Source organism: Rattus rattus, chromosome 16 (assembly GCF_011064425.1).
Source record: "Rattus rattus isolate New Zealand chromosome 16, Rrattus_CSIRO_v1, whole genome shotgun sequence".
Taxonomy (NCBI): Eukaryota; Metazoa; Chordata; class Mammalia; order Rodentia; family Muridae; genus Rattus; species Rattus rattus.
This window is the reverse complement of record NC_046169.1, coordinates 9740726-9811233: the sequence shown is the minus strand read 5'-3', so window position 1 is coordinate 9811233 and position 70508 is coordinate 9740726. Positions and strand designations below refer to the sequence as shown.

The following is a 70508-nucleotide window of genomic DNA, read 5'->3' as shown; positions in this document are numbered from 1 at the left end:
ATGATCCAGCACTCAGGAGGCAGAGGCAGGCAGATCTCTGTGAGTTTGAGGCCAGGCTGGTCTACAGAGTGAGTTACAGAACAGCCAGGGCTACACAGAGAAACCCTGTTTCAGAGAAAACAAAACAAACAGGCCTGGTGGCATTGGCCTGTGACCCAGTGCTGGACGGCCAGAATCCAGAAGATCAAAGGGGTTGGCTCACAGCAGGTCTAGGCTGCCGGATTCCCTCCATGTCCCAGCGAGAACTCTTTCTTTAAAAAAGACATTGGGGTGCTGGAGAGATGGCTCAGCGGTTAAGAGCAGTGACTGCTCTTCCAAAGGTCCTGAGTTCAATTCCCAGCAACCACATGGTGGCTCACAACCATCTGTAAAAGGGCATGTCTGAAGTCAGTGACGGTGTACTCACATACATGAAATAAATAAATAAATCTTAAAAAAAAAAGACATTGGAGACTGGTGTCATAGCTCAACCCCGAGGTCCAGAATTTATCTCCCAGTATTCCTACACCAAAGCAAAAGTGGAATGCTGCAGACTTCCAGTCCTGAATGGTGGAGGCAGGAGGATTACTGGAGCTCTCTGGCTATCAGCCTATCTGGAAAAAACAAGAGCTCCGAGTTTGGCAAGAGACACTGCCTCAAAGGAATAAAGGAAAATGGAAGAGAATGGCACTGGCCTCCTCCTCCAGCCTCTATGTGTGCACGGGCACATGGGTCCCATTACACACATGCATATGCAACACACATACATGTAAATAGTCTTATGCTATGAAGGCAAGGTCGGTGTCTCCTAAGGAATGACCCCTGACCTCTACATACATGCTCACAAGCACACATACAGAGGCATAAAGATTCCATAGCTGTTCATGCGGGAGAAATGTATTGGTCACAGGAATTTTTTCCGTGGGAAAACAGACTAGGGGAGGAAGAAATATAACAGAAGTGTTTTTCTTTGTGGGTAAAGCCTGGCTTGTTTTAGTTCGTCCTGATATCAGTATTATACCTGATGTAAATCTATACTGAAGGAAATAGTCATACAGGGCCTGCTAGGTGGCTCAGAGGGTAAGGGTGCTGGTTGCCCTGACGACCCAAGTTTCATCTCCAGGTCTTACATAATGATAGGAGAGAATTGACATCCACAAGTTATTCTGTGACAGAGAGAGAGAGAGAGAGAGAGAGAGAGAGAGAGAGAGAGAGAGGGAGAAGGAGGAGGAAGAGGAGGAGGAGGAGAAGGAGGAGGAAGAGGAGGAGAAGAGAAGAGAAGAGAAGAGAAGAGAAGAGAAGAGAAGAGAAGAGAAGAGAAGAGAAGAGAAGAGATGAGAAGAGAAAAGAGGGGGGGTATCAGAACAAAAATTACTTTGGCCAGTAGGTGGCGCCACAGCATATCGCAGTGAGCTGGCTTGCATCAGTCTGTGGGTGTCCAATTCACCCTTTGGAATTTGCACTTGTCTTCTGTGATGGTTGCACTGTGCTTAGGAACCTCCTCTTTGGGACTCATTTTGGACTGTTCCTAAACTGTGTAGTTCTCTACGTATTGAGTACTTATGTGTGCGGCAACATTCACAAGGGGTCCACGGAGGAGGGAAGACCCATTTATATGGGCAACACCGTGCTGTGGGGCTGGGTCTTTCAGAAGTGAACTGAACACCGGCATTTGCCTCTTGCTGTCCTGACCGACCGCAGATGCAACGTGTTCAACCATCTCAAACTCGCACGGCCAGCCATAACTTTCTGAATCAAAACACTGTAGAAATAGGCCCTGAGATCTGGAGACATGATGCCATGGGCAGAGCTTGTTCCATAAGCGTGGGGACAGGAGTTCGGTTCCCCAGAAGCCCACATAATGCCAGGTGGGTGTGGAAACCCACCTGTAACCTCAACACAGGAAGGCACAGATGGCGGCCACTCCCCCACTCCAAAGCCCCAGCATGCTGATTCAGCAGGTTCTGCCTGTAAGTGAGAGGCCGTCCCAATATATGAGACAGAGAAGAATTAGGGAAGACACTGGACACGAACTTCCGGTTTACAGCACACACATTTACACATGTGCTCACAGACAAAACAAAACTAACGTGTTAGCCCTTCCTTAAGTCTCCAGTGCCAGGTATTTTCTCACAGCAATGAGAAAAGTAAATAATAAAACTTTTGACCCCGAGGGCGTCCTGGTCCCCTTTGAGCTCTGACCCCAAGGGCGTTCTGACCCTTTGAGCTCTGCTGTGGACAGATGGAAAGATAGTTCCAGCAAGAAACACAGGATGGAAATATCAGTTGGGAACTCAAGGAAAGGTAGAGTGTGCACACACAGCCAGGCATAGTGGGACACGCCTACCATCCCAGCACCCAGGAGTCTGAGGCAGGAAGATTGTGAATGTAAGTCCAGCCTGGTCTCCACAGTGAGCTGCTACCTAAGGCTGTCATTTACAGAACTGGGCCTGCGGACATCCTGCCATGAAGATGGGTAGAGTTGGCAAGGGAAGGGAGAGCCATTTTCTTTAGCGTAGCTGTAAAGGCACTAATGCGCATGCTCAGAGATGGAGTTTCCTGGTTTCCGATAGCGCCTACTGTGTGAATCCAGGTGGGTCACCTGACCTCTCTGTTTCTCCGGTTTCTTCGGACTCAAAAGTAGGGATAAGAGAATTTACTTTGGTGGGTTATTGTGAGGATTAAACATGGAAGTGTCCCTAGAGCATTTTCAGTAAACACTGGCCACTGATGCCATAAACAGGCAATTAACAAATGCAGACAGAAGAACAAAGCAAGAAGGTTCTGGAGTAAGAGTAAGAGTGATGGTTAGTTGTTTAATAACAAGCTTGACACAATGTGGCATCATCTAGGAAGAGAGTCAGTGAGGTTTTGCCTAGCTTAGGTTGTCCTGTGGGCATGTCTGTGAGGAATTGCTTTGATTGTAATTGATGTGAGAGGAACAGTCCACTGTGGGTGGAACCATTCCCTGGCTTTGAACCCTGGACTGTGTAAGAGTAGAGAAAGCTGAGTTCTAAGTATTCACACATTCATTTCCTTCTGCTCTTGACTGGCTGTGATCACCTGCATTAACTTACCTGCTATTCTGTAACCTGGAGTTATAATAAAATAACCCTTGCTCCCCTAAGCTGTTTTTGGTAAGGTTATTCTATCATGGTAACAGAAATAAAACTAGAACAAGGTGTCAGGATACTTTATTTGTTTTCAAAGGTTAATTTTTCTGCTTTCCTTATGCGTGTTTGTCTGTCTATGTGCATGTACATATGCTCACAGAGGCCAGAAGGGGACGTTCTTAACCCTTAGTTAGCAGCGAACTTAGAGATCTGAACTCCAGGCTGCACAATAGAGCAGTGTCATCAAGCTCCCACATTGATAGATGGTTACAGAAGAGGGGGAAAGATAGGCAGCCTAGTATCCCTTGCTGGGGCTAACTCCCAACATAGGTTCACCCTTGAACCAATGACAGGGGAAGAAAATAGAATTTGCCCCTTAGTGTGACTTGTATAACCTATACTGAAGCAGTATGTGGGTGGGAGACCAGGAGGGAATTCTCTCTACCCAGTAGCTGGTCAGAGAAGGAGAGAACCCCAGAAAGGAGATTTGGGGGTGGCAGGAAGAAACACAGTTCCTTACAGACAGTCTATGCATGGGCATATAATAAGTTGTACTATTTGGAATGGTGGGAGGAACATGTTAAAAATGTCCCCCCAGTTCAATATGGACCCAAGGGTGCAGAAGTGGGAATGTGGATGCCACGGGTGATGAGAATCCACAGTGCCTGTCCTCTAGTTTCTGGACTCAAAGGCGAATCTATTAATAAGTTCCTTCCTGGCAGCCGTCTCCTGGTGCAGATTCAAGGAAATGTATATTCAAGTCAGGAGAAGGAAACTTTATCCACGGAGCTGTTGTTTCGCAGTGCTGCAAGGTCATGGAGAATGGACGCCGTTCCTTAGGAGGATGGAGAGAGAAGAGGCAAAAACGCTCTCGTGTCACGGGGCCAGTGGAATGGATACAAAGCAAAAGAGAGAGATCGGTGGGCAAGAGCACTGCTGCAAGCAAGAGCTGCTACTTCAAACCTCCAGGCTCCACACAAAAATGACTGTGCGTTCCTGGGGCCCCACCAGTAGGGAGGTGGCCGAGGCAAGTGCATCACAGGGGCTAACCAGTGTAGCTGGAATGGTGTGCTTGGTTCAGCATGAGACCCGTGTGCATGGAACAGGGCATTGGATGTCTTTCTCTGGTCTCTGCATACATATTTACGGCCACACATAAAGAACACAAACACACACAATAAGGTGGGAAAATTAAGGAAGACACTCAGTGTCAATTCTGGCCTTCACACACATACATGTGCACGTGCATGTGTTTGCAAGCACACACACACACACACACACACACACACACACACACAAATCAATCCAGCATGAGGTGTGTTCTGATGTCCCCAGTGAAGTGCCAACAGGTAAGGCCAACAGGAAACGGTAGAAAGGGCCTCCCACAGACTCCATGGAATTGAGAAGGATGTTAGGTACCCCCCCTGGCTCTGAAGATGGCTGCAGACCAGCTCACCAGGTGCTCACTGCTCAATTTAAAGGATCCATGTCCACTGTAGGGAGAGCCGTATATGAAAGCACAACACAGTTTCTAAAGACATGGAAAACAAGATAAAGTAATATTGAAGTGGGCGTAAGAGAGGACTAAGACCATGTATATGTGAGCCGCGTATACTGGTGAGCTCAGAGTAATTGACCTTGGTGCTCCCAGCACTGAAACTCTGGGGGCTGTTTGTTACAGCAGCTAGTGTTAACTATACTGACTAATATCCCATCTGCTTTGTTAGGGAAAGCTTTAATATGGCTCAGCGACGACATTTGTCTCGAGGTTTCTGTTGCTGTGATGAAACACCATGACCAAAAGCAAGTTAGGAAGGAAAGGGTTTTTTTGGCTACACTTTCCTATTCAAACTCACAAAAGGAAGTCAGGACAGGAACTCAAACAGGTCAGGAACCTGGAGGCAGGAGCTTGTGCAGAAGCCATGAAGAGACGCTGCTTACTGGCTTACTCATCATGGCTTTCTCATACGAAATGAATACTGCTTTCTTTTTCCTTAACAGCTTCTGCTGACTGCCATGTTGGTGAGAGAATGCAGAACACACAGAAAGTCAACAAGGACAACAACAGAGTCGGATCAAGCCTGTAATCCTAGCACTCAACAGATGAAGGACAGAACGTCAGGGGTTCAAGGCCACCACCAGCTACATAGCAAGATTGAAGCCAAACTGGGCTATGTATCAAGAGAGAAAAAGGAGGAGTCTGTAAGGTACTCTCTGTACCACTCTAGTGAACTAAAGTCAATCCCTAAAACCTACATAAAGGTGGAAAGAGGGGCTAGAGAGATGGCTCAATGGTTAAGAGCACTGACTGCTCTTCCAGAGGTCCTGAGTTCAATTCCCAGCAACCACATGGTGGCTCACAACCATCTGTAATGGGATCCCATGCCCTCTTCTGGTGTGTCTGAAAACAGCGACAGTGTAACCACATACATGAAATAAATAAATAAATCTTTATTGAAATCATGACAGTTGTGAGTTGCCATGTGGGTGCTGGGAACTGAGCATGGGACCCTCTGGAGGAGGAAGAAGAGGTCTTAACCACTGAGTCATCTCTCCAGCCCTATGATTACCAACCTTAAAAGTATTTTCACTGTATGTGCATGGCTGTTTTACATATACATCGGTGCACCTGATCCCCACAGAGGCCAGAAGAGAGCATTGGATCCCCAGGATTAGAGTTACAGGCGGTTGTGAACCGCCATGTGAATGCAGAGAAAGAAAATCGGGTTTCTAGAAAGAAATCCAGCGTTCTTAATGGCTGAGCCTCTCTCCAGCCCCATGGAATAACATTTTAAAATAAAATTTTATTTATTCTGTGTGTGTTCGTGTACATATAAAAAAAAGAATATTTATGGAAGAATAAAGGGTACAAGTAAAGAACCAGATAAGGATACATTTTTTTAAAAAAATGTTTTAATCTCATTTATGTAGCTAGTCGTCTTTGAGAGGGTGGGGTAGGATCTGTGTGGGTGTGCCACAGCATATGTATAGAGCTTAGAGGACCACTTATGGGAGTTGGTTCTCTTCTACTCTGTGGATCCCAGGAACTGAACTCAAGTCCTTAGCCCTGGCTGCAAGCACCCTTATCCACTGAGCCATCTCATCTGCCCAGAAAATACATCTTGCAAGGTATGGGAAGGTCCTTAGCTTGGCAGTTTCTGTTCCCAGAGTTAGGACTCACAGTACTCCCTTCCCAAGCACAAAGCCTGATTCTTGTCCCCCAACCTAGTCACCCTCGGAAGCCTGTCCTGCAGGGTTTTATAGAGGTTCTTTCGGTGACATGACTGATTATAGGGGTGGAGTTGAGAGTGCCAACCCTCTAATCACATGTCTGGTTCCCTTGGCAACCAGCCCCCACCCTGTGGTACCCAGAATCCCACCAAGAGTCATTTCGTTAGCACAAAAGACGTTCCTGCCCCTCAGAAAATGACAACGCTCTTGAAGGCTGTGTTAGACGCCAGGGCAGAGAACACATGATTGACTTCTTTGTGTGAGTGTGTGTGTGAGTGTGTGAGTGTGAGTGTGTAGTCTTGCTAATTTGTAGGTTCTTCCTTTCCCCATCTTTTATCTCTCTGGTTTCACCCCCCTCACAGTAGATAGGAGAGAGACAAGGAGAGAGGGAAAGAAATCCCTGAATCTAATTTCTTTCTTTTTTCTTTCTTCTTTAAGCATGGCTACTAGCAAACCACAAACAACTTCCCTAAACGACCAGCAATCACCCCCCACACCTCCTGTTTGGGCCGTAGCATCTATACACCCTCTGACAAGTCCACAGAATTCCAAACGTCACGCAACCGGAGAAACTATCTGTGGCTGGGAAAACCATGCCTCTGCTAGAGCGAGAGGTAAATCATCGTCAGCTGCTGTGGACAGTCTGAAGCTGCCCCATATCCCACACCTGGGATTAAAATGAAAACACATTCTTATACTATTTCTATGTTGTTTTTTTTTTTTCTTTTTTGGAGCTGGGGACCGAACCCAGGGCCTTGTGCTTACTAGGCAAGCGCTCTACCACTGAGCTAAATCCCCAACCCCTATTTCTATGTTTTTAAAGAAACCAAAATTCCAAACCTGTCACACGTGTATGTGTGCGGGGCACGCCTGTGTGCTCGCATGTCGGTGTGCGGGCCCAGGGCAGGCTAGAGGCTAACATTGGGTGTTGTCAATTGCTCTCCACTGTGAGCTTCCTGTCCCCAGTCCTAGCATTTCCCCCAGTGCTGGGGTCACTGATGGACACTGCCACACTTGGCTTTAGCTGCAGAACTGAACCCAGTTCCTCATCTTGTGCAGCGAGAACTTCACCCATTGACTCAAGTCCTCAGCGTCCGTGGATTTACTATTTTCCCCAGTGGCAAAGAACTCTGGATAGACCATAGTTTCTGAAGTCAAGAAGCAACACTGCCTCAGCCACTCAAGTCTCAGTGATCTTGACACATTCTATAATCCCTCTAACGCTATTCTAGTCTCTCTTGTTTGAACCGGGCTAATGGTTCTGGGTTTCTTAGGAGAATTGTGACAATTGGGTGAAGTAAGAGATGTATGAAAACGATCTGCTGTAGGATGGCTCAGGGGCTGAAGGGGCTTGCTGCCAAGCCAAGTGGAATGAGTTCGATCCCTGGGATGCACGTGATGGAGAGAGAATGAATTCCTACAAGCTGCCCTCTGACTTTCACTTGTGTAGGGTAACACACATTGCCCCCACCCCCCAAAAAAGGTTTTTTTTATTCCTTTATTATATATAAGCACACTGTAGCTGTCTTCAGACACACCAGAAGAGGACATCAGATCCCATTACAGATGGTTATGAGCCACCATGTGGTTGCTGGGAATTGAACTCAGGACCCCTGGAAGAGCAGTCGGGGCTCTTAACCACTGAGCCATCTCCCCAGCCCCCCCCCCAAAAAAGTTTTAAAAACCCTGGATCTGGCTCAGTATCCAAGACTTCTCCCGACCCTACAGATTTAGGAATATACTGCTTAAGAAATTCAAAAGTTTTTTTTTATTTTTATTTGTGTGTATATGAACTCTGTGTGTGTGTGTGTGTGTGTGTGTGTGTGTGGTGTGTGTGGTATGTTCGGGTGTGTGTGTGCAAGTACATGGGCCTGTGTGTGTGTGTAGAGGTCAGAGGTCAACCTTGAGCTCTGTTTGCTCTCAGGAGTCATCTACCTTGTTTGTCGAGAGTCTCACCGAGGAGACCCCAGGGATCTTTCTCCATCTCCTCAGAATTGGTATTACAAGTGTATATCCAAACTCTGCTTTTAACTTGGGTGCTGGGAATGGAGTTCAAGTGCTCAAGTTTGTGTGGCAAGCACTTTATTGTCCCCTCTCTCCTGTTTGATAAGGTCTTGAGTAGCGCAGGCTGACCTTGAATTCACTATGTAAACAAAACTTCTGACCTGCTTGTCTGCCTCACTGCTCTGAGATTAGAGAAGGACCCTGCAGGGGACCTTCCAGGAGTCATCACGAGTACTGAGGTAGGACTCAGAGTTGAAAGAGGCCAAAGACTGATGACCTATGGCCTTGTAGCACTCTCTTTCTGTTCTGGGGGGCCAGAAGCTGATGGAAACTTAACTCCTTCTTACTGTTCTGTGCTGATAAGAGATGGTTTCGTACTCTGTAACTGTCTTACTATTCATTTGTGCTTTAATAAGCACTGGTCTCTCTTCCTCTAGCCCAAAGACCTCTTGCTGGTCAATCAAGAGACTTAGAACTCATTAACTCTTTGTGAACCAGAGAGAAAAGAAAGGCAAGAATTAAAATCTCGCACACAGGCTATATGCACGGATGCATACACCTTCGTACACACAAGAATACTCTGGTCAGGCCTGACCACCTGTCTTATCAGCTCTACAAGTATTCATGCATATCTACAATACATACACATAGGTATGTATGGACAAACGGACATATACATATATATGTTCACTGGATGTGGCAGAGCCCCAGATGCCACCACCTCAGTTCTTTTCTCTAGCCTTTTTGTACCTTCTGAGACAAAATATCTTTAGACAGTTACCTCATAGATAAAATGTTGCACAAAAGAGGAGTTACAGAAGGATGGGGATAGTAAGTTCACAGCACTGTTTCATTTTGTAAGCTCATTATAAGTTCAGAGTAACAGTTTCACATAGTTTCACTTTGTCATAGTGCACACCTGTGGCTTCATCCCTGGACCTAGAATGAATGTCTTTCCTTGATCATGGATTTGTCAAAAACCTATTTCTCTATTTAGTGTAGCTGTGAAAGCTCATGGTATTCTTTATTATGCAGCCTTTACTTACTGTTCTGAGGAGTGGGCACATTCTATATTCTTGAGTCTGACTCTGTTGCACCTTCTGAAAAAAAAAAACACCTAAAACCATCTCAAAAAACTTTCTTTCTAAAATTATTTTAATCGAATCGAGAATTCTATATAATCATTAATTCATCTAAACAGCCTAATTGTGAAAGTTCATCTTCAATGTTGATCTGCAGAACGTCTGCCCAATAGGGTAGACAAATGCCCAGGAATCATTAGGCTAGGAAATAGTGACAGGAAAGACGTATCAGCAGCAGGACGCAATTCTGGGATGGAGTCTCTTGGGACCTTGCCTCTCAGAGATCACCAATCACAAGCCATGCAAAAACAGTGGGCCACCTTCAGGAAAGTCACTTGCATGCCTCTAGCCTTTCCTAAATGGCTCTTGACAGTATACGATCACGCCACTTATGTAGTGCTAGGGGCTGACCCAGAAGTCACCTCACAGCTAGCCTGGATGGCCAGAGAGTCCCACGGATCTGACTTCTCACGTCCCTCGCACTAGGATTACAAGGGCCAGCTACTATGCTGGCCTCTTTTACCTGGTTCTGGGGATAAAGCATCAAGCTTACATGCCAAGCCCTTTTACCCGCTGAGCCATTTCACCTGCCTGGACGGGTGTAGATATTTTGACGGGCACATCTTATGCCCGCCCCCTCCACATCTGAGTCTGCACCATCTTGATGTGACTGGTTCTCTACTGCTCGGCAGTGGTGTTCTTCCTCCCTGCAAATCCGTTTTTCCTCCCTTCGGTCATATAGCTTAGCTATTTCTCCGATTTGAAACGCCCCTTGCTAGAGAGAGGAGGCGGAGAAGACTCTCGAAAGCTGAGGAAAATCACAAGACGCAGAAACTCAGCAAACTAAAGACACCCAAGGTCCCTCGCTGGCACCCTGTACGCAATGAACAGTTGCTGGGAGGAATAGATTCTGTGCTGAAGCTGCTTGAAAACGGCATGAAACTCCGGGAAGTAGGGTTCTGTGGGCTTTTTGGTGGCATCGCTGCCTATGAGTCCCAGTTCTTTGCTGCCTTCCCATAGGTGGCCTCTCTAAACTCAATGCTTTGCCAAGTCAAACTCACGCGGGATCGTTTCTTCCATTTACCATCAGTTCTCTATCTGAGGTCCAAAGGTTCCCATCTCTCCGGATGAGTCACGTGGTGATGGATTAACTCTCTCGGGGATGTTTGCCACACAGTGGACCTCACACAGCACTGCTCTCAGTATGGCTAAGACCGTGTACGGAGTTATGTCTGCGTTTCTCTCAGGCGAATTCTTAGACGTGACATTGGGAAGTAAATGTGTGTGCTCTCTGTAAATTCGTATATTACAGTCCTAAGCAGCGTGCTTGAAGATGGGGCCTCTAAGAAAATTATTAGGGTCAACTGGGGTTATCGAGGTGGGATTTGGTGGTTGGCAAGCTGGGCCACTCGGTAAAGGGGTTTGCCACTAAACTTGAAAAACTGAGTTAATCCTGGAGGCTTACATGGTAGAGGGGGAGAACTGACTCCCAAACACTGTCCTCTGGCTTCTACATGTGCCCACTGGCCTCCATACACACGGACTCACACTAAATAAACGTAATTCACCTTGAGTTCATAAAATTCCTGCCCTGATTTAAGCCCACACAAAACAGACTAGGTATGGCGGTGCAGGCAGATCGCTCTGAGTTCGAGGCAAACTTCATCAATATGGCAAGTTCCAAGCCATCCAGGGCTGTAGTGGAACCCCGTCTCAAAAAACAATAAATAAAAATGAAAATTAAGTGAGCCAGGTGGGGTGGTACACATCTTTAATCCCAGAGAGATCTTTGGGATTTTGAAGATAGCTGGGGATACATAGTTCCAGGCCAGCCAGAGCCTTACACTGAGACCCTGTCTCAAAATAAAATAAAATAAAATAAAATAAAATAAAATAAAATAAAATAGATTGTTAAGGTTGGGGAGGTGGCTTGATAGATAAAATGTTTGCTCTGCAAGCATGAAGACCTGAGTCAAATTCCCTAGCAGACATCCTTACCCTCAAAAAACCTGGGTGTGGGGGTTGGGGATTTAGCTCAGCGGTAGAGCACTTGCCTAGCAAGCGCAAGGCCCTGGGTTCAGTCCCCAGCTCCGAAAAAAAAGAAAAAAAAAAACCTGGGTGTGGCAACACACATACACACACACACACACACACACACACACACATACACACAAAGAGATTGTATAAAATGCACTAAAATAGCTGTGAACCTTACAGAGAGGAGTTCTCAACAGGGGGAAAAAAAGCTAACTTCTTTCTTTCTAACTCCTTGATCATGACCTATCCTCCGGAAGTGTATTCAGATTAACCCCCACCATTGACGTCGGCAAGTGGGATATGGTAGGATATGGGAGGGGGTTATGCTTCTGAGCGTAGTGTTTATGTCGTTCCAAGTTTTGTTTTGAGAGAGGGTCTCAGTGTGTAGCTCTGGCTGTCCTGGAACTTCCCGGGTAGACCAGGCTGACCCCGAACCCACAGAGATCTGCCTGCCTTAAAAGCATGTGTTGATTTCTTTTGACACACGGTCTTACGATTTCCTTGACTGTCCTGAAAGTCACAGAGATCCACCTGCATCTCCTTCCTGAGCGCTGGGATTAAAGGCGTGGGTCACCACGCCTGGCTCGCTTATCCTATGAGACAAGTTCCTAAACTGTCCAGGCTCAACTCAATATGTAGTCGAAGATGACTTTGAATTCCTGATCCTCCTGCCTCCCGCTCCCAAGCACTGGCGCTAGAGACACGCATCACCACACCTGGCTTGGTTTGTTAATAGAGACGACAAAAAAAGCTTGCCAAGCCGTTCATGTGACTGCCGCTGCTCGCGTCTAATTGCGGAACAAGCCCAACAACTAAGCAGTCCATTAAGCATTTGATGCCTCGCTCTGATGTATCTTCTGTTACAGCAGAATCTGATCAGATGCAAGGATCCTGCCCTGCTCTGAACCACTCCTGCTCATCCAAGGTCACGCAGAGGCTCCACAGAGGGAGTTTATCCAGGGTATAAGGTAAAAGAGCACAGATAGACCGTGTGTGTGTGTGTGTGTGTGTGTGTGTGTGTGTGTGTGTGTGTGTGTGTGTGAGAGAGAGAGAGAGAGAGAGAGAGAGAGAGAGAGAGAGCCACGAGAGCAAGAGAGACAGAGAAACACAGAGAGGAAGCACAGCATGGTGCAGTGAGGCTAGAAAGCACATCGCTCGATCCTGATGGCCTATATAGCTTCCTGTCTTTATCTCACGCATCCAATAGGACATTTTAGGGTGTGTTGGAAACTGAAGTCGAGGCCTTGGCCATGCAAAACAAAAGATCTAAAGATTGAGTCACACATCCAGCCCCTCACTGGGGATTCTAGGCAGGGGCTCTACCACTGAGCCATGCCCCCAGCCCCTCACTGGGGGGATTCTAGGCAGGGGCTCTACCACTGAGCCACGCCCCCAGCCCCTCACTGGAGGATTCTAGGCAGGGGCTCTACCACTGAGCCACGCCCCCAGCCCCTCACTGGGGGATTCTAGGCAGGGGCTCTACCACTGAGCCACTCCCCAGCCCTCTTTGTACATATTATTTTGAGACACAGTCAGTATTACTAAATGGCCTCATGGCCCTCCTACTTCAGTCTCCCAAGTGCTGAAATGATAGACCTGAACTACTATGCCTGGCCAAGAAAAGGATATTTAAAATAAACTTTTTTTAAAAAAAATTGTCTAATTTTAAAAACTACATATGTATGTGTGCCTCTCTGTGTGAATGTATGCACACTAGTGCTGGTGCCTACGGGTGCCAGAGAGGATTATTAGATCCCCTGGAAACAGGCAGTGAGGGGCTACCCAGTATAGGTCCTGGGAACAGAACTCCAGTCCTCTGCAAAAGCATATATACTCTTTACTGCTAAACCATGGCCCCAACCCCTAAAACAAACTTCATTTTTAAAATACCTTTGGCTTCACGGAAATGCTAATCAATCACAAAGTCTTTTTATAACTCACACCCTCTTTCTCCACCATGTGTTGTCTGGTGTTATCATGGAACATTCTGACACAATACAATGAATCAAAATTGACCTATTATTATCAGCTAATTCAGAGTTTAGTAGAGACTGGATAGAGAATGCCCCAAGGCTTGTGCATGAATGGTTTGGCTCCAGGCTGTTGAGAATGACAGGCATAATATGATGGCACTAAAAATGAAGGGTTAATCTACTGAAAGGGTTTCCTTTCTGTGGTTGTGATAAATCACTCTGACCCAAAGCAACCTGGGTTAGGAAAGGCTTGGGTTACAGTTCTAGGTCACAGTCCCCCCTGGCTCACCTGTCTCTCCTGCTGTGTTGTCTCCACACCAGCTACAAACAATGGGGCCAGACTAAGGCATTTTGTCATGGGGTGGAAAGAAAGCTCACAGTTTCTCAGGTAACCCTCAGCACCACTCCAATGCTCCCTCCAAGAATCCGTTTATTCAAAGCCCTTTCTCAGGCCCTACTCACATCGGATGATCTGTCTACTTTTCTTTTTTCTTTTTTTTTTTTTATTTTATGTATGCAAGTACACTGTTGCTCTTTTCAGACACACCAGAAGAGGGCATCCATCAGATCCCATTAGAGAGGGTTGCGAGCCACCATGTGGTTGCTGGGAATTGAACTCAGGACCTCTGGAAGAGCAGTCAGTGCTCTTAGTCTCTGAGCCATCTCTCTAGCCCGATCTGTGTACTTTTCAAGTACTATCTGGGCTTTATAGCATACAACTGTGATCCTACAGCAGAGGAGGCTGAGACAAAAAGATCGTGGGTTTGAGGCCAATCTGAGATACTCAACAAGACCATGTTTCAACAACAGCAACAAAAAGACTGAGAAAAAACTTGGTCCACCCAGTGCTTTCCTCTCAAACACAAGGAACTGAGTTTCATCTTCATCATCCATGCAAAATTGACAGATGTGGGTGGCATCTGTAATGTCTGTAACCCAGTGATGGGGATGTAGGGACAGGAGGATCCCTGGGACTATCCCAGCCCACAGCTAATGAAAGCCTTGCCTCCATGGAGGCAGAAGACATTTATGAGACTGACATTCATGATTGTCCTCTGGTCCCTACACACACACACACACACACACACACACACACACACACACACACACACGTACACACACACACATGCACACATGTGTACACATGCTTGTACATACGAGTGTCTGTACCTGTACATACTTGAAAACTCACATGCCTACGTACACACGTGTTCTAGTTTGCTTTCTGATGCTGTGATAGATAACACCGTGGCCAAAACAGCTTGGGGAGGAAAGGGTTAACCCCACCACACACACCTCCAGGCTATATAGTCTATCACTGAGGGAAGTCTGGGCTGAAGCCCCTGGCAAGAGACCTGGAGGGAGGAACTGGAGTGGTGGATGCCACATACTGGCTTGCTTCCAGGACCACATTCTGCTGCTTTTCTTACACATCCTAGGCCTATGTGTGTCCCCCCCCCCCAAAATAGATTAGGCTCTCCTACATCAACTAGCAAGCCAGAACATGCTCCCACAGATGTGCTCCCACAGACGTGCTCCCACAGATGTGCTCCCACAGACGTGCTCCCACAGATGTGCTCCCACAGACGTGCTCCCACAGATGTGCTCCCACAGAGGTGCCCACACAGACGTGCCCACCAGCTATCAGCTGGAGGTAATTCTACAATGGAGGCTCCTTCTTTCCAGGTGTGTCAAGCTGATACACTGAAGCCAGCTATGGCAATATGCATTGAGAAGGATGTGGGGCCTGGCAAGATGGCTCAGTAGGCGAAGGCACCTACTACTCAACCTGACAGTCTGAGTTCTATCTCTGCAGTCCAATTGGTGAACGGGAAGGACCAACTCCTGCTTATTGTCCTCTGATCTTCACTTGTGTGCTATGGTCTTCCAAAGCAAACACACAGACACGCACAGACACACGCATGCATGAACTCACACACACAACATCCACACGCATGCACATGAACATGCACATGGGAAGTGGGAGTTTCTGGTTTCTTTGGAGACTCAGTTGTGTCATGTGATGTTTCCCAGAAACTGAGGATGTTTTTGCTGAAGCAGACATGTTTTGCAGAACAGACATGTGGTGTTTTCCTGGAAGCTTCCTGGAAAAAGAGCATGCAATGATTTGCTATAGCTTGAGAGAACACGTGATGTTTGGAAGGGTATAAATATAACCCAACAGACAGGGGGCTGGGCTGGGTGGTGTTGGTTCTCCTTGCCACTCTTTGCTGATCATCATCTGCAGTGACTTCATAGAGAGAAACTCACCAAAGAACTTCTGGTGATGGTCCACAGTGGCTTCCAGGTGTTTCCTCAGATTGGGACAGATTAGCAGAGCCTTGAAATTTCTTCTGGACTGAACTGCTGGTTCATAGATGGAGTTTGTGAGTGGACTGAACTACCGCTGCTGATTTGTGTGAGTTGAACTGCTGATATCCTGACAACGCAGATCGGACTTGCTCCAAAGAACTTTTCTAAACAGGTCCACATCCTCCTTGGCTCTACTAACCTTTCCTTTCCACTACCCCTGGTGGGTGGTGGGCTACAGGGGAGATTGAAGCATTAAGTATACTAAAGTAGGTTCTGAAAAACATAAGCCTACACACACACACACACACACACACACAACTAAATAAGTATTTTGAAAGCATTAAAGAATCGGTCTGGAGAGATGGCTCAGAGGTTAAGAGCACTGACTGTTCTTCCAGAGGTTCTGAGTTCAAATCCCAGCAACCACATGGTGGCTCACAACCATCTTAATGGGATCCAATGCTCTCTTCTGATGTGTCTGAAGACAGCAACAGTGTACTCATACATAAATATAAATAAATAAATCTTTAAAAAAAAAAAATCAAGAACTGGGTAGCATTGGGAGGAAATTCAAACAGGAGTTCCCTGCTCTTTCCCCTGGTCTAGTTAAGCCCTTGGGGAGAGGTAGCAAAATGCCACTGTCATAGTGCAAGACAAGGTGCTAGCCACTGTCACAGAATCGATGCAAGACTCTGTACTACATAAGTGATTTGTCAGTGTTTTTGACCTTGGTAACAGCGTGGGGTGTTATTTGTCAAGTTTCCACACACTATTTCCTCTGCCCCATTTTCATATTGTCATCTCTGGTAGGAAGTCACTGTCCCGTTATGGGCATGTCCTCTATGTCCTTTACAGGTAGGCTGGTTTGTTTTTTATACTTGCATCTATAATGCCTGGCAAAGACAACTGAAGGAACGTGTCTGGCTTCTTTGTCTGTGGCAGTGATAAAATATTCTGACCAAGGCAACTTAAGGGAGAACAGTTTTGTTTCAGCTCACTGTTCAAGGTACAGCACGTCATGGTGAGGAAGTCAAGGCAGCAGACTGAGTCAGCTGGTCACACCACATTTAGAATCTGGAAGCAGAGAGCCATGAATACACAGTGCTGCTCAGCTCCCTTACTCTACTTATACAGTCCACCACACCAACTAGGGAATGGGGCCACCCATAGTAGACCAGTCTTAGAACCTCAATTAATCAATCAAGGTAATCCCCATGGGCATGCCCAGACACCTTTCCCCCACAAGATTCTAAATAGTGTCCAGTTGACAATTTGCACTGACTATCATGAAAGAAAGACTTCTTTGAGCTCACAGTTTTAGGGGGTTCAGTCCACTTACCGAACTGTTCAATCCCAGTGTGCACGCACAGTATAATTTCAGAATCGTTAACTGATACCCCGGTAGGAAATATCTCTAACAACCAGAGTACAAGTGATACATGTGTGTGTGTACTTCGTTCTGCCTTTAGTTACAAAGGCTCTGTTGATTTCCAAAATCTTTTTTTTTTTTTTTTCCGGAGCTGAGGACCGAACCCAGGGCCTTGCGCTTGCTAGGCAAGCGCTCTACCACTGAGCTAAATCCCCAACCCCTGATTTCCAAAATCTTGTAGATCAGCACCCCAATGCGGACACATCCGAATTGGTTTCCTTTTTTTTTAGATTTATTTATCTATATATAAGTACACTGTAGCTGTCTTCAGACACATCAGAAGAGGGCATCAGATCTCATTACAGATGGTTATGAGCCACCATGCGGTTGCTGGGATTTGAACTCAGGACCTTAGGAAAAGCAGTCAGTGCTCTTAACCACTGAGCCATCTCTCCAGCCGAATTGGTTTCCTTTTTACACTTCATTCATTCATTCATTCATTCATTGTGTATATGTGTTTGCATATGCCAGGGTTCACAAATGGACATCAGAGGATAACTTGCATGCATTGATTTTCTTCACTATGTGACTAGAGATGAAACTCAAATCTTCAGATTTCCAGTTGTTACCTGTATCCACTGAGCCATCTCACCAGCCCCATGTTGTTTGGGGGTTTATTTTAGATGATTACTCTATCTACTGATCCGTATCCCAGCTTCCCAGTTATTTTCTCTGGTGTGGGTCTTTCCATTGCTAATAACGATCTTGCTATGACGTTTTCTGTGGAGACTGGATCTCTTGTCCCACCAGGTCATACCATTTACCCTCAATGGTCCCATTGAACTGATGTCAGTCCTCCAACCTTACCTGCCTTCCAGGCTCGTAGGTTGATTACCCCAGTGAGTTTCCATGTCTGCCTGAGGACCACTGCCTGCCCCTCATAGCCTGGGCCCTGGCCAAGCTGTCCAGTCAGTCATCCTGCTGGTCTACCTGGTAACAGGAGCTTCTCAGGTTACCCAGGGGATCACTTTGCCTTCGAAACTCCAGCTGTCCCCTCGGGCGTGCATCAGTAACAGATGCCAAGGCCCCGGGCGAGCGACACAGAACCGACAGAAAGCTGGTGTCCCTAGATGCTCTACAAATGCTGGACCTTGTCCTCTGACCACCGGAGACCTCAGAGTGGCGGGTGAGTGGGCAGATGTGGGGAGTAGGGAATGGCGCCCAGAAATCTACACACTTAAACTCATGTATGAGATAAACCAATCAGCCTTTTGGAGATCCTGCATCCTGGGCAGGTGAAGGTGGGAGTTGGGAATGAGGCAGCAGGGGACGAGAAGGAAAGGGCAGTTCAGTTGGTTTTTAGTGAATGGAGACACAGCAGAAAGTCTGACACAGTTCACAAGTCCAGGGCACCTCCTGCGGACTTACTTTGTGTAGTTGGGCTGGAGGGTAGAGGGGGGAGGGAGTGGGGAAGATTGGCACTGCGCATGTGCGGAGGTCAGAGGACAGCATGGAAGGAACTGTTTCTCTTTTTCTACTATGTGGTTTCCGGAGATCGAACTCCAGCCCTCAGATTTAATTGCAAGTGTCTTTACCAGCCGCGATATCTCAGCAGTCTAGTTGACCCGTTTCTTGATACTGGTAAACCCCCCGAATTTGGTGGAAAAGGGAGTGGGGGGCCCAGGTAGCTCTTCCACCCAGCATAGGTGAGCTGCTCAGAATAAATGTGTTTGGAAAAAGATTGCGAACCCTAGTTCTAAACTCAGTTCCCAGTTAGCTCTTTGTTTTTCAGAGATGGGCTCGGGCTTAGTTAGGGTTTCCATGGCTGTGAAGAGACACCATGACCAAGGCAACTGTTATAAATGACTACATTTAATTGGGGCTGGCTTACAGGTTCAGAGGTTCAGTCTGTTATCATCGTGGCAGGAAGCACGGCAGGCGTGGCCCTGGAGGAGCTGAGAGTTCATCTCGTTCTGAAGGCTGCCAGGAGGAGACTGGCATCCTCAGGCAGCGAGGGAGAAGCTCTCAAAGCCCACCCGGATAGTGACACAGTTCCGCCAATAGGGCCACACCTCCTCCAACGAGGCCACACCTCCTAATAGTGCTGCTCCCTAAGCCAAGCATTCAAACCACCACAAGCTCACCTGTAGCCCAGGCCGGCTTTGAACTCATGATCCTCCTTCCTCAGCCTCCTAAGTGCCAGGATTATAGGCGTGAACCTACCCAGATTCAAAGTCCCTAACTATTAAAGCAGAGATGGGCGGTAGAAGGAAGAGATGGACTAGGTCCTTTATCCGTAGACTCAGGATGGATACTGCCACCCCTTAACCCCAGGCTGCGACAGTTTCCACCTTGCCCATTGTGAAGAATTCTCAAGGTGTTCACTGATGACAAGTGGCACAAGACATCTCACTTCCTATCCCCTAGAGGACATTAGAGGACTTCTAATTCACCAAGCTACTAGAAAGCTCGATTCTTCTCCTTGCTAACAGACTCCAGGTTCTAAGCAGTGACTCCCTGGGCCTCCTTGGGAGGGCTGCTTCCCTGGAGAGCAAATCCCTGAGGTGACTCCTGTAGGCAGGTCTCAAGACCCCACTGAACTCAGAAAGACATCTGGGTGCAGGGCTCTCTCAAAACTCAGCCTTCCTGGGCTGGGGATGTAGTCCAGTTGGTAGAGGGCTTGCCTAGCATGCATGAAGCCCTGGAGTCCATCTCTGAGGTGGCACAAAAGTGTGCATGCTAATATGAACATGGTAGGGCACCCCTGTAATTCCAGCTGAGAAGGCGGGGCAGAAGTTTAAGGTGAGTCTCAGGTACACAGTGCATTTGAGACCAGCCCGGACTTCCTTGGCAAGGAAAACACACAGCCTCCGAGGGGCTGGAGGGATTGCTTGGTGCTCAAGAACCCTTGCTGCTGTTCTAGAACACCCGAGTTCCCAGCTTCCACACCTCAGAGCTTACAACTGCCCGTTACTCCAACTCCAGGGGAGCCCAACACTCTACCAGACTCTTCAAGTATATACGCGTGTGCATATACATACACATTTACGCCAGCATCAGGAGCTCTTAGACCCCCAACAGACAAACCCTAGGCCTCAAGAGGCTAAAGTCAGGAGGAGTTCTGTGAGTTCAGGGCTAGCCTGGACTACATACTGAGACTCTGCCTTAAAAAAATTAAAGACAGCTGACAGGATGGCTCAGTCAGTAAACTGAGTTCAGTTCCTGGAACTGGGGGTGGGGGTGGGGTAGCGCATGGCATTCGTGCTGAGGATGCAGACACAGGCACATAAGCCGTCAGGCAGGCTCATGTGCCTCTTGGGCTGTGGTTGGTCATTGAGACCGCCCCTCCTCTTGGGACTGCCCCGCCCCTTGGGACCGCCCCTCCTCTTGGGACCGCCCCTCCGCTTGGGACGGCCCCGCCCCTTGGGACCGCCCCTCCTGCTTCAAGCACTTAGGTTTCTAAAGCATACGGTTCATTTGGAACTGAGAGAGGTTTTGGCAGATGGAAAAGAGTTACAAAGAGGGAACCTTGGAAAATGGATGCTTCATAGAAGCCAGATGATAAAGCAGGCCCTGGACCAAGGCGTGACCTCATTCATCAAAGAACACAAAGAGAACCGGGCCTGGTGGTGCAGGCTGCAGGCGTGTAATTGTAGCTCCTTGAGAAGCAGAGAGACTCACAAGTCCACAGCCTGACTAGATTATTGAGTTAGTTCTAGGTCAGCCTGGGCAACTTAATGAGACGCTATATCGAAACAGAAAGAAAGGGCTGGAGATAAAGCTCAGAGGCAGATCACTTGCTTACCACCCCCACCCCCCCAAGGGGGGAGATGGGATGTTGGCTTTCAGCTAGCCACACCCTAAAACAAAACAAAACAAGAAACCCAAATTTAGACTTCGAATAAATACTTTTGGTCTTTCATAACAAAAGGGGAAATTTTTCTCTCTACAGTCCAGATTGGTGATGTCATCCGAGACCATCCCTCCCCACCCCCACCCCACCCCACCCCGTCTTAGTGTATTCCCTGGAGCACTGAAGGAGTACCCCAGCTGACCTCTGCCCTCTTCGTCAAAGCCCCATGTGCGTCTCCAGCATATGATGCTTCAGTGGGATATGACACCTGAATGTGTCCAGCAAACCAGCAGAGGAACTCAGGCCTAGAAAGGCCTCCACAGACAGCCATACCGGCTTCTGTCCCTCTCCTCTCTCTCCAGCAGAACCGCCACAGCAGCAATGCCAGCCACCAACCAAGGCTGGCCTGAGGACTTCGGCTTCCAGCTGGGCGGCTCTGGCCCCTGCTTCGTGATAGAGGTGGCTGAAGGAAGCAGCGCGCACGCTGGGGGGTTGCGGCCGGGGGATCAGATCCTGGAAGTGGAGGGTCTGGCCGTGGGTGGCCTGAGCCGTGAGCAGCTTGTGCGCTTGGCTCGGCGCTGCCCTCGAGTACCACCCAGCCTCGGTGTGCTCCCGGGCCCCGAGGGCGGCCCCACAGCCTTGACAGCAGCCTGGCTAAGCCCGCGATTTGGCCGCAGCTTCCCTCTGGGCCGCGAACTGCTGCGTTTGGCTGGTGGTGCCAGACCCGATGCTGTACACAGAGAGCGTAGGCGCAAGGCCCAGGAGTTCAGCTGCCAGGTAAGGCGTCCAGAGGAGGAAGGGGCTGGGCACGACCCTGGGAGCAGCTGAGAAAAGTTTTTGTTGTTTGTTTGTCTGATTGTTTTGCTGTTTGGTTGATTGGTTGGTTTTGGTTTTTCAAGACCGGGTTTCTCTGTGTAGCCCTGGCTGTGCTGGAACTCAAGGTTAGACCAGGCTAACCTCGATCGAGCTCAGAGATCTATCTGCCTGCTGACTGCTGGGTGAGCAAAATTCTTAGGGAAAGATTTACAAAGCAAGTTCCTAGCCAGCATGGGCTACATAGTGAGACTCTGCCTCCAAAACAGATGATTCATAGGTGATTGAATCTCTGACTGATAATAAACAGATGATATGTAAGATAGTAGATGCTTGATCGATGATAGCTAGACAGGTAAGTAGGCAGACGAGGGAGACAGCAGGCAGATAAATGGCTAGATGACAGGTAGGTCGGTAGATAACTACAAACAGGTGATAGAAGGTTGATTGAGATAAAGCAAAAGATGATACATGGGTATATAGATGATAGGTGGATAGACAGATGGACAGATGATAGGTAGGTAGGTAGATAGACAGATGGACAGGTAGGTGTCCTCATCCAGCCCAGGCTCCAGCAGATCAAAGGATGAATTGTGTGTGACCAGAGAATTCTTTGGAACCTTGACACTCCACATGACCTGGATGCTAAGCCTGGAAACTTGGTTTCTACTTCTCGACAAGGATATTTGAACTCCTAAACTTGTCCTCTGTAGAAGGGAATCCTGGCCTTCGGTAGGTGGGTGCATGGAGGAAGGAGACCATTAGGATTTGGGGGGGAGCGTGTCTCAGAAGCTAAACATAAAAGGTTTACTAGCCAACCACACAAAGTTCTCTATAGTGGTCCAGACAGTCTTCCAAAATGGCTGACCACCTCAATGTGAAGCTTCAGAGCTGAAAGGGGCAGTGGGGAGGTCAGAGGGGGAGATTGCTGTACAGTGTCCTTTGATCCCCACTTGCATGCTGCAACATGCATTTGCCTCTCCTTAACGTTAAAATACGGGGGGAGGGGGAGATCAAGGCGGAGGAGGAAGAGGGAAGACAAGAACAAGTCACATAAGCTGCCTTCCCAGGTGACTTTGCTAGGCTGAAGGCTTGTCCCATCTAACTACCGAGGAATTGAAGAGCAGCACGGTTAGATCCCCCAGCACGGCAGAGAGGACAAACAGGCTTGCCCAGGAAGCAGGACTAGTGAAGACGGACTCAGACAGGCAATCAGGGACGCTCTGATGAAATCTTTTTTTAGCGGGGGGTGGGGGGGTGGGGGGAGGTATGTAAAGTGGTGGATTCTAGTTGGAGCTTACCAGGGACTCCCCCAAAGTGGGTAGATCCCAAGAAGAGATGACCTCCATGGAACCCCCACTAATTTATTATAACCACCCCCCAAGCCCACAGGTTCCCACCTGTATTGCGCCTGCCCCAGTTTTTGCTCCTTGAGTCGCTGATATTTAATAGAAAACCCATTAGCGTCCTGTGATGGAGCCGCGTGCTTAGATGTAGGTTGGGAACATCTGGGTAATAACTGACACAAGAACCGTCCTGTGGCCCGGGCCCCAGGAGGGGGAGCTATTTTTTCCTCTTTCTTACATAAAACATCCTCGCAGCTAGCCACACGCTCTTTTGAAATGAGGCTGTTGGCTGCTGGCTTTGATTCCAAAGCTGCAACCCTTGCAATGTCGAAAGTGTGTGTCAGGAGGGGGGTGGGGTGGGCGGTGGCTGTCCTAACGCTTTGGAGACAACAGCGGTGAGCAGGGGACTTTAGGAAACGACGAGTGGCCGCCGCCCTTAAGTTTCACCACAAAAATATGCGAGGAGTACCTGCTGTACGCTGTGTGCCCGGTCTGATGCTTGAAGCTGGACCTGAGTCAAGATAAGGAGCCACAATAGCTGATGGGTGTATAGACAGTGACATACATCCAAGTGTCACTGTGTTAGGACTCGAACACGCAGGGAGTGGCCTCTGCTCAGAATGCCTCAATATCCCCTGCTAATGCTAACTCGTGTCCACTACTCTCACTCTCTAGAAAGTCTGCCCTGGGCACTGGTGGGGCCACCTAAGAAAGCAATGGGGACTTTAAATATAGCTCAGTATGTAAAAGCAAATACCACACAATCCTGGCCAACAGACTGAAGGAGAGAACCGCTTCATATGGTGTCCCCGACCTCCATACTTGGGCCATAGCATGCACACGCATGCACACGCATGCACAATAATAATAAACGTTTAAAAGATTCATTTTTTGTGCGTTGTATATTGGCTGGGTATGTGTACCTTGTTTGTGCAGTACCCCTGGAAGCCAGAAGAGGGCATGGGACTCCCCTGGAGCTGGAGTTACAGGAGTTGAGCCTGTCCAAGATTTGTTCTGGGAACCCAACCCAGGTCCTCTGGAAGGCAAGGACTTTTAACCATGGAGCTGTCTCATTAGCCCTACTGGTTTTTTTTTTTGTTGTTGTTGTTTTTGTTTTTGTTTTGTTTTGTTTTGTTTTTTTGCTTTTTTTTTTTTTTTTTTTTTTAAAAAATCAGTCAGGGGGGCTGGAGAGATGGCTCAGTATTAAGAGCACTGGCTATTCTTCCTGAGGTCCTGAGTTCAATTCCCATCATCCACGTGGCAACTCACTACTCATGACTATAGTCCCACGGGATCCAGTACCTTCTTCTAGTGTGCACATGTACATACAGACAAGACAAAACATCCTTGTACATAAATAAATAGCTCTTTAAAAAATTAAAGAAGGAAAGCAGTCAATTCCAAGGTTCGGTAGCAGAAACAGCAAAATGGCTCAGGAGAAGAGGCATCCTTGCTGTGAAGTCCTGATGGCCTAAACTGGAACCCACAGTAGACAAGAACCAGCTCCCAAAAGTTGTCCTCTGATCTCCCCATGTTGTTGTGGCACATGCATGCACACACACACACATGCACACATGCAGTAAAAATGTAATGCCACTCACAAGCCATCATGCACTTGTCTTGTCAGGAGCTGATGAACTCACAGATAGCAGGTCACTGAATGGAAGAATGGGCTTCAGTTAGCTGCAGTGATGTGTGCCTGCTAGCCAAGCACTTGGGAGGTAGAGGCAGGAGGATACTAGGTTTGAGTTTGAGACCCGACTGCTCAGGCCTGTTATCTCAGCTACTCCGAAGGCTGAGGCAGGAGGATGACAAGTTGAAGGCCTGCCTGGGCTACAGTGGCGTTCCAAGCTCAGCCTGGAAAGCCAAATGAGATCATCTCAAAACCAAAAGGGGACACGATTGAGAGTGGAGAGCCACTGAGGAAGACACCCATGGCATCCTCTGGCTCCCACCTGCACATGCGCACATAGGAATATGGACACAGGTAAATGCCACACACACACAGAAGGCTGGGGACGTAGCTTAGTGGCACTGCCTAGCATGAGGAGACTCTGGATTCCATCCTTAGTACTGCAAAACAGGAACAAGAATTAGTGGGGTGTGTGTGTGTGTGTGTGTGTGTGAGAGAGAGAGAGAGAGAGAGAGAGAGAGAGAGAGAGCGCTTTAGGAATATTAACAAGCTATTTTCCAGGAACATTGTGTGCATTTGCACGCCCAGTGTCGATGGCCCCCACACCCCCCTGAATAGATGTTCCATTATTAACATTAGCTAGTTATGTGCACAAAGAGAAAGAACTTGCCAATGAAGTTCAGACAGAGAAAGAGTTAGAACTCATGACAGGGCACACCTTCTGTAGTGCTTTTATGGAACCAGAATGTACGCTGTGGGAACCCTTAGCAAACAGTGCTGTGCAACTGGAACACCAACATAGTATTATAATAATAGTAACTAGCAATTAGTGAGCGCCTGGCACGTGTTTAAGCACTTCTATTAAGTCCTTTGATTCGTAGGAATGGCTGTTCCGGGGCTGGTGAGATGGCTCTGTGGGTAAGGCATTCACTAAAAGCCCTGATGACCTGAGTTGAATCCCTAGAACCCACATGAGAGAAGAGAACTGACTCCTGCAAATGGTTCTCTGACCTCCGCAAATATGCAAATACATGTTTTTGTTTTTGTTTTGTTTTTTAAAAAGTGGCTGCTCCTGGGTGCAGATCCTGATCTGGTAACGTTATGACTCATAGCACTTGGGTGAACTGTCTCTTCCACAAATGACTTCTCTACAAGTCCTTTCTCTGCCAGCTTCTGTGACCTTAGCTCTTTGGGTACAAAATGCAGATGTTAATAGTTAACAGAGACAGATCTCACGCCAGGCAGTGGTGGCACAGGCTTTTAAATCTCAGTGCTTGGGAGGCAGAGGCAGGTAGATCTCTGATAGTTCAAGGCCAGCCTGGACTACAAATCGAGTTCCAGGACAGTCAGGACTGTTACATAGAGAGTAAAAAACAAAAACAAAAACAAAGAACAACAACAAGAAAACAAAAACAAAAACACAACAACGAAAAGAAAAGCAAGTCTCCGTCTCAAGGGCAGGCGAGGGAAGTGAGGTCAGGTGGGCAAAGTGTTTCCGGTGTCAGCCGTCCCTCGGAGGTGAGCTGAGAACTCTCCACGGTCTCACCTGCGACCCTCTCTTTGCAGGTAGATGACATCTTGGGGGATCAGCCAACAGCCAAGGAGCAGGTGTTTGCTGCCCTGAAGCAGTTTGCTGCCGAGCAACGGGTCGATGAGCTGGTGTGGACCCTCATTCTCGTACTGCCCAGTGAGGCCCAGGGTCCGGTCCTGGACAACCTCAGGTACCTCTGTGGATGGCAAGATGGGAAGAGCCGTGGGTTTCACTCAAGGTGGGACACAGGGGCCGCTCTTGAGCTGTAGAACGCAGGCGAGCCTGTCACCGCGGTTGTGTTTGTGATGATGGGAGGGACAGCTAACGCTAGCCTGTGAAGGACCACTTCTTGAGGTAAAGCCACAGCGCCCTGACTCTGTCCCAAAACACAATTGCAGCAGTCACTGAGAACACCAAGACAGTCTCAGTTCCATACTGTGACTGGGGTTGAGACACAATATGGAGGAGTCAGCTGTGTGGGTTCGGACGCCCACACAATCCTACAGGCAGTGCCTGCTCTCTGCCTCTTGGAACCCCATGCTTCTTTTATTTATAATAATAATATTTATTATTGTTTATAATAATATTTATTATTATTTGTGTTCATTATTATTTATAATAATAATATTTATTATTATTATTGCTATCATTATTATTGGATAGAGTCTCCTTATGTCTCCCAGGCTGGCCTTGAACTCAAGATTCTCCTGCTCTATCCTCCCAAATGATATAATTACAGGTGTGAACCACCTCATCATCGGGCTTTTTTTACTTTTAGTGTGTGTGTGTGTGTGTGCACGCGCGCGCGCGCGTGCACATGCGTTTATAGGGTATTAACTGTGTAGCTCCAGATGGCCTGGACCTTGCTGTATAACCCAGGCTGGTCTCCAATTCACAAAGCTCAACCTGCCTCTGCCCCCTGAGTTCTGGAATTAGAGTTGTCGGACACACCGTACCCAGCCATCTCCACCGTATTTTTTAACACCTGTCACTGAACCTGCAGGTCTCCTTTTAGCCTGGCTGCCCAGGGAGCCCTAGGTTTGCACCTTTCTGCCTCCCCGCCATCCCAACAGGGGAGTTACAGAGAGTCACTGCATATGGCTTTGGTGTTGGTGGTGGGGTGCTGAGGGTGGAACGTGGGTCTTCGTGCTTCGCTGAGCAAGTGCTCTAACCACTGAGACATCTCCCCTGTCCCAACACTAGGGCTCGTGGATATCAGTTTGATGATGATGGAGGTGGTGGTGGTGGTGGTGGTGGTGGTGTGGTGATTTTTACATATTTATTTATTTATTTTTTTTTATTTTTATATGAATACACTGTAGCTGTCTTCAGACACACCAGAAGAGGGCATCTGATCCCATTACAGATGGTTGTGAGCCACCATGTGGTTGCTGGGATTTGAACTCAGGACCTCTGGAAGAGCAGTCAGTGCTCTTAACCACTGAGCCATCTCACCAGCCCCGGTGTGGTGATTTTGATGAGGTGACAGTGTGCCAAGGACTTTATTAGATCCTTAAAGGACACTAAGTCACCTAATTAACTCCATTCGAAGAGTCAAGTCGAGGTACTGAGAGGGTCACAGAGCAAATCAATAGTTGTCACAGGCTCTTGGACCCAGTTAGCTGTGCAGTAGCACCTCTTTAACTCACCCTCTAAGTGGATTTGAGGAAATTCCTGTGGGGGCCATGGCGACTTCAGGTGAGCCAGGAATACCCTATCCCTGGCCTCCTTCACTGAGGGCCTTCTGCACGCAGCTTCGATCAGGCAGCCTCTGGGATTTTTCATACTCTGTTTGTGGGTCTTGCCTGGCTTTCTCTCCAGGCTCTTGCCCGAACCCTCCCCCTTTCCGGGCTCAGCCTGCCCCCTCCCCTCGCTGCCATTCACCCCGCGGTCTGCCCCTCCCTCTGGGCCTGGCCAATGTCAGGGACTGGGCTGGCCAGCCCCCCGCCCCCACCAGCCCGGGCTCAGCATCTCGACTCTGCAGCGAAACGCATAGGAGGCCACCGAAAGAGGCCACCATGAGCTGCCTGGGGTGAGTGAGGGGACTGACTCTTGCTGAGGAGAAGAAAAAGAGCTTTGGATAGAAAAAAAAAAGTTATTTCTAGAGCGGAATTTGTCGCGGAGCTGATGCAGGGGGCTGAGGACTTCCTGGGGAGGTGACAGATAGGCAGAGCTCGGTTCTGCCCAGTTCCATGAGGGGCTGGGCTTGTAGGGGGACGCGGCTGTCCCCAGGGAACTTGGTGCGTTTGTCTCCAGGCCAGACTCAGCGGGAGGATCGCTCAGATTTCCCGGTTTCATCTCGGTGCTGCGGGGCTTCTGTCTCCGCCCGCCACCTCTCTCGGGACAGCGGCGGCGTCTGCCTCTCTGCTTTTCGTCCCCAAGCGCCCGACAGGCCCCTGTCAGCTGAGGATCAGAACGGGAGGAGGTGGTCTAGATTTAGACCCTGGAAAAAAGCGGGAACCCCTGGACACTCCCGAATGCCCCCGTGGCCCGATGCTTCCCTGGGGCGCTGCCGGGAGGATGAATGGGAAGCCTGTGTCGCCAGCGGGTGTCAAATGCGACAGGAAAATTGGGGAGGTTGTTGGAGGAGGGGGCGGCGCCCAGCTGGGCTCTGAAGGGAGGGTAACAAGGCAGCGGGGACTTCAGGCAACGCCTCCCCACCACTACCATCCCAACATATCCGAATTTCCGAACATCTCCCTCCTTCCCCGGAGCTGACCAGCTGCCAATGTCCCCACTGTGTGCTGGGCTCTTGGGATGCCGAGGATTTGGGGGCAGAGCTTCTTGGAGAAGTCTCCGAAGGGACAAGAAAGCATCACGGAGGCAGCAAGCTAATTCTGAGACCCGAGTCCAAGTTCAGGGGCAAGCCATTGCTAACCCAGACTCTTGCAATCAGGGCAGGGACTCAGCAGGTGTCAGATCTATACCTCAGAAAGTTGGGCCTCAGTGGGGTCCGGAAGTATGTCCTGGAACCGGAAGGTCAGTCACCCCAGAGAGTTCAGGGCCAAGCATCTGGCCAGAACAGGGGTATCTCGGCTTGCCATTGAATAAAGACAATGGAGAATCACTGCCCTGACAGACAAGGCTTAAAGTAAGAGGTTGAGTAGACAAAAGATGGTAGATGATGATGATGGTGATGAAGAAGATGTGTGTGTGTGTGTGTGTGTGTGTGTGTGTGTGTGTGTGTGTGTGCATAAAGGTTTCTTTAGATCCACGCCTGAAATCACACCTACTTGGGAGGTTACAGCAGGAAGATCACAAGTTCAAAGCCTTCCTGAGTCGTTTATCAAGACCCTGGCTATAAATAAATAATAAATAAGTAATCTTCCCATGGAGGTGAGAGTCCACTCAGAACACAGGAGTGTGGCCTGAGATGGGGGGTAGGGTTTGGAGTGACTGCAGAGGCCTCTCCCACAGTAGCCATTTAGTACGTGTGGTTATTTAATGTGGTTGAATTTTTCATAAATATACATGATCACACACCAGTAGCCCCAGCACTTGGGAGGCCGAGGCAAGAAGACTGCAAGTTTGTAGTCACAACCTCGAGGCCCTGGTTTCAAGTCTCAACACTGCACAAAACCATGGATGGTGGCGTGTGCCTGTAATCTCAGCGTGAGGGAAAGTGGAGGTGGAAGGCCCGGAAGTACAAGGTTATCCTAGGCCACACAGCAAATTGAAGGCCAGCCTGGGCTACATGAGACGCTGTCCATTACACATACAGTTTATCCGGCTTTCCTTAGTCACGCTGTAAGTGTTTACATAGACAGGGAGTGGCTACGGTCTGGGACAACGCAGGCCTTGCATGTGTCCGAATTTGTGGCCACAGTACACAAAGGCACCTTGCTCCTTTACGAGAGTGCTTCTTGCTGCCACTTGGAACCTAATTTGGGTCTGTCCCCCAAGGACTCTCGATCTGATTAAGTGGTAAAATGGCTTTCTAATTAGGACAGGACAGGCCGTTTGGAAAGTGTGATGCGTCCAAGAAGGGAGAGAAAGTGCAGCGGGGCTTGGGGGATGTCATACGGGGGAGGAAAGGGTGAGATAGGTAGAGAATGCAGCCGCTGGCATGGGGGAGGTGGTGGGATTTGGAATTTCCAGCTGGAACCTTGGGGTCTCTTCAGTGACGGTACAGCCTTGAGCAAGTAAACAGATCTTCACAGGCTGCCTGAGGAATAGGGCTGTTTTATCTATGTGCTCCCAACAGGGGTCTGGGTAAGAAACCCTGTAAGTGAGCTCTGCCCGGAAGGTGGGACCACAGGTACTCCTTCCATAGGGTCCTTTCAGGGACACCATGATGTAGTTCTTGGAGCCAAAGGTGGGGGCGCACACTTTCAGTAAACCCAACACTCAGGCATTAGAGTCAGAGTTGCAAGTTTGAGTCTATAAATGGGGTACAGGGCCAGCATGAACTACATAAGGAGAGCTTATCGTAAAGAAACAAAGACAAAAACCAGAGATAGTCCTGTAGCAGAGTTCTTTCCTGGGTGTGGTCACACCTGGGTGTGACCCCCTGTACCACCCACAAGAAGTATTTATATGGCACGATAGAGTGGGAGAGACAGCTTAGCGGGCAAAGCGCTTGCTATGAAAGCATGAAGACCTGATTTTGGCTCCCCAGCACCTATGTAAAAGCACAGTGTTCCCAGTGCTGGGGAGACGGAGACAGGATTCCTGGAGCTCACAGGTCATTCGGTCTAGTCTAATCAGTTCACTCCAGGCTCAGTAAGAGAGCCTGTTTGAAAGAATATATGGCGGACGGCAGTCAAGGAAGACATCTGTTGACCTCTGACCTCCACATGCACACTCAGGCAAGGGTAACACTATATATATATATATATATATATATATCACAATATATTATAGTAATATAGTATATAAATTATAGTAATATAGTACATATTATATATAGAAATTATCATAATTATAGTAATGTAGGCAGGCAGATCTCTGAGAGTTTAAGGCTAGCCTGATCTACGTAAGGAATTCCAGGCCAGCCAGAGCTACATAGTGAGACCCTTTCTCAAATAAGTAAACTAAAATTAACCAGCGATGATGGCACATTCCTTTAATCCCAGGACTCAGACGGCAGATGCGGGTGGCTCTCTGTGAGTTTGAGACCAGCCGTATACCTTGTCTCCCAAAATAAAAATATTTACATGTGAGGGCCGGGGAAACGTCTCAGTGACCCAGTGCTTTTGGCGTGAGCATGAGGACCAGAGTTCAGATCCCCAGATCTGTCGCTTGTTAATCGTTCAGCCTTGGGTCCCGAGAGCAAGCTGGCTAGCGGCACTCACATGCACATGCGCCCATACTCATGGAAGCATCCATGAGGCACACATGCACACCATACACAAAGATCCAAAAACCTGTGTGTGGTGCAGCTATGGTGTGTGTGTGTGCGTGTGTGTGCGTGTGTGTGTGTGTGTGTGTGTGCGCGCGCGCGCGCTGATATAGAAATACCCAGTATTGCATGTGGTCGGGTAGTGTTGGTCTCCCATATGGAGGGTCTCTCTTTCTCCAGTACAACTTTGGGGTCCTACCTTTTCTCTGTGTGGGAGCTACCCTGTGCACATGGGCTGCTTAGAAGCAGGATCCTTGGCCTCTACCCACTAGATGCCAGCACCACATCCCTCTCCCAGCTGTCACTTTGTGGCAGCCAAAAAGACGTCTTGAGCTTGTGCCAAATGTCTTCAGGGGGGAGAGGTGGGCACAAAGTTGCCTCTGTTTGAGAATGATTGTTCCTGAATGATCTTTGATAAGGTTCCTTCACCGAGGCAGGCACTGTAGACAAGTCTACAAATTGCCTGTTCCCCGAGGCATCTACTCTGTGTTGTCTTGAGTCACCTGGCCAAATGCCCCCACCACTGCCCCCACCCCCTTGTCCCCTCAGGCTTGTCCGTGCCTGAGGTGGCCTGACCATGAAGGAAGCGGCATGCCCAGACTGCAGCGTGAGCATTCATCCAATGCTGTCCTCGTCTCTCTTGTCAGCACATTGGACGGTTTTTATAGCCTTTGGGCGTGGCAGGTTCTAGGGCGCCGATGCTGGCAAGCAAGACCGAGAACGTCTCTGTCACCATGGGTCAGTCGTGGTCCTGCTGTCAGCTGCTCTCAGGATGAGAATTGTGCTCGCAGGCATGGGGGTAGATTGAGGAGGGCAAGGTATGAATAGGCTGCAGCGGCAGCTGCTGCCTCTGCCAGAGTAAAACAGCTCTGAGAGATTACAACAGAGCAGTGGGGGCGAGAGTGAAGGGAGGGGCTGGGGGCACATGCTCTACCACTGAGCTATATCCTTGGCCCACTTCTGTATTTCAAAATGTAATCACTCAGCCAAACGTGGTGGAGCAGGCCTATAATCCCATCTACTCAAGAAGCTGAGGCAGGAGGATCAAGCCTTCAAGGTCTGGGTTGGGAATATTAGCAGTGTGCATATTGGCATGGACAGATGCTTGACTTTGGTTCCCTGAATGGAATAGAGCCAGGCTTGGAGGTATATGCTTGTAATCCTAGTACCCAGGAAGTGGAAGCAGGAGACCCCCAAGGCTAACCTTGGTTGCAGAGCAACTTTGAGACTCTCCTGGGCTATATAAGACCTTATGGGAAGGGAGGAAGGGAAGGAAGGAAGATGGAGGGAAGGGGGGAGGGGAAGAGGAAGGAGAAGGAGAAGAAGGCAAAGAGAAAGGGAAAGAGAATTCACAGCTAGCCTGGATTAGAGCGAGTTCAAGACCGGCCTGGAGAACTTAATGAGAACCTTTCTCAAAGTAAGAAGAGGCATGGGGATGTATCCCTGCAGTAGAGCACTTGAGCGGCATGTGTGAAACCTTCGTTCAAGGTCCAGTACTGAAAAACAGACAAACAAAACCACCCTAGCCTCTCCTCACGTCCTCTACCTTTTTCAGGCTGACTCCTGGAATTCCTCCTCCCTTGGTTACCAAGATCTCAAAACCCCTGGGGTGCTCCCATCTCCCCTAGAATCCATAAACTCTAGCATAGCCATCCACTGCTCTGAAGTGCTGTCTGTGGCCCTGGCCACTGTATTCAAAGGTCTCTCTCCTTTCTCACTCTTCCCCTGGCATTTTCAGCACTGGCCAGCTCCTGGGAAGTCCTGTGCAAATAAATGCCTTCCGGGGCACTGCAAAAGGGAGTTCTTCAAAAAGGTGTTGGCTGTTGGCTGTAAGAGTGTTGCAGCCATTGTAAGGGGACCAGGGCGCTGGGCCAAGAGATCCCAGACAAGACTCTTGGAGAGGGAATACGGTGGAGAGACGAAGGAAGGAGCTTGACAGCCTTGAATCACCCGGATCTCTCTACTCCGGATGCCCCAGCTAATTGAAGGGTCCCCGGGCAGGGAGAAGAGAGGAGGGGTGGGGCGGAGCTACCAAGAATGGGCGGGCATGGGGCCACGGTGCGGAGACTGGCCGGGAGGGGCGGCGCACGCTCGCCCAGCAAAGGCGCGTGGAAACGCGGGCGCCCTCTCTGTCATCGCGGGCTCCGCCACCCGCTGCCCGGTGCGCACCTGCCGCACCGCCCTCGCAGATCCAGATGGGGAAGGACCAGGGCTTCTCTCGGCACTTTAGGTAGCTTCCCCATCGCGTTCTGCGCCCCTGGGAACCTCTCGCCTCGCGTCCGGCCAGCTTGAGGTGGGGGAGGGGGCTGGGATATCAAGAGGGGTTCCCTGTTCTGGGTGGGCAACCTATTGAAACTGGGCGGAGTCCAGAAACTGGGGACAGTGGGAATAAACTGGTGGGTATGTGGGAGATGAGGTTTCGATGTTGGGTACCCAGGACTCGCTGGCAGCCAGAGTTCTGGGATGAAGTGAAAGGCTAGGATTAAAAGTCAACCTTCCTGCATTGGCTCACAGGATAGGGCAAGGGACGGAGAACGGGGGTGTCGCGTGTCCTGAGTGAGAATCTAGACCATTGCATCGAGTTTTGAATTTGGAAGGCAGCACCTTCCCACTGTCAGGAACTGCAGGTTGTTGCCTCTGAGGTGCCCATTCCTGTCTCCACATTTCCTGGCTGGAGATCAAGGGCTAAGTGAAGAAAGCTGGGTTGGAGTGGAATACACACAGGCAAGGGATGGTCCTCGGAGAGGCTCCAGCAGCAGAAGTGACCCAGTGGAAGGTTTAGATTTGTGACTCTCAGGAAGAATCCTTGGAGCTCAGGAAGGCCTGTTGGGCTTAGTAAGAGCATCAGAGCCTTGGAGACCTACAGTGCTAGTCTGTCACAGTCAAAAAGGCAATGATATGTCCCTGTAATGAATTCGCCCCTACTGCATCTGACTGTGCCAACTTTAATTAACAGACAGCAGTGCCAGAACTGGGGTGGCTGGGCCAGACAATGATGGAACCGTAGGGAAGGCTCATGCCAGCCAGGAAGGGTGTCTGCCTCAGCAGGCAGCCTTGGCTCTGTACCAGGCTCCAGGATGCCAAGCAGAGAACTAGCCACCAGACCTCCCAGTTTGTGACTCAGTTTGGTGCCCACCTGGCAAGCAGGACTTTGACTTCTTAGTGTTGGATGACAAATTGTTCTGGGCATCTGACCCCCTGCCCAGGCTAGAATGTAGGTCTGCTGCCTTGCAGGCCTTGGGGCTGATGGTTGAGCTATAAGGTGGACAGTCTCTGTATGCTCTGCCTTGACATGAGACAGAATAAGGAGAGGCCCAAGACCATGCAGGCAGATGGAAGAGTTAGGCTCAGGAGACCTCCTGGTTACTCAGAGTAGCCGACCCGAAGCAGAACTCCATGGGTGTGGGGCTAGTATGAGCCCTCCTGAAGGATCTCTGTTCCTTCTATCTCACCAGGGGGTTCATTCTGCCTGGCTGGCTTCGTTAACCTTATCCACAGAGGCAGGGAGAGCTACATACAGATCCAGTTCAGGGGAGGATGTATTTCAGCTGCATACCAAGCCTTCTTTCCCCTCCCCTCTTCTCTCCTGACTCCCTACCATGCCCTTGGCATTGACTACTGATAGAAAGAACAGAGAAGGGAGCCTTGGGGTACAGCCAGGAAGCCCTTACTTAGTGTCGTGAGCCCTGATTCCAGCTGTCATGGGCCAGTTGTGTCACCCTGGAAAGTTACAGATTTCTCTGTGCCTTAGAATCTTCTGAAGTGGGTCGGTAAGCTCACAGTGGTGTTGTATCTCACATAAACAGACAGACAGACAGACAGACAGACAGACAGACACACACACACACACACACACACACACACACACACACTTTCTGCTCAGTGCCACATTCTTCTCCATCCCTGTGACCCAGAGCCCAAGGACAAATCTGGCTTTGGAGAGCTCCTAGACTAATAGGCACCAAGGACTCTTCCCAGGGCACGGGCATTGTGTAGAGGCTAAGTCTCCTCCCACCACCTATGGGCTGACACCTTGGAGAGCACCACAGGGCCTCCATAGCTGAGCTCAGTACCCAGCAGGGACAAGTGGGCAGAGGTTTGCTAAGCACACGCAGGGGACTGGGAACACATGCACACACACTTAAGAAATTATTATTTTAAAAATATTAAAGGGGGAAAATAAGAATGCATCAGGCAGGGGTTGGGGATTTAGCTCAGCGGTAGAGCGCTTGCCTAGCAAGCACAAGGCCCTGGGTTCGGTCCCCAGCTCCGAAAAAAAAAAAAAAAAAAAAAAAGAATGCATCAGGCAGAGCCATAACTTGGAGATGGTGATTGTCCTCACTTTTACAAGGAAGTGGCTGTGGACAGGGACAAGAAAGCAAGCAGGAGAAGCAGAAGTATGAGGACCCTCGGAGGGAAGTCAGACACTTCACGAGTGGCTGTTGTAGTTTTTCTCTGGCAATCACCGGAAATAAGAAGGGAGAGAGGAGAGCATTAGCTGGGGCTTGGTCTGGTAGATGTGAGAACATGAGAGAATGGAGACAAAGAACGGACAGATGGAAGACAGACAGGAGATGGAACGCCTCTATAGACTGGTTTGGGAGCAGGAAGGCCCTGCATAGGTTAGGGTAATAGGAAACAGTCTTTGCGGACTTCCCAGGGTAGGGTAAGCAGGATGCCACTCTCCTGCTATAGTCTTAAGATAGTCAATTCTGGGCTGGAGAGATGACTCGGAGGTTAAGAGCACTGACTGCTCTTCCAGAGGTCCTGAGTTCAATTCCTAGCAACCACATGGTGGCTTACAATCATCTGTAATGGGATCTGATGCCCTCCTCTGGTGTATCTGAAGATAGCTACAGTGTACTTATATATAATAAATGAATAAATCTTTAAAAAAATAATAAATGCTAAATGGAAAATACACATTTATAAAAAAAAAAAAAGATAGTGAATTCTACCCCTCCACTATGTGGGTACTGAGGAATCGAACTCAGGTCTTCAGACTTGACCGCAAGCATTTCTACCTACCGAGCAATCACTCGGATCAGGTCTAGGACAGCTGGGAATGAAAGTCTGTTCACTGAAGGGGAGAATGAAAATGTCCCTGGACACCCCTGGGAATGCGCAGAAGAGCCACTAGGAGGTGCCTTTGGAATGCACTTAGGGACCGCGCCTGACTCGGTGGTCCGCTCTTGCCTTGCAGGATCTTCATCCCCAAGAAGCACCGGGCGCGCTTTGACGAGGTGGTGTCTCAGGGTCTCCTGGGCAAGCTGTGCCGTGCTCGGAGGGCGCAGGGCGCGCAGCGTTTGCGCCGGAGCCGCAGCGAGGAGCGTCCGGAACGCCTCTTAGTGTCCACCCGCGCTAGCGCTGCGCCCCGCCGTCCGGATGAGCCGCCCCCGCGGAAGGCGGCCTCGCTGCTGGGCGGTCGCACTGGCCCTGGGGGTCCTCGCAGGTACGCACGGCGTGCGGGTGACAGCAGGGGACATCTCGTGACATTGCTTGGGTCTGAGTCCTGGGCATTGGGGTTTGTGAGGACAAGGACATGAGACATGTCCATCCCCTGAGCCCCGATCTTCTGTTCTCAGGGTGAGACAGGGAAACTCACCCATCTCCGACACATCTTTTCCTCCCACAGGACTGTTCGTGTCTATAAAGGCAACAAGAGTTTCGGCTTCACTCTGCGTGGCCATGGACCGGTCTGGATCGAGTCTGTCCTGCCTGGTGAGGGATGGACAGGTTCCCCTGAGTCCCTAAGATTGGGAATGAGGTGACAGACCCTGATGAAGCCCTCTCTGGTAATGCTGTCTATGCCTGCTAGTCACAGTGCATCCATTGCTAAGAAACAGAGAGTAAGGGCTGGGGAGATCGCTCAATGGTTAGAGCCACTGTTCTCTAAACACTTTGGATGCCTAGAACACATAAAATGCTAAGTGGGTATGATAACCTCCGGTAAGTCTAGCCTTGAAGGAAGGAGCTGGGGCTCTGGCAAGTTAGCCGTATGGGTGAACTCCAGGTTTGACTGGGAGACCCTGCCTCCGTGAACGAGGGGGAAGATAGATAGATGGAGGATGGTATCAGCCTCGGGCCCCTACATACGCAACCTCTCACTCTCTCTCTCTCTCTCTCTCTCTCTCTCTCTCTCTCTCTCTCTCTCTCTCTCTCTCTCTCACACACACACACACACACACACACACACACACCTACACAAATGAAGCCTTTTCCAGGCTTCTTTTAAAATTAAACTTATTTATTTTGAGGAGGAAGGATGGGACCACACATTTGGGGGGTGTGTGTGTGTGTGTGTGTGTGTGAGAGAGAGAGAGGAGAGAGAGAGAGAGAGAGAGAAGTGTGCGTGTGTGTGCATGTGAGTGTGAGTGTGTGTGCGCACTCGTGCATGTGTGTGAATGTGCACGCACACGCATGCGTGAGTGTGTGTGAGTATATGTGTGTCTGTGTGTGTGTGAGTATATGTGTGTCAGTGTGTGTGAGTGTATGTGTGAGAGTGTGTGTGTGAGTGTGTGTGTGTCAGTATGTGTGTGAGTGTGTGAGTGTGTGTGAGCATGTGTGTGTATGTGTGTCAGTGTGTGTGGGAGTGTGTGGGAGTGTGTGTGTGGTGTGAGTGTGTGTGTGTGTGTGTGTGTGTGTGTGTGTGTCACTGTGTGTGTGTGTGTGTGTGTGTGTGTGTGAAAGGTTAGAGGACAACTTGTAGGAGTTGTTCTGTCACGTAGGTCTCAGGGATCAAACTCAGACTTGGCAGCAAGCTTTCATACTCAGTAAACCATTTAGACAGCCCGAGCGTCGATTCTCACCTGTAAACCTGAAGAATGGTTATCTGGCTCGAACAGTGGGGTTGAGTAGGGGAGATTCCCATCCTAGTCCACTACATGGTGGTCGGCTGACTACATACGCTCTCTCTCTCTCCTTCAGGCAGCCCGGCTGAAAATGCATCCCTCAAGTCGGGTGACCGGATCCTCTTCCTCAATGGACTGGACATGAGGTCAGGAACCCCTGAGGAGTCTTGTGATTGTGGTGATAATTCTCTTGGGACACTAACAGTGACCCCATCCCCTTCTGACCTATGCCCTATGACCTATGCCTCTTCCACATAAAGCATCTTTTCCTGTCATACTGGGGATAAAACACAAGGTACTTGTATTAGGCAAACGCAATCTCAGCGCTACGTCCCCGGCATTTTATTTTGAGATAGTGCCTTACTCTGTATCCCAGGCTGACTTGGATGTGTAGCCCAGACTTGCCTTGAGTTCATGACAATCCACCTGCCTCTGGGAGCGCTGGGATGCAGTGTTAGTTATCATGCCTGGCTCCCAGACCCGTTTAAACCTTTTGTTTTGAGACAGGGCCTTGATTGGTTGTCCAGACAACTTGGACTTGCTATATAGTTCAGACTGGCTTTAAATTCTGCAAATCCTCCTGCCTCAACATCCCAAGTGCTGGGATTACGGTTGTGTGCCACCATGCTCACCCAATAGTGGGACTGCACTCCAATCCATCCTTACACTTCGCCAGTACCTCTAGTCCATTCTTCCAACCAAAAAATATTACAATGACATGTTGGGGACACATAACAAAGAGGACTGATCGTTTTGCTCTGGAAGGGCGCCCTGCCGAGCGTGACATAGGAAAAGTTCCTTCTTTGCCCAGAAATGCCAAAGGCAACAGCAGGCAAATCTGCCCAAAGCCTGGGGCTTCTACCGTATACAATCTTAACTTATATGAAAGTTGGGGTCCTGGCTAGTCCTACGCGAACAGTGGATTTGCTGGGTGGCCTCTACATGGTGGATAGAGCTCACTTGACAGGCCCTCCTGGGCCATCTCCTTTTCAGGAACTGCTCCCACGACAAGGTGGTGTCCATGTTGCAGGGCAGTGGCGCTATGCCCACGCTGGTGGTAGAGGAAGGACCGGTCCCTTTCGCCAGTGGTGAGACTGTCAAGCCATAGCGTTCCCAGGACTGTTTTGGTCGCTTCCCAGGGACGCCGCCAGGGGGTGCGATAGAGCCCAACGCGCAGCGTTCAATGCTGTTCAAAGCATTGCATGCCCCAGCTCACAAGGCTGCTGACCCCAGCTGTCTGGGAAGCAGCACCTACCTTGGTGACTCCGGGTCACCCGTGCCTCCCCATGCCTGTGGTTCCCCGCAGATTCAGACTCTCTGGATTCCCCGACCCGGGCGTCAGCTCTCACCTCACTGCAGTGGGTGGCGGACATCCTGCCTTCCAGTATCCGAGTCCAAGGGAGGACCTTCAGCCAGCAGCTGGACCACCTCCTCACTCCTCCCGAGCGCTATGGAGTCTGCCGGGCTCTCGAGAGCTTCTTCCAGCACAGGTGCCCTGGGAAGAGCGGTGGTAGGGATCTAACCTGTTTGTGCCCCACCCAAATTCCAGCTAAATGCTGGCCATCCCGTTCTCCCTGCTGGTAACGCCTCGGCCTCCTTAAGGTGGAGAGAAGGAAAACAATAGCTAGGATCAAGGGAGGAACCACTGACGCGCCCTAGAACAAACCTCAACTTTTACATCCATACCATCTTTAGTTTTGAGACCCAGTCTTGCTATGTCGTACCGGCTGTGCTGGAACTCAGAGAGACCAGCCTGCCTCTGCCTCCTCAGTGCTGAGATTAAAGGCCAGAGTCACCATGCCCAGCTAAATCTGGACTTTTAATACCTTGGGCAAATACACAGGTATTTGAAAAGCATTGAACGACTTGGGGCAGGCAGGGAAAGTTTATGGGACATCAAGAACCCTCAGTGGGCTCTTGGAATTAAAATCAATCAATCAGTCAATCACAGCTACAGCTGTCCTGGCTTGTGGCAATCCTTCTTCCTTCCCATTCATGTAAATTTGGCTTAAATGATCTTGTTAAAATATAATTCATACGATGGACAATTCAGTTACTTATTTTTAACTTTAAAAGAATTATGTGTATGGGTATTTTGCTTGCACTTAAGTGTACCACATGTGTGCAGTGCCCATGTAGGCCAGTAGAGGGCAACCCATCTTCTGGAACTAGAGTTACAGGTGTCTGTGAGCTGCCGGGTAGGTGCTGGGAACCGAACCTGGGTCCTCTGCAGGAGTAGCACATATGCTCTTAATCACGGAGCACTCTCTCGCTCACCACAGTTCATGCATTGACTGGTACAGTTGAGAGGTTTTAGGGATTGAGTATATGTGCAAGTAAATGTAACCATTACTATAGCGAATTTTGGAACTTTAGCCCATGTAAAAGGAATACCAGCAGTGTTCTGTGACAGCTTCTTCATCTCTATCCCCTGATCTTTCTTAAAAAACACCTTTTCAATTTATTGCATATGAGGGTGTGTGTGCATGCCGCAGTGTCCACAGGAGTCAGTGAGTTTGGCAGCAAACATCTTTATCTGCTGAGCCATCTCACCAGGCCCTACCACCCCCTGATCTTAAACAGGTCACACACAGCCTTACTCTGTACTTTCTGTATTTATTTGTATGTGGATGTATGCTCCCGGGCCTGCCTGTGAAGGTCAGAGGTCAAGCTTTGGGTGTGGGTCCTTGCTTTCCCACCTTGTTTGAGACAGGGTCTCATGGCTGCAAATGCCAAGGCCAGTTGCCCCGGGGGCTGCTGGGGATTCTCCTGTGTCCATCTCCCATCGCCCAGGGATATGATGGGATTAGAGGTGCTCAAGGTGCTATGTCAGGCTTTTACAGGACTTCTGGGGATCTGAACTCAATTCTTCACCCTTCCACGGCAAGCATGTGACCCACCATGATATCTCCCCAGCTCGATACATGTTATTTTTTTAAAGATTTATTTATTTATTATATATGAGTACACTATAGCTGTCTTCAGATACACCAGAAGAGGGCATCGGATCTCTTTACAGATGGTTGTGAGCCACCATGTGGTTGCTGGGAATTGAACTCATGACCTCTGGAAGAGCAGTCGGGTGCTCTTAATCGCTGAGCCATCTCTCCAGCCCCCGATACATGTTATTTTTAATCTCTGGTTTTATGGTCCAGAAAAGGAAAAAAGTTAAGTAGCTTGGGAAAACTCAGTTAGTTGGTAATCGGCAAGGCCAGAGTTTGACTATTATGTTTTCTGGGTGGTGGTGCTAGGACTTGAACTCGTAGCCTTGGGAATGTTAGGTACATGCTCTGCCAGTGAGCTAACATCCCAAGCCCAGCCTGCGGTTTGAATCAGAGCAGACTATCTCTGGAGAATGCTTTCCCGTCCTCTCTGTGGGCTGAATTCTGGGGGTGGGGGCTGGAACCACCACCTCATCCACAGCCCTGAGTGCTGAGCGTCTGCACTCCCACCTGCAGGAACATCGACACCCTCATCGTGGACGTCTACCCTGTTCTGGACACCCCTGCCAAGCAGGTGCTCTGGCAGTTCCTGTACCAGCTGCTGACCTATGAGGAGCAGGAGCTGTGTCAAGAGAAGATTGCCTGCTTTCTTGGCTACACCGCCATGACAGGTAAGCAGTCCCTGGGAGTGACTGGCAGATCCCCTGCCTGTCGGGTGAACGAGCAGACACCTGCTCTTGTCTCCCGGAGGTCTGGCAGCCCCTCCTGGCCTCTCCCTCACGTATGTATGCCTACTGTCAGGCGCCTGGTAACACAGGGGAGCTTGGCTGGGAGGAGAGCCCCCGCCTGCTTCATCCTTCATATAGCAGACAGCACAACCGGGAACTGCTCATTTGTTCCTTCCTCTTCCTCTTCCTCCTCTCTCCTCTCTCAAACATGGTCTCGCACAGACAAGCTGACCTCAAACTCTTGTGTAGCCCAGGCTGGCCTTGAACTCCTGACCCTCCTGCCTCCATCTCCCAAGTGCTGGGATTATGGGTGTGTGCCGCCACAGTCCGGTTTTCTTTTTCCATGGATGGGGACAGAGTCCAGGGTCTTGCTCATGCTAAGCAAGTGCTTGCCCAATGCTCCCTCCTTGTTTGGAGAATTCACAGCCAGGTATAATGGCTCAGGCATGTAACTTGGCCTCAGCACTTGGGGAGGCTGAGGCAGGAAGACTGTAAGTTTGGGGCCAGCCTTAGACTCACTATGTAGCCCATAGTGAGACCGTGTCTCTGAAGGAAGACAGGGGCTGTGAATGACTGATAGACATAGCGCTTGTTGAGCAAGCAGGAGGTTTGGAGTTCAGATTCCCAGGACCCATGTAAATGCCAGGTGGGTGAGGCAGCCCACCTGGAATACAGGCATTTGGGAACAGGGGACCTGTAGAGTGTAGGTTTTGCTACCCAGCTTTAAGCTCCAAGTGGACCGTGCTACCTGGGTGGAACCCTGCCCAGGTTCCCTCATCTGCAGATGAAACACACACACACACACATTAGCTTGTTTTTCAACCTGCCTTATTGGTTCCATTGCTGGGCTCCTCTAACCAGCTCAGCACCCTAAATCTGCCCTCGACTTTAGTTGCCCAGTTACCTTCTCCTTGTTCAGCAACCCAAAACCTCCCTCAGCTTAGTTGCGGTTCTAATCTCCTGCCTGAGGAAGCAGCTGTGGTCGCTCTGCCTGAGATCTCACCTTTTCCCCCTCTGAAGCATGGCGAAATCTCCCTTCCTCTTTCTGCATCTCTTAGCCTGCCTGAGGGGACCTTGAAGTCCCGCCTCTTTCCTTCTGCCCAGCAGTTGGCCCTTGGCATCTTCATTGATCAATCAAGAACCAACAGGGGAACAGGACCTTAGCATCTGAACCACCCCCTACAGGGACCCCTGGGACAAACTCACTAGCCAGATTAGCAAACTACATGACAAACTCTGGGTTCAGGTGAGAAACCCCTCAGTGTATAAGGTGCAGAGTGACCGGAGAGCAACCTCTGACCTCTGAATGCGTACACAGGCACACGTGTGCTGGACACACACACACACACACACACACACACACACACACACACACATGCAAATATGCACATGTGTAAACACTTTTCAATCCACCTGTCCCATTCCCTGTTTACAAATTCATCAGTACACATCACCTGGGTCATGAGCCACAGTCAGATCAACCTGGCTGGTAGACTCCAGTGCACAAGCAAACGTCTGAGGGTCTGCTGGGCCACCTGCAGACTCATTTTTCCACTGCCACGTACTCTATTGGAGCATGTCCCCCACGTGCCTAAAAACTCCAGCACTTGGGGCTGTGCGAGTGCAGGGACCGACCCAAGTTCGAGTCCCCAGAACCCATGTAAACACCGATGACCATTGCGTCCCACCTGCTGCAGACACTGCAGGTGCTATGGCAGCGTCTGCAGATCTGCTGACCCTTCGTGTTTTTAATGTACCCACTCCCCACAGCTCGGAGGACTGGGGAGGGATGGAGACTTTTAGCCTGAAGCTCCAGGTCCCCAAGAGGGCAGCATGTGCCCAGAACCTTGTCAGTTTGCCCTAATGAGTTCTTCTGGGTATCAGTCAGCAGCACAGAGTAAGCCAGGGTGTGAAGTATGGTTCCTAAGAAGAGCCTGCTGGGACAGAGCAGCCTCCACTGCGTTTCCCATCCTTCAGCTGCTCTTCCTGCTTTGGATACCTGGATCCTGTTTGCGCACCACCCTAAAAGGCTGGGGATGCACTGCATTTCAGTGGTAGAGTCATTGCTTAGAATCACCCTAATAAGGGGCTGGAGCATGGCTCAGTGGTAGAGCCCCTGCCTAGAATCCCCCAGTGAGGGGCTGGGGGCGTGGCTCAGGGGTAGAGCCCCTGCCTAGAATCCCCCAGTGAGGGGCTGGGGTGTGGCTCAGTGGTAGAGCCCCTGCCTAGAATCCCCCAGTGAGGAGCTGGGGGCGTGGCTCAGTGGTAGAGCCCCTGCCTAGAATCCCCCAGTGAGGGGCTGGGGGCGTGGCTCAGTGGTAGAGCCCCTGCCTAGAATCCTCCAGTGAGGGGCTGGGGGCGTGGCTCAGTGGTAGAGCACCTGCCTAGAATCCAGTGAGGGGCTGGGGGCGTGGCTCAGTGGTAGAACTCCTGCCTAGAATCCTCCAATGATGGGCTGGGGTGTGACTCAGTGGTAGAGCCCCTGCCTAGAATCATTCAATGAGGAGCTGGGGTGTGGCTCAGTGGTGGAGCCCCTGCCTAGAATCCCCTAGTGAGGGGCTGGGGGCGTGGTTCAGTGGTAAAGCAGTTGGCAATCATGTACAAAGCACTGGGTTTTATTTTCAGTATGACTTAGGAAAAACTGTAGTGTTACTCAGGAAGACCTGATGGTCCAGAGGCAACATTTTGGTGGTATGAGTTCTTCCCTCTTTTCCCTTGATTGTGGAAGTTGACAAGACAAGGGCCTTGTGACAATTCTTGCCTATCCCACCACAGAACCTGAATCCTCACTGGACCTGGAGCCAGAGTCCACACCGGAGCCCACACCGGAGCCACAACCACGGAGTTCCCTGAGGGCGTCTTCCATGTGCCGTCGAAGTCTGCGCTCCCAGGGCCTGGAGGCCAGCCACAGCTGTGGTAATGCCCCACGTGGAAAGGCTGGAGCTGCTGTCCTCTCCTGTAGAATGCTCTGAGTGAAACCATGAGTGTGTTAGCCAGGGTTCTCTAGAGGGACAGAACCCACAGAATGAAGTTCAATCCCAAAGAGGGTTTATTACATTGGGTTCCGTAAGGGTTGCACAGTCCCAACAATGGCCGTCGGCATGCTGGAGAGGCTGGACACCCAGAAGCTGCTCAGTCCTTCAGCTGGAGGCATCTGTGGTCTCAACCTAGTTGTGAAGGCCTGGAGGATTCCAAAGAGCTGCTCATCCAGTCTACATTGGGAGCCTGAAGAATCTGGGTTCTGATGGCTATAGCAGCGGGAGCAGCAGAAGCAGCAGCAGCTACAGCAGCAGCAGTAGGCTAGATCCACTTGCCAGCAAGGAGGGAAGGCAGGCAGGCGAAGTACTGTTTTTCCATCATTTCTTTATAGCTGAGCTGCAGCAGGAAGGTCTTGCCCATCCTGGAATAGTTGAGTCTTCCCTTCTCAGTCAATCCTTCCAGACAGTGTGTTCACAGACCTGCCTAGAAATGTGACTCAGCTGATTCCAGACCCGGCTTTGCTGACAACCCAGACTAAACGATCGCGCTGAGGAAATAAGATAGTGAGGCTGAGTGGAGGCTGTGCAGGCCTTGACTGATCCGTAGAGCTCAGACATAATCAGATTTCCATGGTGCCTTCCTTGCAGGTCCTGGTGACTGCTCTGAGATGCCCTTACCTCTGATCCCGGGCGAGCGTCAGGCTGGCGATGGCACATCCCTCCCGGAAACCCCAAATCCCAAAATGGTGAGGCCTTTCTGCCTTCCAGATGTCAGTGATCATGGGTGTGGGTGACCAAAAGTGTCGTGGAGACCAAAGTGTCCCAGAGGCGATTGATTTCAGGTTGGGGCATGGGCCATGTGTGGTCTCTAAGGTCCTAGTGAGACCACAGGGAGCAGTACAAGGTTGGACTCCTCTCCGTTGTCCCCTAGATGTCAGCAGTCTATGCAGAGCTTGAATCTCGACTGAACAGTGGCTTCAAGGGGAAGATAGGGACCGTCTCCAAATCCCGGGCCTCTCCACCAGTCCCCAGCCTGGTAGGCACATCAGGTATGGCCTCAGCCAACTTCTGGTCCTGAGCAGGTACTGGCTTCTATTCCTCTAGCTCCCTGTCTGTCTGTCATCTGTACTCCCAGACATACTCCTAAAAGGTGTGCAGCTGGGTCACAGGGGAGCCTGGAGACTCCATGCCTATGTAATAATAGTTCATCAAGGTTGGCTCGTCCCGGCCCCTCACTTGTCTGTCCTTTGCGGTCTTCACTCCAGCTGGTGATGTGGAAAAGCAGAGTGTCCCCCCAAACAAGTCCCTGAGTCAGCATGTGGCTCTCGGATACACTGTAAAGGGCACACATTGCCTCGTGAGTGGTACAACCAGGGAGGTCGTCTCTCTGCAGTCAAGACCAGCTGTGCCTATAACACGGTCCTGCCATCTCAGTTACTCAGGGAGCTGAGGCAGGAGGATCACAGTTCAAGGCCTGTTGGACTACAGAATGAGTTCAGGGCCAGTCTGGAAAACGTTATCAAGATCCTGCCTCAAAACTTTCAAAAGTGGAGCTCGGGGCGCAGTTGACAGACTGTTTGCCTGGCATTCATGAGGCCCTGGGTTCTATCCCCCAGCACCAGATAAAATAAATGGGGGGTAGCGGGGCACACCTGTGATCTAGCATCCAGGATGTGGAAGCAGGAGGATTAGACGTTGTTCAAAGTTATCTTCAACCTACTAGGAGGTTCAAGGCTAGCCTAGCTACATGAGACTATTGTTTTAAAACAAACTTTTTAAGTGGGAAAAAAGGGTTTTGGAGATATAGATATAACCAAATGGCACTTGCTTGGAATATGCAAGGCTTTGGTCTCCACTACTGAAAAAAAAAAAAAGCGTGGGGGTGGGGAGTGGGGGAGGGAGGGCAGGGATGACTGATGGAACACACCCATCCTTCTGAGCTTTGCTGGGCAGGGGTGAAGCCTCACGACCCTTGCCTGAAGCCTACCTGAGAATTCGTCATGGGTCTGAGGCCTTTGAGATACGTTCCCAGATGAGCTAGGGTATGGCATGAAATGAAGCCGAGAGATAGCACAGAAAGAAAGCACGGCTTAGGACCGACAGCCCCAACGCACTGTTCTACGCCCTACTGGGCACTGGCTGATAGGCTTCCTCTCCTTCCACCACCAATCAAGGGCCCAGGACCCTGTCTGGAGTCTCATGGCCCAGTGACCGGCTCCTGCCTTCCCCCTGCTATGATCCGCTGTGCTCTGGGGGTCTGGCCTCTCCCAGCAGCTCGGAGTCCCACCCCTACGCCAGCCTGGACAGCAGCAGAGCGCCCTCCCCACAGCCAGGCCTTGGATCCATCCACCCCGACAGCCCCCCAAGCCCAGACCCCATCCGGCCGCCCAGTCGCAGGAAGCTCTTCGCCTTCTCGCGCCCCGTGCGGAGCCGAGACACAGATCGCTTCCTGGATGTGCTGAGCGAGCAGCTGGGCCCCCGCGTCACCATTGTGGATGACTTCCTGACACCTGAGAATGACTATGAGGAGGTGGGCATGCGAGTGGGCGTAGACAGTCAGGGGTGGAGGTCTATAGAGCTACGGGGTCCCCCAGAAAGTCTGCAGGAGGCCTGTTTCACTGCAGACTGCCTCAAACTGCTTCAAAACCTGCTTCAGTCTGTGCTGGTCTATGACAGGCTACCCCAGTCCGTGCCTGGAGCTACCCCAAGTTATTCTCTGTTCATACTTATCCCACCCTTGCCTGAGGCTATTGTACATATTTTACCTCAGGTTACCCCATTTGTCATCTTAGGATACCCAGCTCACAGCCACGGGGCAAAAATCACTTCTGTGCTTTTTCCTGGGGATATCCTATCTTTTCCCTAAGGCTACCCCCATATATGTACTGTGTCTTAGGCCAGCCCATTCTTTGTCCCAATCTGTCCTCCATGCACCTCAGGCTATCCCATTCACAACCTCAGGCTGAGGTATGGGACTGCTATCCTGGCCCCTGGCTTCTCTTGCTTCCCCCTCGTTTCCGCACTTGACCCGGGCTCCAGGCTGCAGGGCTCCAGCCTCACTTCCCACTTGCTTTCCCCCGGGGCAGATGAGCTTCCATGATGATCAGGGCAGCTTTGTGACCAATGAGAGGAGCAGCGCTAGCGAGTGTGTCAGCAGCAGCGAGGAGGGCAGTTCTCTGACCTACTCCTCCATCTCGGACCACATCCCCCCACCCCCGCTCAGCCCCCCGCCGCCACCGCCCCTGCCTTTCCACGACCCCAAACCCGGCTCCCGAACCTCCGATGGTCCCCGAGGTCCCCCTCAGTCATTGACCAAACCCCTCACCCAGATCAGCCATCCAGTCCCACCCCCGCCCCCACCCCCTCTACCGCCACCTGTGCCCTGTGCACCCCCCATGATATCCCGAGGCGTGGGCCACCGCCGCAGCGAGACCAGCCACATGAGCGTCAAGCGCTTACGCTGGGAACAGGTGGAGAACTCAGAAGGCACCATCTGGGGTCAGGTAGGTGGCCTGGGGACCGGTGGCTCTCTCAACTGGGTGAATGGTCTAGACAGTAACGTAAAAGGCAAGATCCATCTTCCTGATCTCAGGCTCCTCCTCCTCCCCCTCCTCCTCCTCCTCCTCCTCCTCCTCTTCCTCCTCCTCCTCTTCCTTAGTCTTTTTTAAAAATTGCATTTATTGGGGTTGGGGATTTAGCTCAGTGGTAGAGCACTTGCCTAGCCAGCGCAAGGCCCTGGGTTCGGTCCCCAGCTCCGAAAAAAAAAAAAAGAAAGAAAGAAAAAATTGCATTTATTAAGTTGGGGGGGGGCATGGGTGTAGAGGTCAAAGGGCAGCATTTATTTATTTCATCACATAAACCCCAGGGATTGAACCCAGGTCATCAAACTAGTGAAAGCAACTTTAGCTGCTGAGCCATCTCACCAGTCCCTGGCCTCTTCTAACAGCAACTAGAATATTCCTTGGTCCTTCTCTCCCTGAGAAGAGAAGTGACCACGGTATCTCCAAGCCAAAAGCACAGTGGGGAGTTCTGGAAATACCACCCTGCCCTCCTGCAAAACCCATTGCCCCTGAACTACCTCTCTTACTCGTGGCAATCCTCCTGCCTCAGCACCCCCCAAAGTGCTGGTAAGCTAGGTGGAGTGGCTCATGCCCATAATTCCAGCACTTAGGAGGCTGAGGCAAGAGGATTGCTGTGAGTTCAACTTTGAGGCTAACCTGGGCTACATAGATTCTACCCTAGCAAGAAAGGCCTGTGCCTCTCCTCAGGGGCTGGGACTAGGGGGTGTGGCTCAGCAGTACAGAGCTGGCTTCTGATGCTTAAGGTCCTGGATTCCACTCCCAGCACATAAATCAGGCATCATACTGCATGTCTGTAATCCCAAGGCTTGGGAGGTGAAAGCAGGAGGGTCAGAAGTCCAAGGCCAGTCCTGTCTATACAGTGAGTTTGAGGCCAGCCTGACCTACAAATCTCAAAGAGAAGGGAAAACTTCTTATCTTGGGTTCCTGGAGACCATATTCCTACCATCCTGAGGTAAGTCCACAAGCTTGCTCTCCAGTGTCGCCTCTCTGGTCACCAAGGCTGAACATACCTGGCTACCCTTCCTGCCAGGCATCCCTGCCCAGCAGCCTTGTTCTGAGACTGTCTCTCTATTTGTCTCTCTTCCCTCAGCCCTAAGCTCATCCCCAGTCCAAGCGCCTCAGGGCCATCACAGGTGGTCACCGCCTGCATAAACCACCCCAGCCCTGCGGTCTAGAGTCCAGCTCCTGGCCTGTCATAGCTTCAGCTCCCCTCACATCAGCTCAGCCTGCCTGAGGCAGTTCTGGGATGATCCCATTTCCTGCAAAGGAGATCCTCAAGCAGGGTGTGGTGGTACACACCAGTCATCCAGCAGTCAGTAGGCTGGGGAAAGAGGATCATGAGTTCAAGGCCTGCCTGGGTTACATAGCAAGCCCTTATCTGAACATGGGGGAAGAAGGGCGTTGGAGGATTGTTCTCAGTGGATAATGCCTGTCATGCAAGGGTCACGACCCGAGTTTGAACCCCAACACCCCTGTGAAAATCTGGACATGCTGGTGTACATCTGTATCCTAGGTGACAGACCCCTGAAGCTGGCCAGCTAATTTAACCAATTGGTAGAGCTCTAGGTTTAATGAAGAGATGATCTCAAAAATATAGGGTAGATGGACCTAAAGAGATAGCTCAATGGGTAAGAGCATTTACTGGTCAAGCATGAGGACCTGAGTTCAAATATCCAGCATCCATGTTAAAAAAAAAAAAAAACAAGGGTTGGGGATTTAGCTCAGTGGTAGAGCGCTTGCCTAGGAAGCGCAAGGCCCTGGGTTCGGTTCCCAGCTCCGAAAAAAAGAACCAAAAAAAAAAAAAACAAAAACAAAAACAAAAGGCAGCACAGGATAAAGACAACTGATGTCTACCACTGTCCTCACACATGTGTACACATCTGGCATATGTGTGCACACAAAAGGAGACCTCTTGGATGTCACCATCACCCTCCCTCTTCATGGATAGAGTTCCAAGAACAGCTGCCTTACTGACCAGAAGGGGAGTTCGTTTCTTAGGTTATAACTTGGAATATGCAGCATTTCTGTGTGTGTGTGTGCGTGTGTGTGTGTGTGTGTGTGTGTGTGTGTGTGTGTGTGTGTGTGTGTGCGCGCACACACATGAGTGCCCTCAGAGGCCAGTAAGAGCAACCCCTGAAGCTGGGGTTGGCAGCTGTTGTGAACTGTCAGATGTGGGTGCTGGGAACCACATTCAGGCCCTCTACCTAAGGAAGTATTCTTTATTATATATAAGTACACTGTAGTTGTCTTCAGACACACCAGAAGAGGGCATCGGATCTCTTTACAGATGGTTGTGAGCCACCATGTGGTTGCTGGGATTTGAACTCATTCCTTCCACTTCCTTCAGCCCCTTTCTATTTTTGGCCCCGGTTTATTTTTTCCTTCCTTCCTCCCTTTCTATTTTTATTTTTTGAGACCAGGTCTCACTGTGTGGACCAGGCTAGCCTGGAATTCACAGGGACCTCTGCTTCTTGAGTTCTGCGATTAAAGGGGTGTGCACACATCCAGTTTCTATCTAGTGCTTCCCGCCTGCACCCCCTCTTGCTCTTGCCTTCCTCATGGACCTCCTGGACCCTATCTCTTTGGGGGTCCTCAGGATGGATTCCAGAGGACAAAGGCAGGCTAGTTGCCTGGACTTTCCCTGCTCTGACGGTCTCATGATTGATCTTTTGCAGCTCGGGGAAGACTCTGACTATGACAAGCTGAGTGACATGGTAAAATACCTGGACCTGGAGCTCCACTTCGGCACCCAAAAACCTCCAAGTGAGCCACGCTGCCAGCTGCCTTCTGCCTTCTAGCTTCCGGTTCCCAGAGCAAACACCTCTTGATACTATGTCTCCAAACTTTCAAGCCCTCCTGCTTGCATGAGTGAATCCCTTAACCATCCTGCAAGCTAGATCTCGGAACCGCTTTCACTTCTTAATGTGGCAGCCCAGAAAGGCTAGGTAGCTTGCACCAAGTCACAAAGCCATGATAGGATGAGCATCCTTTTCAGTCTCCCTCTCGCCCTTGTCCTTTCTAGGTATTTCCCTGTAGTGGTCGAGTGTGCCTCCAAGCAGTCAGTAGTCAGTTCTTAAAAGCACCACAAACTCAGGAAGTGGTTGGTTTTCATTGTTCAGCCTGAGGGGTGCAGGGAAGAGGGCCTGTGGGGAGACAGCAGTGTGGGGTCAGACAAGCCGAGTGCTAAATGCCTTAGGCTGGACCTGCGGGGCCACGACTGAAAGGATGAGGAATGAGGAGGAATTTGGATGCCTGGAGCTGATGTAGTTAAAGTGATGCATGCTGGGGTGGGGGTGAGGAGAGTTCCTTGACCACACCTCTCCCTTGGCCCTGCCACCGCAGCCCTAGTCTAGCCTCTCATTCCCCATTAAACTGTACAGTTTTCCCTTCCAGAGCCAGTGCCTGGCCCCGAGCCCTTCAGGAAGAAGGAAGTAGTGGAGATCTTGTCCCACAAGAAGGCCTACAATACCTGTGAGAAGCTTTAGGGGCCCCGCCCTCAGGGACACGAAAGCTGAGATCGGCAAAGGGGTGGGAAGATCGAAATTAAGGAGTGGGGACTGGTACGGGTCGGTTAGGCTACTAAAAGAAGCCGGCTCTCAGGGTAGCAGGATCCCCAATCTGTACTCAGGTGTACTTCTAGACACCCTCTATTGGCCACGCCCACCACAGTGGGTTCCTTAGTCCTGGCCCTGCCTCCAATCACATTGTCAACTTCGCGTCCCTCCTAGTTCCACGCCCCGCCCACAGGTCTCACCCATCTACCAGGTATCTGTTTTGGGGGATCTCGCCCCTCTCCTGTCAATCTCCCAGATCCCTACCCTAGTCTCTGGCTACTCCTATGCCACGCCCTTCTCTGCTACGTATTTCTCTTGGGCCCCTCCTCACTATCCTCCTACCAATAGCGTCGCCGAATCAAGTCCCTTCTCTTCCCTGAGGCTGCCCCCCACCTAATTTGGGCCCCGCCCTCTCCAGGTCCCCGCCCCCATCTCACCCTACTCCCCCTCCCTCAGCTATCCTCCTAGCGCACCTGAAGCTGACCCCTGGCGAGCTGCGGCAAGTGCTCATGAGCATGGAGCCGCGGCGCCTGGAGCCTGCTCATCTGGCGCAGCTGCTGCTCTTCGCTCCGGACGCCGATGAGGAACAGCGATATCAGGCTTTCAGAGAGGCTCCCGGTCGCCTCAGTGAGCCGGACCAGTTCGTCCTGCAGGTACTACACCATGGCTAGGGCGCTTTCCCCTGCGCTCCCTCTGTAGTCAGAAGTTGGCTTTCTGGTCCAGGTCCCTTGAAGACTGCCCCTGGCTTCTGAGTCCCTTTTAACTCCTTTGATGGCATGTTCCCACCTGAGATCAAGGCAGACGCGACCAGACTGTCCCCAGGATCGTGCTAATTTTTCCTAAGGGGTACCTTGCTCATCTGTCAGAGGACTCACTCCCCAGGCTGGGTAGAAGGTTCCGGCTGGGGAATGGATGAATCCTGGCCCCTGACTTTCCTGCAGATGCTGTCGGTTCCTGAATACAAGACCCGCCTGCGCAGTCTACACTTCCAGGCTACCTTGCAGGAGAAGACAGAGGAGATACGAGGCAGCCTCGAGTGCCTGCGACAGGCGTCTCTGGAGCTCAAAAACAGCCGGAAACTCGCCAAGATCCTGGAGGTCAAGCCATTTCCCATCCCTGTTCGTTTAATCTGATCGTTTTGTCTCCTGGGGCTCCCAGCCAGGAGATCAGAACCTACGCATGGGGATGGGGCAGGATGAGCATCTGGACCGGATCACCCTACTTTTCTTCCCACAGTTCGTGTTGGCCATGGGTAACTATCTCAACGATGGACAGCCCAAGACCAACAAGACCACTGGCTTCAAGATCAACTTCCTGACAGAGGTGAGGGCCAGGCAGCCACACCTACTTTAGCTACCAGACTTGGAGGCGGAGTCAAGTTATAGCAGCTGAGCCAAGAGTGGTGGCATGGACCTGTAATCCCATCATTTAGAAGGTCGAGGCAAGAGTTCTGGTCTAACATGATATATAAGATCCTGGCTCGGGGGTTGGGGATTTAGCTCAGTGAGGACCTGGGTTCGGTCCCCAGCTCCGAAAAAAAAAAGAAAAAAAAAAAAAAAAGATCCTGGCTCACACAACAGGACATGTTCTAAAGATTTATTTATTTATTATTTATATGAATACACTGTCGCTGTCTGCAGATGCAGCAGAAGAAGGCATCAGATCCCATTAAAGATGGTTGTGAGCCACCATGTGGGTGCTGGGAATTGAACTCAGGACCTCTGGAAGAGAAGTCAGTGCTCTTAACCACTGAGCCATCTCTCCAGCCCTACAGGGCATGTTCTTTTTTTTTTTTTTTTGGAGCTGGGGACTGAACCCAGGGCCTTGCGCTTGCCAGGCAAGCGCTCTACCACTGAGCTAAATCCCCAACCTTTTACAGGGCATGTTCTAATGGGAGAAGAAAACATCACGTCACAATGTTCATAGGCCCCGATGTACCTACCCAAAGGGTAGAAGTGTACAAGGTTGTTTCTCCAGCCCAGCTCCAGGATCTAGGAAAGGAGAGTGGGGAGAGAATTTGAAAAGAGTATCATGTCTAAGAATTCTGGGAATACAGAAAAAGCTGGTATCGTGTGACCAGAAGTTTGGTGAGGAACTTTGAGAACCTTATGTGTTGGGTATCCCTTGCAGCTAAACTCCACCAAGACAGTGGATGGGAAATCCACCTTTCTGCACATCCTTGCCAAATCACTAAGCCAGCACTTCCCTGAGCTCCTGGGCTTTGCCCAGGACCTGCCCACTGTGCCCCTGGCTGCCAAAGGTAGGCTGGGTGCATGGGTGAGGGAGGCAGATGCATGCCGCCCTGAGCTGGGAGATGCAGCCCCCATAAGACCTTGCTTCTTTCCTTACATACAGTGAACCAGCGAGCTCTGACTGGCGACCTGGCTGACCTCCATGACACCGTCAGTGAGATTCAGGTGGCCTGCCAGAGCATGGTCCCCTCCAGCGAGGACAGGTTTGCTGTGGTCATGACTGTATCCTCTGATCAGCTGGTCCAGCGCAAGCCTGGACCCTGGTACGGCTAGGTAAAGCTGACTACATATGGCTCTAGTGGTCAGTGTGGATCCTCGCAGACACTCCAGGCAGAAGCTGTTGTGTGCCCAGGGATCCTGGGAGAGGTTCCATCCTACGTTATTTAGAATCCCAGCTGCTTATGCAAAGCAAGACCCGAGGGTGGACTTCTTTTCTGTATGTGATGCTGGGTATTGAACTATACGGGTACACAGGCATAGGTGTAGGTACAGGGGCTGAGCCATGTTGCCAGCCTGTCACTGGCGGGTCCTAGGATAGTAGCCAAGCCTTGTCCTCAGCCCCTGTGAGATTCTAGGCAAGAGCTCCACCACTGAGCTCTACACTAGCTTCTCACTAGGTGATTCTAGGCAGACACCGAACTATACTCCCAGGCCCTAACTGACCATTCAAGGCTGTCACTGAGCTGCATCTGTAGCACAATTCACACACACACACACACACACACACACACACACACATATAATTTATCTATTTTTTTTTTTATGCTGGAAATTGAATTCAGGACAATGAACTCTGCCAATGAAGTATATACCAGGCTGGCCTCAAATTTACTCTATAGCCCAGGCAGGCCTTGAAATGACAGTTCTCTGGCCTTATCCTCCTGCCAAGTGTCTGGGATGACAGGTCTCTGCCAATAGGCCCACCCATAGTTCCCAAAGTCATGGATATGTTGTCGACTATCTGTCCTTAAGAATGGCGGAGCCCGGATTTGAATCACAAAGACACAGGAGAAGCCTGGCCAGTCAGGCCCTATAAATCGAAAGCAAGGTGAGAGACCGAGACGTAGGGGAGATTGAATCTAGAGCCTTCTGTATGCTAAATAATTGCTCTCCACTGGACTGTACGCCTTGAATCAGGGCCACTGAGTTTTTCCCCAGGAGTTACTTACAGTGTGCCAGATGCTGTCTTAAATCTTGGAGGCCCTTAGAGGGAACAAGGGCCTTGGAGGACAGAGACAGTGAACATTTGAACGGTTTTACTTAATAACAAAAAGGAGGTGATTAAGAAAAAAGAAAGAGCTGGGCAGTGGTGATGCAGGCTTTTAATCCCAGCTCTTGGGAGGCAGAGGCAGGCAGATCTCTGAGTTTGAGGCCAGCCTGGTCTACAGAGTGAGTTCCAGGACAGCCAGAGCTACAGCACAGCGAAACTCTGTCTCGAAAACACAAAGGAGGGGTTGGGGATTTGGCTCAGTGGTAGAGCGCTTACCTAGGAAGCGCAAGGTCCTGGGTTCGGTCCCCAGTCCCGAAAAAAGAAAAAAAAAAAAAAAGAAAACACAAAGGAAAAGATAAAAAAAGAAAAGAAAACAGAAAGAGGAGGAGAGGAAGGAAGTGGAGAAAGGAAAAGAGAAAAAAGTCTGCTGTGGCGTTGCACACACGTACGTACTCAGAGGTAGAGGCAGGAGGATCAAGAGTTCAAGGTCATGCAGGCTCAGCTTTTTTGCCCGTTCTAAGCCCGCCTGAGTTACAAGAAATCCTGTGTCAAACACAAACCAAAGTGTCAGACGGACGGACAGGGTTGGTCCAAGCGAATGGTCTGAGAAGTGGGCAGTGAGCCCCACACACCGGGACTCAGACCTGGAATCCCAGCACCCAGGATGCTGAGGTAAGAGGATCCAGAGTTAAAGGCCAACCTGGGCTACGTAACAAGATCCTGTCTAAAAAAAACAAAACAAAGCAGAAAGGACAACAAAACAAACAACACACCAGGGTCAAGAAACCACTAAGCAGAAGCCTTGTGGAATAGCAGCTGGCTGTGGAGAGAACAGGAGAAGGCTTCAGCTATTCCGAATGTGCATTAATTATGCATGGAGTTAAGGACTGGTGGCCCGGAAGGTGAGGATGGGGCTGGAAGAGGTGGTAGGGGTGGGGAGGTGATGATAGGGGAAGTGGAAGGAGAGGGGTTGGTGTGGGGGTTATAGCCTGGTTCTCTGCCTGCAGAAAGGAAGATTCCTTCAGAGAGCTAATGGAGTAGCTAGGGTTATCTGGGTTCACAGTCCAGACAAGGAGGGTAAAGCACCCAGGGCTGTTTCCTTGACCAAGATCCTGTAGTCCTTTCTGGAAACAGCACAGCCAGCTCTGCGAGCATTGGATGGACTGCAGCGCGAGGCCATGGAAGAGCTAGGGAAGGCACTGGCCTTCTTCGGAGAGGACTCCAAGGCCACTACCTCAGAGGCCTTCTTCGGCATCTTTTCAGAATTCATGAGTAAATTTGAGGTGAGCCAGGGTGGAGGCCGGAGAGGCCTCTGAAGGGATGTGGGGCTCGGAAGGATGCTAGTGGGTGGCACATCTCCTGTCTCTGGTGGAATGCAGCCGACAACCTCAGCACCAACCATCTGGGTGCAAGAAGGGGCGGGAGGGGTGTCCGAGATGGATGCTGGACCCACTGACCACTCCTCCCCATCTCCAGAGAGCCCTCAGTGACCTGCAGGCAGGGGATGGCCCACGAAGCTCGGGGATGGTTTCACCCCTGGCCTGGTGAGAGCATCTTCTGCAGTCTGAGCACGGAGACCAAAGCTGGAGGCTGCACCCCAGAGGAACGTCACAGGGTCCAGGGTACTTGATCATGCATCTTGGCCGCACGAAGGGCTGGGGTGCAGTGGGGGCTGCAGCCATGTGTCTCCAGCTACCTCAGCTGCCGAGTTCTGCCTGGCCCTCCTTTGCCCATCCTCCTTGGTCTTCCAGAAGGCCTCCCTGGCTTCCGGTGGCCACTCTCGCCCCTTTGCCCCGTTGGTGAATAAAACGCTACTGTGTGTCAGGAAATGTCCCACCGGAAGATGGACTGAGAAGTGGGATGCTGGCTTGCTGCGGTTGTCTGTGGCTCGGTGGGAGCATGGGACAGGAGAGAGGACAGATTTCGATACTGAGTGGGACTGGACAGGAAGAGATGTTATCGCACCTCTGAGTCTAGGTTTAATTTTCTTTTATAGGGGTTGGGGATTTAGCTCAGTGGTAGAGCGCTTGCCTAGCAAGCGCAAGGCCCTGGGTTCGGTCCCCAGCTCCAGAAAAAAAAAAATTTTTTTTTTTCTTTTATGATTTTAATTTTGAGTGACAGGGTCTCATGTCTCTTGGGCTGGCCTCAAGCTCACCATGTCAAGGGTAGCCTTGAACTTCTAATCCTCCTGCCTCTACCTCCCAGGTGTTAAGATTATAGGCATGGGCCACCATGCTCCATGTACTCCTTCTCCTCCTTTTCTTCTCATCCTCTTCCTCCTTGTCCCCCCACCCCCTTTCTCTCTTGTAAGGTTTCACTATATAGCAGACTGGCCTTTCAGTTCACTGTGTAGCCCAGGCTGGCCTCCAGCTTACCCCTATACTTCTGCCTAGGCCTCCCCTAGTGCTGGCATTATGGTTCTAAGGGAATGAACCAAGGGCCTTAAGCATACTAGGTAAGCGCTCTGCCACTGAGCCGCACCGCCAGCCTCCTGTGTACTTTTTGAGATGCGTCTTAGTTCAGGGTGACCTTGAACCTTCTCTGCAGCCCAGGTAGGCCTTGAACACTTATGTCTTCTTCTACCTTAGCCTTCCCACGAGCTGGAATGCCAGGCCTGCACCTCTAGGCTCAGCCAAAATTGAGAGATTTTTGGTTTTTAATTTGTCTGGAGGTGGCATGAGAGGGGTGTGCAGAGATCACGTGGAGGTCAGAGGACAACTTATGGAGTTGGCTCTCTCCTCGGGTCATCAGGCTTGGCACCAAGCACCTTCACCCACTGAGCCACCATAGTGGCCCAACAACTGAGGTTTTAATCATACCAGCTGGGGGTGTTGGGAGTAGAATGGGAATCCTGAAAGTTATGGGAGTTGGGGGTGGGGCATGAAAGGACTGAATGGGGGCAGTGACACCAGTTCAGTGGCCTGCCGCAGAGCTCCTCTCCTGGGTAGTGATGCCATTCCCTGGAACAGGTTGTGTGAGCAGGGCAAGTTCGAGGCAGGTGACATGATCTGGAACATACGGGATCCTCAAGGCTACATCGTGTAAGTCTGGGACCGAGATGTGAGGTTTCTGGAGCCTGCATGGCTGGGATGGTGAGCCCTTGTGATCACTGCCTGGAGCCCCAGATTCTGGCAATAAGATGTAACAGGCGTGTGTGCGCACGCGAGTGTGCAAACACACACACAGATATACATACACAGACACACACACACAGATACATGGCCAGAGAGAGACACACACACACACAGAGATAAACACACAAACACACACACACACACACACACACATACACGCAGATATACATACACAGATTTACCCACACACACAGCCAGAGAGAGAGAGACACACACACACAAATAAACACACACAGATAAACACACACACATGCAGATATACATACACAGATACACACACACACACACACACAGCCAGAGAGAGAGAATACACACACAAATAAACACACACAGATGAACACACACTCACACACACACACACACACACACACACACACACACACACACTCTTTCTCATTTCTCTTTAGGTCTTTCTCTCTCCTGAGTGTGCATGCACACATGTGTGCCACAGTATGGGAGTCAGAGGACAATGTCTGGACTTGGATGCATGTGCCTTCCCCTCAGGAGCCAGCCATCTTGCTGGCTGTTTTAAGATTTTTAAATTAAATCTATTTTATATTGCTGGCATTCAAAGCCTCCGCCCTGTGGATGCTAGGTAAGCACTCTCCCACCATGCTAAATTTCCAGCCCCTGTTATTGTTTTAAGAAAGTGTCTCCTGTAGCTTAGGCTGGTCTTGAACTCGGAATCCTCTTGCCTCTATCCTTCAATTGCTGGTTATATCCATGGACCACAAAGCCCATTTTGACTTTTATTTTAATTTATATCATTATTTTTTATAGGGACAGGGTCTCTCTGTAGCTCAGGCTAGCCTCAAACTTATGGCATCCTCCTGCCTCAGCCTCCTGTAGGCTTGGATTATAAAGCCCAGACTACAAATCCCAGCTCTTCATTTGACTTTTCCCAGGAATAGTATGAATGGGCTTTCATTTTGTATCTTGGATTTTAAAAAGAATTAGTTATATGTGCATGTGTACATCCATGGTGGATTCACCCACATGAGTTTGGTGTCTTTGGAGGTCAGAAGAGAGAATCAAATGCCTGGTAACAGGGGTGATGGGTGGGTGTATGCTAAGTGCTCCTAACCACTGAGCCATCTCTCTGTACCCTCAGATTTTTTTCTCCCATGAAAATCAAATAGCCATAGTCGTTGATGGACAGGCCTTTGGAGCCCTTGTTTCTTCTCTTTTCATTTCTTTTCCTCTCTTTTATGTAGACCAGGACACTCTCAGACTCTGTGTAGATGACCTTGACCTGATCCTCCTGCCTCCACCTCCTCTGTGCTGGGATTACAGGCATGCACCACCACATCTGACTTACACAGTGCTGGGGTGGGACCCAGAGCTTCATACATGCTAGGCAAGCACTTGACCCACTGGGCACATCGCCAACCCACATGTGCTATTTCAGAGTCTTCCACAGTCCTGGTCTTCCCTTGTACCTTCCTTATGCCCACCCATCCCATAAAAACATGCAAACCAAGATGTACATGTCAAGGAGGAACTGCTACTCCCAGGAGCTCTGGTACACAGTACCTGGTACGTGTGTCTCAGGAAAGCGTGTTGCACAACTCCTGTTAGGGGGCGCTAGAGAGGTGCTCAGTGATTCAGAGCACTGGCTACTCTTCCAGGGGAGCACAATTCAATTCCCAGCACTCATGTGGAGACTGTGTGTTATCTCCAGTTTCAGGCAATCTGACGCCCTCTTCTGGCCTCCACAGGCACTGCACACATGTGGTGCATAGACACATATAGGTAAAAAACATCCATTCACATGTTAAAATTTTTTTTTTTTTTTTTTTTTTTTTAAGAAACAATCCTTGTTGGGGGCTGGGGAAATGGTTTGGCTTAGAGCACTTGTTTTTGTGGAGAACTGGATTTTGAATCTCACCACCACATGGTGGCTTGTTAACTGCAGGTTGGTTTTTTTGTTTCGATTGTTTGGGGGGAATGGGGGAATCTTCTAATGCCATTTTCTGACCTCCACCCGCACCAAGCAGGCACACACATTCATGCAGATAAAACATTCATACACATAAAATTAAATAAATTTTAATTTAAAAAGGCTTGATCTATATTGTAGGCCAGGAGAGATGGCTTAGTGGGTAAAGGTATTTGCTACAAAACTTGCTCATTTAAGTTCAATTTCCAGTATGTATATGGGGCAGAAAGGAAGAACAATTTGTCCTCTGACCTCTTCACATGTATGCACAGGCATATATAAACAAATAAAATATAATGCATTTAAAAAAAATCTCTGGAGCTGGGATTAGAAATTACAGTTTATGCCAGAAATGGTGGTGCTTTTAATCCCAGCACTCAAGAGGCAGAGGCAGGCAGATCTCTGAGTGTGAGGCCAGCCTGGTCTACAGAGTGAGTTCCAGGATAGCCAGGGCTACACGCCTGTCTCAAAAGGAGGAGGAAGATGAGGAGGAGAAGTAGTCAAAGTTTATTCCGAAAGTGGAAGCAGGGGGAGAGAAACTTCAAAGCCCACCTGAGTAACTTATGGAGACTCTATCCTTGAAATAAAAACTAACCAGGAGGAGAAAGGACCTAGAGATGTAGTTTGTAGCAGAGTGCTTAACTGGAATGCATGGGGCCCTAATGGTCACTCGCCAGAACTGAAAAAAAAAATTTTTTTTTAAATAAAATAGAATCTCTGAGATCCACAGGTTACGGTTTCCACCAGGCAAGATCCCCTGGCCCAGGCAGAACTCCACGGCATTTATCTGACGTTAGAAGCGCGTGCCCCTTGCCTGAAGATCCAGACACTAGATGGCAGTTTGACAAGCCAAGCACTAGCTGGGATTCCTTAACATGTCCCGAATCTGTTATCAATCTGCGGTGCTGTGTAACAAGCTGAACTTTAACCTTGTTTTCCCCTACATTACTGAGGACTGAGCCCAAGGAGTCGGACATGACAGGCAGGCGCTCTGCTGCTGAGCTCTCTGTCCCCAGCCCCTTGCTAAGGGATTCTATTTGGGGGGGAAAAATGCTTGCATTTGTTTGTTTATTCGTCTGTCTGTCTGTCTGTATGTCTGACTGTCTGGTAGCATCTGCTACGGAGGCATGTGGATGTCCGAGGGAAACTTGAGGAAATCTGTTTTCTCGGTTCTCCTATTTCACCATGTGTATTCTGGGGGCGGAACTGTCACTGTGGATTCTTGGCAAGCACTCTACCGCTGGGCCACGCCCCCGGTCCCTTATTGGTGGATTCTTGGCAAGCACTCTACCGCTGGGCCACGCCCCCGGCCCATTATTGGTGGATTCTAGGCAAGTGCTCTACACTAACCTGTATCCCCAGTTATCCTCTTTCAATTTTAAATTTGGAGATAGAGTCTTGCTAAGTCACCCAGGCTGGCTTTGAATTCATTCATTTACAGCCCGTGCAAGCCTAGAGCCTTGGATCCTCCTGCCCCAGCCCCCAGGTAGTTGGGATGAAAGACCTTAAAACTCAAAATGGCTTAAAATGACAGCCACTTAGTGCTCAAGGTTTGGGTGACCTGGGCCTGGCTGATCTGAGCCAGGCTCAGTGGTCGCCCTCACACCTCTGCGGTCGGTGTGAGCCAGGTAAGTGGCTTGGCCAATTTTACAAGGTTCTTCCTCACACCTGGAGCTTCTGATAGAGAAAGCAGTGACAGCCTCAGGTGCTGGCTCATCCTGTGGCCTAGGGCTGGGATCGTTTTCACAAGTGAGGTAAGAGTCCAAGGGAACAAGAAAGCAAGAGCACGGCAAGTCGGGGCTGGGGATATAGCTCAGTGGGTAGAGTGCTTGCCTAGCAGGCTTGAAGCCCTGGGTTCCATTCCTTGCATTGCATAGAAGGGGTGTGGTGGTGCATGCCTGTAATCCCAGCACAGAGGAGGTGGAGGCAGGAGGATCAGGTCAAGGTCACTGGGGTCAGACTGAGCTACATGACACCCTGTCTCAATCAATAGATCAATTCATATGAGTTTCTGGAGGCTGGCGCAGAACGGACGCTCCAGCGCTTTGATTGGAGTCATTGCCGATGCCGGTGACAAGAGCAGTCAGATTGGAGAGGAAGAGAAACAAAGTGCTTATTTAATTTATATTGCGAGACAGGGTAGCCCAGCCAGGCGGGCAGATACTGGGACAGCCAAACATGGGGTGTGAACTTAGGGATGTGGCGGAGGCAGGAGTGTTAAAGCCATTCTTGGCTACATAATGAGTTTGAGGCTAGCCTAGGCTACATATGAAACCACCATCTCAACACAACAGGGCCAGTGATGTGACTCAGCGGGTAAAGACACTCGTTGCTAAGTCTGAGGATCTGAGTTTGATCCCTGGGACCCGTGTGGTAGAAGAAAGAGAACTGACGCCTAAAGTTTGCCCTCTGACCTTTACGTGCATGCCCCAGCGCACCAGTGCACACACGCACACATACACACCCATGTGTGTACACACAAATAAATAAACTAATTATTGAAAGATGTTTACAGCAACAATAAAAATCCTATATGATCCCAATTCTGCCTGTACCCACCCAGCAGGTGACTTCTGGATGGGAGGGCTCCTTATCTGGCCACCTGTGAGTTGTCTCTCCTGCAGAGACTCCAGTGGGCAGGAGTGAGCCGGGCCTGCCCTAGCAATCACTCACCCTTCTGTCTGAAAAAGCCTCCTGTGTTCTTCAGAATACGATCCCTCCCCTACTCCCAGGCCATAGGGCTGAGCGAGTACAGAAGTCACATCTGGCTGCGCGGCTCAGAGACAACTCAAGTTGTCACGACTCAAGTCCAGACGGTTTGAAAGGGGAAGTTTCCTTTTCTCTGGAAGTGTTGTATGTACGAAGGGTGGGGAACCGGCTGGGAGTGCCTCAGTAGCCAGCCAAAAGATAGAGAAGCTTGCTGTGCGTATCTCTATGCCCCCGGAATCCAACCAGGCCTGAAGAACACATTTGGATTTAACAGTTTCACAGCTACCACGTTTCTCTTCTACTATAAAAGGTCAACTCCTTGACCGAGGCTGGCTCTGGACAGACCCTCAGTGTTTCTAACGTGCTGTCTTCGTCAATGTATCCGCCAATGCTTTTGACAGGTGCCACATACAACGCTGGGTAGAGACACCTTGTGGGCCAGTATCTCTGAGTTTTAATTTCCTATATCTTATGAAGGTTCTGCCCCAGAACCAGTGTGCAATGCTGTGTGTGAACCAGTATGTGTCCCCTCCCCCAAATGATGAAGTGTGGCTGCAGTCACATAAGCTCCAGGGATTAATTTACTCCCCAACACAACAGTGACATCGCTCAGCCCTGGGCCGCTTCTCCCCATAGTGGCACTGGGTGACATTTACTAAGTAGCACGCTTCACCTGTTTACAGATTTCATTTCGGTTTCTTTTCACAGCCCTCTGAGGTGGATTTTGTGATCTCCTTTTTACAAATAAAAGTTTGAAACTTGCGGAAATTGATGGAACTTTCTGGATCCAAAACACTTGTCTGTGGAAATCCAAAGCTCGTCCTCTTTTGGAAATGTCTTTATCTTCAAAGTATTATTTTCATATTTATTTAACCTGTTATTAATACTATGTATTATATTAATTATTAATATTTCTTATATTAACTTACTAATTTATTGGGGGAGGCGGTCCCAGCTTACTTTCTATCACTATGATACAGATCATGATCACAAGGAACTTGTGAGGAAAAGGGTTTATCGGGCTTGATCACTCTCTATCATTGAGGGAAGGCAGGCCGGGAGGGAAGCACAGGGAGGGCAGGAACGGAAGCAGAAATCGGGGAGGAAGGCTCCTTGCAGCTTGCTCCCCTGGCTTGTTTTCTTTTTTTTTTTTTTTTTTTTCGAGCTGGATCGAACCTTTCTTCCTGGCAAGTCTCTGACTTGAAGTCTCTGAAAAAATCCTTCTGCTTCTCCTTTAATGGCATCTTTAAGGGCCTTGTCTCTCTAAATACAATACACACATGCATAACGCACAGTGAGTAGTGGTGGAGGTTGGGGGTCTCAACATCTGAATTTGAGGGGAATACAAGTCCATCACAGTGCCTTCATTAACTAATGTTGGGAGAATTTTCTCTTGTGTGGGGATACACAATGTCTACCCTCTCTTCTAAGGTTCTAGTGGCAAACCAAAGTATGATTCCATCCAAGTCCCCCTGGGGAACCAATGAATTTACTGATGCCCTCTCCCTTTTCTCAGAGCCAGACTCACCCAGGCATGACACAGACAGGTTTCCCTGCCATCCCCCCCCCCACGGGCACACTCTCCCCCTCCCCGCCTCCCCCCGGGCCTCCTTCTTTCCCACATAGGAAGCCACGAGAACCTGTTCTCCTTATCTACCCTGACCTTTATGCTGGGCAGCTGTTTACCCTCCTTTGGTAAACCCGCCATGCCCAAGTTCCAGCTACCAGGTGTCTACCCGATACAGATCTCATCGTCCCTTTTCTTCCTGTTTGTCACAGCTGTTTCCGGCCTCTCCATAAGCAGACGCTCAGTAATTGCCTAGTCAACCAAACCAAAGTAGCAGGAAAGCAAGGGCTACCAAGTTGCTCGAGGAAACAACCAGGGTCCAGCAATGCAGCTGGACTGGTAGTGTTTACCCAGCATCCACAAAGACCTGGACTCCATCCCCAGACTACATAAGCCCCATGTGGGGGAGCATGCCTATAAGCCCAACATTTAAGGCATACTGAGTTTGAGGCCAGCCTGGATGACATGAGAACCTGTCTCAAAAGAAAGGAAGGGAAGGGAAAGAGAAGGACTAAATGACCAGCTCTTTTCTACACTCCAGCTCGGTACAGTGTGGCCCGAAGCAAAGCTTTGTAATGATGCCCAGCTTGCAGGCTGCGTCTGCTGTACAGCGCCCTCTTCTAGGCCTCTGTGGGCATTACATACATTAGTGTGCTTAAACACATCGAGGCAAACATTCGTTCATGTAAAATAACAATAAGTCTTAAAAAGAAACGTCAAAGTCCAGCCCTGGAACCATTGCTCACTAAATAAACCCAGTAACCGGCTTAAATAGCCAGGGAATTTCCACCAATGGCAGCAAAGCTGATATGCAAATGTGGGCTAAAATTTGCACCAATCACAGCACTGCCTCCTTAGCTCTACTAGCAGTTGTTTTGGTAACTAGGGGAGAGGGGAGTACCTCAGGCCTCAGCCCGAAGAACTGCAGGGTCATCTAGAGGTCACATAAACTAGTGATAACAGAAGGTCCAGTACCTTTTGAGATAATTTTTGCTGAGGCTGCACCATCAGGCATAGGAATGATTAACAGTCATCACTGGGCCAGCAAGATGGCTCGGTGGAGTAAGGGTGCTTGTTGCCAAGTGGAATGAGCCAGGGCCCACATCATGTGGGGAGAGAATAAAAGAATAAATTGCAAATTGTCTTCTGCCTTTCATATGTGTATCATGGTAAATCAATCTCTCTCTCTCTCTCTCTCTCTCTCTCTCTCTCTCTCACACACACACACACACACACACACAAAATGTCCAATAGCCATCTCCCCACCCCTACCCCCACCCCCACCCCTACCCCTCTCAGATAGGGTTTCCCTATGTAGCCCTGGCTGTACTGGAACTCAGGTTATAAACAAGCTGTCCTCGAACTCAGGGATCCGCCTGCCTCTGCCTTCTGAGTGCAGGGATTACAGACATGTGCCGCCACCACCCAGCATTATGTAGCTTTCTTAAGCTATCTGTGGACTTCTGGTGCTGGTGTAAGTGGAGCCTCTGTCTGTCTGTCTGTCTGCCTGACAGTTCTTTCGCTCAGGCAGCCAGGGCTGCACATGAAGGCCCAAGAGCTGCGTATTCAGGACTCAAAGTGCCTCAACCCCAACATCTTTGCTTATTTACAGGAAAAAATAACCAGGAGTACTGACAATAACTTGAAAATTTAGTCCTTAATTAATAGTAAGACTGGGGAGCTGGCTGATCCAGGGCTGGGGATTGAACTCCAGACCTTATGTATGTTCAATAACCGTGCTCTATGAACTGAGCCATCGCCAAGAACTTTATTGACTTCCGTTATCTCTTCAGCCCCACCTCTCCAGGTCCATAATTGAAGTCTTCACGTTTCTTCTTGAATGGCAAACAAGAAACGCTGTAAATCCAGAAAGATTGCTGACATGAGTCTGTGAGAAACAGAGCCCAGGTCTCCAGCACCCACATAAATGCTAGGCTGGTGTGTTGAAGGTTGGGAGTTAGAGACAGGGGATCCCTTCAGCAAGCTGGCCTGCTAGACTAGCCAAAGCAGCAAGCTCTGAGTTTAAGTGCGATGCCTTGCTTCAACACGTAACGTGCAGAGTAATCTAGAAGGCACTAGAAATATCTGGCCTCACAGCCTACACATGCGCACACACATCTGACTACAGTAAAAAGAAAGAAGAAGAAGAGGGAGAGGAAAGAAAAAGAAGTGGTGAGGTTACCTCAGAAGCTAAAGGGGCTTGTCACCAAGCCTGACAATTTGAGTCCAATCCCAAGACCCCACAAGATGGAAGGAGAGAACTGTGCCCGATTGGATGTACCCACATGCCCACAAATAAATTACTTTAAAAAATTTTTTTTCTTTTTTCTTTTTTTCGGAGCTGGGGACCGAACCCAGGGCCTTGCGCTTGCTAGGCAAGTGCTCTACAGCTGAGCTAAATCCCCAACCCCTACTTTAAAATTTTTATTTTTATTATTTCAGTTGTGTGTGTGTGTGTGTGTGTGTGTGTGTGTGTGTGTGTGTGTGTGTGCGCGCGCGCGCACATGAACGTACTCTCAGAGGTCAGAGGTGTCAGCTAGAGCTGGAGTTACAGGCTGTTATGAGTCTGCAGTTGTAGGTGCTGGGACTTGAAATCAGGTCTACTGGGAGAACAGCAATTGCTCTTATCCACTGGGCCAACTCTCCATCCCTAATACAAATTTTTAAAGTAATTTTAAATAAAAAGTAATCGATTTTGACAGATTTCTTATGATTTATTTTTATTATTTAAAAATGCGTGTGTTAGTTTGTGTGTGGGTATGTGCATGTGAGTGCAGATGTCCTCAAAGGCCAAAGGCATCGAATCCCTTGGAGCTGGTCTTGAAGGTGATGTAAGCTGCCCGACGTAGGAGCTGGGCATCGAACTTAGGTCCTCTACAAGAGAAGCTTGCGTTCTTAACCACAGAAATTTTAACACTGCTTACTACCTTCATAATGCCTCTAAGAGAAATTGATATTCTTGCTGTCTTAGTAGGGAATGGAAAAAAACAAGACAATACTCACAATGGAGTGTCATTTCAAAACTTATAGAAGGAAATCGCTGGCACCTGGGCGGAAACCCTGGAGACGGAAATTGCGGAGGACTCTGGGTCCTCAGTTGGCAGCCCACGCGGGATGTAGGGTCCGGTTGCTCACGGCCGCGGGTCCTTTAAGGGGCGTGACAGGGGCGTGGCCCAGCGGTCGCCCGCTCTCCCAGGCTGCCCCGCGCGCGCGACGGCAGTTCGGCCACGTCCCTGGCCACGTCGCGCCCGCTCCCGCCATCTTTCGCCGCTTCCTCACTCAGGGGCTGTCGCCGCGTCCTGAGTCGCTGCCGAGCTCCGGTGCCGCTTTGCCGCGCCGACTGCCACCACCATGAACATCTTCCGGCTGACTGGGGACCTGTCCCACCTGGCGGCCATCGTCATCCTACTGCTGAAGATCTGGAAGACGCGCTCCTGTGCTGGTGAGCGGCCGCCCGGGCGAGGCGCGCGGGGCAAGAGCGCGCGCATTCGGCCCATTCGGCCGACCCATTCATCTCTTGGTGGTTCGGAGGCTTGTGCGGGGCTTGCGATGGCCAGACACACCCACTTCGGCCTGCCGGGCGGGCAACAAAACCTCTCCCGTGTGCAAACGGGCTGGGGTGTCCGTCGCAGCTCTGGGCCCCCCCGGTCTGCCCTTGGTCCGCTCGCGAACTTGATCCGTTCGGGCTCAGAGAGCGATAGCGTAACTGCCCCGGAGTCCTGCTGCATCTGAAAAGTTTAGCACGGAATTTGTGGGGTTCTAGAGGCGTGTCCCTCTCCTTGGACTTTTGGGGGGCGCCTCTGAGTCCCCAGGAATCAATGGGAGACTTGCTCGAGGAGGATGGAGATAGGACCGTGGGCTAGCAGGGCCTGAGGTGGCAGGCAGGCCACTCTCGAAGATGGGGCTGGCTGGAGGAAGAGGGTATCCTGCTATTCATCCTGTTCTCTTGGAGGACTGAAGCAGGGGATAGAATGGGGAGGCAGGATGGTGTCAGGTCAGGCCCGTGCTTACAATTGAAGGGGCTACACTCAAGTCTTGGTCTTCGGGATCTCACGCGTCATAAAAAGAGATGCGGGTCTTTTAAGTGAGTTACTTGGCATAGTTTTTATGCTACTCTGAGAAGCAAGCTAGTTTTTCATTCTTGAGTGTGGCCGTTTAATAACTGGTTCTCTTAAACTGCAAGCACTGGGTACCACTGAGGTCTCTGTGCTCTCATCTAATGTCCTGGCTCCACGTCACCAGTGAGTTGGCGCTGCACCTCCCTCGAACTACATGCATATTTCATTCGAGTATTGCAGAGAGGCAGTAGAATGAACTTTCCTCATATAATAGCTGTGGACTTCTGCGTTTCGTTAAATATTAGGAATCTTACAAGTCTTAGATTAGCTCTTGGTGAATATGATGGCCCTTGCCTGTGATCCCAGCACTTGAGAGTTGGAAGCCCGAGGTTCAGGAATTCAAAGTCAGCATGGACTACATGCTGACCCTGTCTCCAAAAACACCCCCTCCCCCAATTAATTAATTGGTTGATTAGGTAATTAAATACCTTAAGATACTGTTCTTCAACTTAATGCTATGCTTCCTCAGAGAAATAACTTTAGTAAACTCAAATTTAACATTCTTTTCAGAGACAGCAGAAAATAGGAGTCCTTAAGGACCTGGGTGATGGAGACGCCACCTATCTAGTTTAGTAATAAACACCTCATCCAAAGAAACGCCTCTGACTCTGCCCTCTGAAGGTCTCTTCTCTCTCTCTGAACATAGTTAGGATCCAGGAAGCAAGCACAGCCCCGAAAGACCTTTGCTCAGTCAAAGTGGATGTTACAAAGTCCTTGTACTGAAACCAGGGTATCTGACTTGGAGGTGAGCTGAGAGGCTCGATTGCGTGATTCATAACGACAGTAGATTAACTGCTGCAGTTGTGATAAGTGTGTATTAAGGAGTCAGCTTAGTGTTTTATATGATCATCTCAGGCAGTCCTTAAAATAACCATGTCTGCAGGTCCCCATGCTGGAGGAGGGGACCGAGTCCTGGGGAGGTTAGCCGGGATTGAAATACAATTTCCAGTTAACTTTTGCTTTGGCCTGAGCACTTTCAGTGTACACGTTTGATGCCAGTGGCTCTGGCACCTCTGTTGTGGCATTTGGATGTCACTTTTAGTCTTTAACTGTCTTTCTAAATCTCGAAGTCTCTTCATCTTCTTTCTTATGTTCTTCTGCCAAGTGGAGATATATTTTATTTTTAATTCCATGAGTGCTGGTTCCTGTGGATGTCAGAAGAAGACATCATATTCCCCTGGATCTGGAGTCACAAGCAGTTCTGTGCTGCCTAATGTGCTGAGAACTGACTCAGGTCCTTTGCTGTAGCAGTAACTCCTCGGAATGGCTGAACTCTCTCCAGCCCCGAGAAACAGAAGGGTTCTTTTAATTGTTTATTTTTGTGTGC

General features: G+C 50.0%; 2 protein-coding genes and 1 long non-coding RNA gene across 5 annotated transcripts in view; 2 read left to right on the top strand and 1 right to left on the bottom strand.

The window, feature by feature from the left end:
• Nucleotides 1-28246: 28246 nt before the first annotated feature.
• On the top strand, nucleotides 28247-57262 carry Grid2ip (Grid2 interacting protein). Of its 2 annotated transcripts, none has more exons than XM_032887068.1 (21): nucleotides 28247-28309; nucleotides 36822-37070; nucleotides 37254-37339; nucleotides 38546-38615; nucleotides 39463-39557; nucleotides 39776-39959; nucleotides 41928-42082; nucleotides 44915-45055; nucleotides 45766-45863; nucleotides 46049-46166; nucleotides 47292-47647; nucleotides 48204-48620; nucleotides 51374-51461; nucleotides 52092-52169; nucleotides 52709-52905; nucleotides 53194-53349; nucleotides 53489-53575; nucleotides 54383-54512; nucleotides 54608-54726; nucleotides 56833-56997; nucleotides 57191-57262. In XM_032887068.1, the coding sequence occupies exons 1-21, from the start codon at nucleotides 28296-28298 to the stop codon at nucleotides 57260-57262; spliced, it is 3075 nt and encodes a 1024-aa protein (XP_032742959.1). In that variant the 5' UTR covers nucleotides 28247-28295. The 2 variants fall into 2 exon arrangements, with proteins under 2 accessions (XP_032742959.1, XP_032742957.1); XM_032887066.1 differs by lacking the exon at nucleotides 28247-28309 and adding an exon at nucleotides 33788-33848.
• A 9547-nt stretch (nucleotides 57263-66809) lies between these two features.
• Nucleotides 66810-68225, bottom strand: LOC116885347. The gene is made up of 2 exons (XR_004386005.1): nucleotides 68067-68225; nucleotides 66810-66920 (listed from the first exon to the last, which is right to left on the bottom strand). It is a non-coding gene; the product is annotated as an uncharacterized LOC116885347 (long non-coding RNA).
• Nucleotides 68226-68270: 45 nt separating this feature from the next.
• The window catches only part of Kdelr2 (KDEL endoplasmic reticulum protein retention receptor 2), an 18161-nt gene continuing 15923 nt past the window's right edge, over nucleotides 68271-70508 (top strand). The window contains exon 1 of one of the 2 annotated variants that reach the window (XM_032886622.1): nucleotides 68271-68505. In XM_032886622.1, the coding sequence (XP_032742513.1) occupies nucleotides 68415-68505 (91 nt within the window). In that variant the 5' untranslated portion in view covers nucleotides 68271-68414. The remainder of the gene's footprint in view (nucleotides 68506-70508) is intronic. The other variant, XM_032886621.1, reaches the window with a different exon arrangement.

Coding starts and splice junctions, on each gene's coding strand:
- Grid2ip (XM_032887066.1), top strand. CDS start 33,814: ATGGGGAAGGACCAGGGCTTCTCTCGGCACTTTAG. Junction 48,621..51,373: donor AAGGCACCATCTGGGGTCAG/GTAGGTGGCCTG, acceptor GATCTTTTGCAG/CTCGGGGAAGACTCTGACTA. Junction 53,576..54,382: donor AGATCAACTTCCTGACAGAG/GTGAGGGCCAGG, acceptor TATCCCTTGCAG/CTAAACTCCACCAAGACAGT.